We start from the raw sequence: 60,948 nt of genomic DNA on the forward strand, positions 1-60,948 counted from the left end.
AGCAAAATGGGATTGCTGAAAGAAGAAATAGGACTCTTCTTGAAATGGTTAGGTCTATGATGACGCAGGCTAATTTGCCAATCTCCTATTGGGGAGATGCATTATTAGTTGTGACCTATATACTTAACAAAGTACCTTCAAAGTCAGTTCCATCTACCCCACATGAACGTTGGACAGGCAAAAAACTGAATTTGAGTAATCTGAGACCTTGGGGGTCAGCTGCCTATGTTCATGATAAGACTCACGAATATGGAAAATTAGGACCCAGAGGTAAGAAGTGTATCTTTATAAGGTACTCTGAGACTTCTAAGGGTTATATTTTTATTGGTGAGCGACAAGATAGAACCATCTCTGAGATAGAGTCAAGAGATGCTACTTTTCTAGAAACTGAGTTCCCAACACGAGGTGAAGTTGATAAGACAATTCCTCTATATGAGATAGAGGAGGAGGATAATGTTCCTTTATCAACGAGTCAGGAGATGCCTGAATCTAGTCAACCGAGTGGGAGTAATTTGCCACTGAATGAGTCAGTTTCTCAACAGTCTAACCTTCGAAGAAGTAGTCGTCAGATTATTCCTCAAAGAAGGTTTGATATTGAGAATGAGGCATTGATGGTTCTCCCAGTTGATGATGAGGAACCTCGAACAGTTGAGGAAGCTTTGAGAAGCTCAGTTAGAAAAGAATGGAAAGTTGCAATGGATGAAGAAATGGAGTCAATGAGAAAGAATCAAGTTTGGGATTTAGTCGATCTTCCTCCGGGCCGAAGGGCTATTGGGAATAAGTGGATTCTCAAAGTAACGAGGAAAGCAGATGGAACGATTAATCGATATAAAGCTCGATTAGTTGCAAAAGGATATACCCAAATGGAGGGTATTGACTTTGAAGAGACATTCTCCCCAGTTGTGAAGTTTGTGTCAGTACGTGTCATCCTAGCTATAGTAGCACAATATGACATGGAATTACATCAGATGGATGTAAAAACGGCTTTCCTTAATGGTAATCTTGACGAAGAAATCTATATAGTACAACCGGAAGGTTATGTTGCTGAAGGCCAAGAGAAAAGAGTATGTAGACTTCGGAAGTCTATATATGGGCTAAAGCAAACGTCAAGACAATGGAACATAAGATTTAATGAAGTTATTATCTTATGGTTTCGAAATGATCAATGAGGATCATTGTGTGTACCTAAGAAAGGAAAAAGGAAAGCTTGTCATTTTATCATTATATGTTGATGATATGCTAATAGCTGGAAGTGATATAAAGTGTGTGATAGAAGTCAAAAGTTAGCTTTCATCACAATTTGACATAATAGATATGGGAGAAGCAGAGTATATTTTAGGAGTGAAGATCGTTAGAGACCGATCAAAGAGGCTTTTGGGTTTGTCTCAAGAAGCTTATATCACTAAGATGCTACAACACTTCAATATATCAGATTGCAACATTGAACAGACGCTTATTGCGAAAGGTACTGTCTTGAGCAAAAGTATGTATCCCAAGACTCCTGAGGAAATAGCCGAAATGAAGAAGAAACCATATGTCAGTGCTATTGGTAGTTTGATGTACACTATGTTGTGTACTCGTCCCGATATAAGCTATGTTGTTGGCTTAGTTAGTCGTTTCCAGTCAAACCCAGGATCGAGACACTGGAAAGCGGTGAAGAGGATATTCAGATATCTTAAAGGAACAGCTGATTATTGCCTCTGTTTCCAAGGATCAGATATGAGCCTAAGTGGCTACTCAGATGCAGATTGGGCAGGGGACCTTGATGACAGAAAATCTACATCTGGCTATGTCTTCTTGCTGAATGATGGTGCCATCTCATGGAACAGCAAGAAGCAGGCTTGTATAGCCTTGTCGACAATGGAAGCTGAGTATGTGGCTTGTGCAGCGGTTGTGCAAGAGGTTGTCTGGCTAAGAAGGTTCCTGAAGCATCTGAGGATTGCTGAGGATAGTGGGAGTCCTGTTACTATGTACTGTGACAGTCAAGCTGCGATAGCTTTTTCCAAGGATCCCAAATACCACAGCAAAGGCAAGCATATAGAAATTAAGTATAATTTTATAAGGGATATTGTTGACAATAAAAAGATTATTCTTGAGTACATCCCTACACGAAAAATGCTTGCTAATCCTTTTACTAAGTCATTGACTAAAGAGTCATTTCATGGACATGTGAAGTCTTTGGGACTTCGGAGAATGTAACAATTGTAAAGACATTTTGATAAATGAAAATTTTCATGATCTATTCAGTGTATATGTCTTGGTTACATTTGAATAAAAGTCTCGATAAGCATGTTGGCAGATTGGGATTAGTCCACTCACATGGACAATCATCTCTATTTGTTAAGTACGAATAGTGGTAAGACCGTTGCTTATGGGACAGCTTTTGTAGCTGTGAATACAGACATACCCATAAGTTAAGGTCGTCTTGATATTTGTGTCAAGATGAGATCATTTGTGTAATGATTGGAGTAAATGCACCCACCATTTACTGAATCTACTTGAAGCCAGATTAGAATTCATATGTTGAATTCAGGATTAGACATTGGGAATGTCTAGATCGAAATCTGTACGATGTTAAAATTGGGAAAAACATGCGCTCTTTTTGGTAAAGAGAATAACATCGTAGCATGTGATTCATACCACATATGCTATGGCGACAAGAAGGGTTGTAGGAGAATGGATCCCTGCTTCTCTACTATGTGAGACCCTTGAGATTATAAGTTAATCTCGATTTTACCCTTAGTGACTATTTAGCTGTCTACTTGAAGTTCTGATCAATGTCTGCTACTTTAGCATGTTTCCTATTGGCTATGGATGATTCGGTCTATGGAGCATAACTAGGAAAGTAACTGATTAGAATGAATGGATTCTAGCTAAAAAGGAAGATTAAGATTGATTTACATCTGCGACATTTATTCACTGGTACCGGTTACATTTTTAGTTCAGTACATAAAATGTAATTGTGAATAATTTGTTTGATTGGAGGTGTTGAACATGCTCTTGACATATGGTCAATATGAGGGATTAGAGATGTTCATGATGATGTAAATAATTTAATCTGGGGTAAAGGCAAGTCATTTATGTCTATGATTTGTTCTATGGGCATTTATGTCTCTGATTTGTTCTATGGAGCAGCTAAGTAAGGTGTGACAATCTTCTTAGCAATTGAATGCTCACTGTGCTTGCTGTCGCACGAACCATTTTCCCTAATGTATAGAATGGATGTTCTGATCTGGTCTTCGTGACTTGATTCTCATAAAGTCTGTGTGACTTATTTGGTCTTTGTGACTAAATTTTGCTCTGGTCTTCGTGACTTGATCCTCATAAAGTCTTCGTGACTTATTTGGTCTTTGTGACTAATTTCGCTCCGGTCTTCGTGACTTGATCACCTTGTAGTCTATGTGACTGACATGGTCTATGTGACCATATGGATTGACTTGGACGAGTGGGAGATGTTGGGTGTTACACTTGGCAGACGAAAGGATTCGTCCCTTTCACTGCTGCAAACGCATGTTTGCTGCAAACGCCAGGGAGATGAAGGGGCGTCCTTTCCCCTTCGTCTTCCTTAGTCTTCTTATAAGAAGCGTCCAAGTGCAGATCGACAAAAAAAGTTTTTTGGCGAGGTGATCAGGGAGCATCGAGAGATCGTGTGAGAGCAAAGGGAGAGCATTCGGCTGGGATTTGGTTCGTGAACGTTGAAACACTTTCCGGTTGCTCCGTGATCGTGCTTCCGACAGCGGCAACCTCTTCGTCGACCGCCAGCGTCTTCAACAGCACTTCAGGAGATCACTGTAAGTTTGTAATTACCGCATCGTTTTATTTTATCTTTGTATTGTTTTAGTTTTCATGCTCTCAAAACTACCAACACAACACACTTTTGGACATGCTCTATGATCTATTCACGGCGGTGAAGAATCCAAGAGAGATTTGGACAACTTTAGAGAGTGAATATGCCACTCAAAAATAAGGATCAGATAAGTTTCTTGTTAAAAAATATTTTGCATTTAAGCTAGAAGATAATTCTCCTCTAATGGATCAAATTCATAACCTGCAAGTGATAGTTTCAAAACTTAAAGACTATGGAGTAAAAATTTTAGAATCTATGCAAGTAGGTGCTATAATTGTAAGTTGTCATCTTCATGGAATGATTATCAAAAGAAATTACTTCATACTTCTAAAATTTTGACCATATCTAGTATGTTGAAACATCCTAGAATTGAAGAAGGTGCCAGGATCTTGCATAAGAAAGAAAAGGAAAGTGATCCTAGAGTGAATTTGATTGAGGAGAATAGATTTAATAAAAGAAAAAAAATCTAAAAATGTATTTTCTAGTGACAAGAAAAAGAAGAGTTGAGTTTATTATAATTGTGGCAAAAAGGAGTATTACAAGACTGAATGTAAGGCCAAAAAGAAACAAAAATTAGTAATACTCCTAGTGCTACTGCTATTGAAAGTGCATAAATAATTGTAGCAATGGTTACACTTGGTGTGTAACCCGAACTCCACATGGCAACACCTTCCTCATCAAAGGATTGGTGGTATAACTCAGGGGCAGCCATACATGTGTGTAGTGACAACGATCAATTCAAGACATATGAAGTGCTTGAAGGGCATGAAGTGATTATGGCAAATGGTGCAAGAGCCATAGTACTTGGTAAGGGTGATGTGCATCTTCAATTCACATCTGACAAGAAATTGGTCCTTACCAATGTGTACTTCATGTCCCTAGTGTAATCAAGAATCTTGTTTCTAAGGATATCCTTAACAAGAAAGGATTGAAGGCTGTAATAAAGTCTAACAATGCAATCTTGTCTAAGAATGACATTTTTATAGGAAAGGTATATGTTTGTAATGGTATGATTAAGTTGAGTATTAATAAAATAAATAATATTTCTATTTATATTCTTGATTCTTCTTATTGTCAATGGCATGCTAGGTTAGTGCATGTTAGTCAGAAACTGTTGAAATTTATGTCTAAAAATAAACTAATCAACTATAATGATCATAGAACACCAAATAAGCGTGAAACATGCATACAAGCAAAAATAACTAGATTGTCTTTTCCTAAAGTTGAAAAAAAAAATCAAGTTCTTTAGTTAATTCATTCGGATATGTGTGAACTTAAGAATTTACTAACAAGAGGGGGTAATAAATACTTCATTACATTCATAGATGATTTGTCAAGATTTACTTATGTGTACTTGATGAAATTAAAGGATAAAGTATTTAACCTTTTTAAGGCCTATAAAGCTCTTAAAAAAATCAAATAAGTCAAAAGATTAAAATTTTAAAAAGTGATAGAGGAGGTAAGTATCTCTCAAATGAATTCTCAAAATTTTATGAAGAAAGTGGCATAGTGCACCAAACTAGTGCACCATACACACCACAACAAAATGACTTGGTTGAAAGAAAGAATAGAACTTTAACTGATATGGTTAATACCATGTTATTAAGTTCATGATTGTCAACTAATTTGTGGGGTGAGACTTTGTTGGATGCTTGTCATATCCAAAATAGAGTTCCTTCCTTAAGGACTAAAATGTGTGTTGGTTGCTACTCGGAATACCGTACCGGTTCCCCTGTATAAAAATTTTGTACAAGTCTTGAATCATTCCTAACAACCTATTGTGTTCTTTAAAAATTAAATTTGGAATCGCAAACAAAACTTAACATTACTGATTCCAAATTCAACTTATCTGTTCTTAGAGGTTTAGAGTTGGATCGTAAACAATGCTTAACATTATTAATCCAAATCTACCCATGTTACAAATTCGATTAAATATTTATTTCAAAGATCAACTTCCAGGTTAAACATGGCGAGGCACTAGGCTTTCTTGGGTATGGAATCATCCACCACTTCCTAGACAAAGTCTTTCAACGAAATTCAATATTTAATCTCCTTATAGTAACCCTAGGTTTAACTAATAAGAACAATCGAATCACAAATTCGAAAAACAAAAGAAACACAAAATTCGAATCACAAATCCGAAACCTAGAATCACTAGCCTCTTGTGTTTGGTATTTCAAAATTCATACAAAGAAAAAAACTAGTATGATGTGGAACAAGACAACTAGTTATACCTTTCTTTGTACCTAATAAACCTCACGATCTTCTATCATATTCCTCTTCTTATCTCGGATGTCGTGTGGGTGACGATCTACCAAGATAAGAATCCACCCAAGCCTCCTTTTTCTCCTTGCAAGTTTTGGCCACCAACAATCTCCTAGAGATGAAGACCTTCGGCCACCAACCAAGCTCCAAGGGACGCTAGGAAATAATTCCTTCTATCTCTCCTTCTTCCTCTAACAAGATCCGGCCACCTTGAACTCCTTGAGATGAGATGTCGCCGGCCACCAAGGAAGAAGAATAGGAAGAAGAAGAGGGATGAGGGTCAGCCACCACCAAGGAAGAAAAGAGAGGAATAATAGATGTGTTGTTGTGAGGTGAGACACCTCTACCCTCTCTTTTATATTCCTTGGTCTTGGCAAATAAGGAAAGTTTTAAACATAATTAAAACTTCCTTATTTTCCTTGCCAATAGCTAATAAGGAAAATTTAATTAAAATTTCCTCATAAACCTTTAATGTGGTCGACCCCTACAACTCCTCCAAACAAGGAAAGTTTTAAACATAAATTAAAACTTCCTAATTTGTTTCTGGAAATTTTTAAAATAAAAATTTCTCTTTTAAAAATTCCTTTCATGATTGGTTATAAAAGGAAACTTTTATAAATTAAAATCTCTCTATTAAAACATGTGGATGATTACAAAAAGAAAAGTTTTCTTCAAAATTAAAATCTTCCTTTTAACTACAAATAAGGAAAGATATCAAATCTTTCTCTTAGTCTTTTGTAGAAAGCTATAAAAGGAAAGATTTAAATTTTAAAATTCTCTTTTAAAACCATGAGGATGGTTACAAAAAAGGAAAGTTTTATCAAAAATTAAAATCTTTCTTTTAACTATAAATAAGGAAAGATATTAAACTTTTCTCTTAATCTTTTGTAGAAAGCTATAAAAGGAAAGATTTATATTTTAAACTCTCTTTTAAAACCATGACTTCCACATAACGAAAGATTTTAAAATAAACTCCTTTTATTTTTTTTTATGTGGTCGGCCACCTAAGCTTGGGCTCCAAGTTAGGACCGGCCACCGTGGTCCATCCAAGGCTTATCTTGGTCGACCCTTGCTTGGGCTCCAAGCTTGGCTTGGCCGACCACCTAAGGATGGGTAAGAAGGTGGGTATAGATGGGTATAAGACTTTATAAATAAGAGTCTACGACAAGAACCGAGAGGAGAAATTGGTTTTGGTCTCCCAATGAACTTGAGCTTCCCGTGTTCGCCCCGAACACCTAACTCGAGTTCATCAATAATATCTCATTTCACTAAAGAGTTATTATTGAACTACCGCACCAATCTCATATTACTATATGGGCTCCTTCTTATCATGAGTGTGTTAATCTCCCTGTATTTAAGACATCGAATGTCCACTAATTAAATGAGTTACTGACAACTCACTTAATTGATATCTAGCTCCAAGAGTAGTACCACTCAACCTTATCGTCATGTCGGACTTAAGTCCACCTGCAGGGTTTACATGACAATCCTTATGAGCTCCTCTTGGGGACATCATCAACCTAGATTCCTACGACATGGTTTCATTCTATAATCAACAACTCACCATATAAATAATATCATTTTCCAACTTATCATGTCTATTGATTTATCAAACTAAATCGCACCCTTTGATAAATTAAAAAAATAAATATTAAGTATACGTGTTTGTTATTATATCATGATTAAGAACACACACTTCCATAATAATAGAGGTCTTGTTCTTTTAAAGTGTCAATATAAAAGAAACTACCTCAAATGGTCCTGCTCAATACACTCAGAGTGTACTAGTGTAATTTTATAGTCAAGATAAACTAATACCAAATTACACTACGACTATTCCAATGGTTGGTTCCATTCTATCTTACTTGTGAGCTACTTTTTATAACTTATAAGGAACTGATAATATGATCTTCTGTGTGTGACACCACACACCATGTTATCTACAATATAAATTAATTGAACAACTACACTTACCATATAAATGTAGATATTTGACCAATGTGATTCTTTATTTCAAAAATAAATGTTTAAAAAAAGTTAAGCTTTTAGTATATACTCTAACAATCTCCCACTTATACTAAAAGACTATGCTGTCATAAATGCAGTCATACATCTGATTCTCATTCCTTCAATATGCCCATCAAAAGCTCTTGCCTTAAGGGCCTTAGTGAAAGGATCTCCCAAGTTATCATCTGATGCAATCTAGGCGGCAACAACTTCTCCTCGTTATATGATTTTTCATATTGGGTGGTACTTGCGCTCAATGTGTTTACTTGCCTTATGGGCTCGTGGTTTCTTCAAGTTTGCTACTGCACCACTTATTATCACAATACACTGTAATAATTTTTTGGCAAACCAGGAATCACATCTAAGTCCATCGTGAAGTTTCTGAGCCATACAACTTCTATGGCTGCCTCAGAGGCTGTCACATACTCAGCTTCCATGGTGGAGTCTGAAAAGCATCTATGCTTATCACTCCTCCATTATTATGGCTTTACCTCCTAAAGTAAACACAAAACCCCAAGGTCGACTTACTATTGTCCATATCCGATTGGAAGTCAAAATCCGTGTAACTCACAGAGATCAAATCATCTGTCAGCATATAATCTCTAGTTCTTCTCAGGTACTTCAATATATACTTTACAACAGTTCAATGTCCTTGTTCAGGGTTACTTTTGTTGGTACAACCTTAGGTCAAAGTTGACCTGGTTGACCCGACTCGAGTTGACCTGACTCGAGTTGTATTTTGATGTTTGACAAGAATAGAAGAGTTGTATTTTGATGGGAGATTGTTGGTGCAACCTTAGGTCAAGGTTGACCTGGTTGACCTGACTCAAGTTGTATCTTGATGTTTGACAAGAACAGAAACTTGGGAGGTTGTGGGTGCAACCCTTGGTCTTGGTCAAGGTTAACCTGGTTGACCCGAGGTGAGTTGACCTGACTCGGAAAAGTCCAAGCAGGGAGCTTGGCACGGGAAAAGTCCAAGCAGGGAGCTTGGCATGGGAAAAGTCCAAGCAAGGAGCTTGGCACGGGAAAAGTCCAAGTATGGAGACTTGGCACGGAGAAGTCCAAGTATGGGAACTTGGCAAGTGGAAGTCGGAGAGGGCTCGGTAGCTCGTTCTCCGGACTAGGTCAGAGAGGGCTCGGTAGCTCGTTCTTTGGACCGGATGAAAGTCGAAGAGGGCTCGGTAGCTCGTTCTCCGAACTGTGGTCAGAGAGGGCTCGGTAGCTCGTTCTCTGGACCGGATGTGGAAAGTCCTAGTGAGTGAAGCCAGGCAGACGTAAAAGTCCTAGTAAGTGAAGCTAGGCAGTTTGGAAGTCCTGGTGAGTGAAGCCGGGCAGATTGGAAATCCTGGTGAGTGAAGCCAGGTGAAAAACCCTAGTGAGTGAAGCTAGGTGAAAGTCCTGGTGAGTGAAGCCGGGTAAGGGAAAATCCAGATGGATCAAGGGTGATCGGACATCTAGTGTTGAGAAGGTCAAGTAGGTCAAGAGAGTGACCGGATACTTGACACGAAGAGAAAAGTCCAAGTGGGTCAAAGGGATTGATCGGACACTTGGTGGGGAGTCTTAGCAAGTCAAGGGAGTGACCGGATGCTAAGCATGATGTACCAACAGGTCAAGGTTGACCGGGTATTGGTTTGGACTTGGTTTGGGCAAAAACCGAGCTCTGGATCGATCAGTGGATCGATCCAGTGATACACTGGGTTATCTGATCGGTCTGGTGACCGATCAGTAACCAAACAGTATGCTACTGTATGTTATCTGATCGGTCTGCAGACCGATCAGGGAGCAAGGGGATCGGTCCGTGGATCGGTCCACAGACCGATCAGGAGACGATCAGAGAACTTGGCCGAGTTCTCTGTGAAGAGTGCTGATCGGTCTGGGGACCGATCAGCACAGGTCCTGATCGGTCCCCAAGACCGATCAGAGAGGATCTGGATCGATCAGGCTTCAGCCTTATCGGTCCACGCACTAGCCGTTGTGACACAACGGCTAGATTCTGTGTCTTCTTTGTCTTCTTCGCAGGTGCAGGTATAAGACCTCTACAGTAGACGAAGGAGAAAATAACTCTCTTCCTCACGAGACTGTGATTTGAGCTTTGCTGAGCTCTTTGTTTCTGAAGCTTCGTGTGAGCTTCCCCGCTGGTCAGCTGCTGCTGTTCTTCCGTGAAGTTGCTGCTTCCTCAACGGAAACCAGTCAAAGGCAAGCAAGGTGTTTTACATTCATATTGTCTGTATTTCTGTACTTCATTCTTGCTGTTGCAAGAGATATTGTGGTGAGGTTTCTCCACCCAGAAGGAGTTCTTATTAGCCGGTTTTCCGGGGACTCATCCACCGACGGATTGATAGGCTTCGTCCACCTTACGGACACGCCGAGGAGTAGGAGTTTATCTCCGAACCTCGTTACATCGACGAGTTTGAGGTTTGATCTTTCCGCTTTCGTTTCTATTCGTTTTATTTCCGCTGCGCTAACTCTAATTGTAGAAAGAAACGAGAATTTGGGGTCGGCTATTCACACCCCCCCCCCCCTCTCTAGCCGCGATCATCGATCCTAACAACTTTGATATCTGCTAACCATGCCCACGACAAAATAGATATCCGGTTTCGTGCATAACATAGCATACATTAGGCTTCCTACAACTAATGCATAAGGAATTGTCTTCATCTCTTCTATCTCTTTTGATGTCTTCGGAGATATCTCTTTAGATAAAGATACTCCATGCCTAAAAGGTAGAAAACTTTTCTTAGAGTCTTGCATGCTAAAACGAGTTAGGATTGTATCGATATATGAAGCTTGGGATAAGCACAACATTCTTTCCTTGCGATCCTTTATTACTTTGATCCCGAGAATATGTGTGCATTCTCCCAAGTCCTTCATATAGAATTGCTTGGACAACCATACCCTTACTTCCGACAACACTTTGATATTATTTCCAACTAACAAAATGTCATCTACGTATAGTACAAGAAATACGACCACGTTTCCATCACACTTCTTCTATACACAAGACTCATCCGAACATTGAATAAATTCATATGACTAGATTACTTCATTAAACCGGATGTTCCAAGACCTTGAGGCTTGCTTCAGTCCAAAAATAGACCGATTTAGCTTACAAACTAGATGCTCTTTGTCTTCTGCTATGAACCTCTCTGGTTGCTTCATATGGATGTTTTCTTCAAGACTTCCGTTAAAGAAAGTTGTCTTGACATCCATTTGCCAAACTTCATAATCCATACGAGTGGCAATAGATTAGAGTATCCGGATAGACTTAAGCATGACTACCGGTGAAAAAGCTTCCTCATAATCGATTCCCTCTTTCTGAGTGTACCCCTTCGCAACAAGCCTTGCTTTGAAGGTTTCCACCTTCCCATCTGCCCCTCTTTTTCTTTTATAGATCCACTTAATCAATGGCTTTTATACCATTTGGTGATTCTACAAGCTCTCATACCTTATTAAAATACATAAATTCTATTTAAGAATTCATGGCTCTTTGCCAAGATACTGCATCTTTATCTTGGAGTGTTTTGTCATATGTTCGGGGATCATGTTCATGTTCACCAGGGATCAAATCCGAAGACTCTCCAAAAAACATGAATCTTTCAGGTTGCCTCACAACCCTCCCACTACGACGAGGCACTGTCTATAACTGTGCATCATTTATGACACGTGTTGCAGTTTTTTATGATATTTCATCTTGTACTGTTGGTACTAGACTAGACGTGTCCTCTCTAATTTCTTCTAGAACAATTTCACTCATGGGTTTATGGTTCATTACATAATCTTCCTCTAAAAATCGAGCATTGGTGCTAACAATGATCTTCTGATGTTTAGGATTATAAAACAAACCTCCTTTCGTTCCCTTAGGATATCCTATAAACAGACAAACTTCTGTACATGATTCCAACTTGTTAGTATCTCCCTTCAGCAAATGTGCTAGACTACCCCATATCCAAATATGACTTAGACTAGGCTTACGCCTATTCCACAATTCCATGGGAGTAAAGGGTACTGATTTAGAAGGTACCATATTCAGAATGTACACTGTTATTTTCAGAGCATATCCCCAAAATGTATTTGGTAATTCTGAATAACTCATCATCGATCTAACCATTTCCATAAGAGTCATATTCTTTCGTTCTGCTATACCATTTTGTTGGGGTGTACCAGGTGCAGACAATTAGGATTGAATCCCAACCTCTAATAAGTAATTCCTAAACTCTCCAAAGAGGTATTCACCACCATGATCAGACCGTAGTGTCTTGATGCTTTTACCACGACGGTTCTCCACATCAGCCTTGTACTCTTTGAACTTATCAAAGCATTCAGACTTGCGGCGTATCAGGTAAATGTATCCATATCTTGAATAATCATCTATAAAAGAGACAAAATATTCGAAACTACCTCTTGCCTGGATAGACATAGGACCACACAAATCAGAATGAACCAGTTCTAACACATCTTTAGCTCTATACCCCTTGGTCTTAAAAGGTCTCTTGGTCATTTTACCTTCCAAGCAAGATTCGTAAGTTGGAAAGTTTTCCAACACTAATGAACCCAAGAGTCTATGGGCTATAAGCCTTTGAATCCTACTCAAGTTAATATGACCAAGCCTTAGATGTCAAAGATATGTTTGGTTCATTTCCGAATGCTCCTTTCTCTTATTAGAATTAGAAGATGTGCTATTAATTTCCATTTGTTACTTTATGGGAGTTATTAGATTTAGAGTATACAAATTGCTAACCAACGTACCAGAATAGATAACTTTCCTATTTTTCTTGATAACACCTTTGTTATCAAAATAGACAGAATATCCATTCTTGTATTATTTAAAAACCGAAATCAAGTTCTTTCTAAAACTTGGTACGTAAAGATAATTTCTCAAAACCAATATTTTATTCCTATAAACATCTCCCACTGCAACAGCTGCTACTTCTGTAGCATTGCCCATATAAATAGTGATTTCTCCTTCGTGTAGTTGTCGGATTTCCTGGAACCCTTGCAAAGATTTTCAGACATGATCAGTGGTTCTCATATCTACATGCCAAGTACCGGTAGATAACACCACTAAACATGTTCCAACTACTAGAGAAAAAGATATACCTATATTGTTCTCTTCCAACGAGGACAGTCTGCATACAAATGTCCAGACTGCTTGCAAATGAAGCACTTGCCTTTCGGCTTCTTCATTCCTACTTTTAGTCTAGTACCTAGAGATTATATAGTCTTGCCTGTTAGCCCGATTCTAGTGTCCGAAGAGTTCCTTGAGATTGTACATCATGTCATGGCCAGTAGGCATGGTCTGATGCTGATGTTGTAGCACATTTAATATAAAAGTCAAATATAACTCCATGTCATCTCATCTGCTTTGACCCATTTCCTATGATACTCAATCTCCTCTTCACTAGAATCGCTATTAGGCACATTAGGGCAGATCTCTATTAGTACAAACTTATAGCCTTCAACAATTAGGACAATATCCAAGTTTCTTTTTCAATCTATGTGGTTTGGACTAGTAAGTTTGTTCTCTTTCAAAATAATAACCAGTGGGTTGAAAGTCATCCTAAGAATTATAAAATAAACTTTTGGTCAAGACTCTAAATTTAGAATAATATTGATTCCTCAAACAATATTATTTAAATTTATCAACACCTCAAAACATCGTGAATTTTGCATGTCACGTTAGTATGGACGTATACAAATTCAAACATTTGTAAGAGGAGGATTTTACCCATTAATTTTATTCTTATCATCCTAACTTTATGACAACTAAAATTAATAGTTGGTATTCTTTTGGTTACACAAATAATAACAGTGACTCCGTTGGGGAGGATACTATTAAATGCGCCTAAGTGTATACCATTACTTGATACTTAGTCCATTAAATAGGATTGTGTCCCTTCAGTTGGAGAAGATCACACACTCCTAAATAATTTCCTATAACCATCCATAAAGGAAGTTTGATTTAGTGATTCGTAAATAAACTCATCTGTTGTGGAGAGAGACACTCAGAGCCAACACGCAAGTTTGTTGCATCACTTACAAACCAGTAATGGAGACCATGGAATTTATTTACTAATCCGTCTCCCACTTAGTTATTTAAGGTGAGGAATTTTAATATGCACACACACATTACAACAAATAAAGCAATAAACATGGAAAAATAATTTTTCAACTATTATGGTCTTTTCCATCACTGTCCTCCGTGTGCTGCCAACCCTAGCTGCTGCCATCTTTAGCCACCGCAATCGGGTCTAGTCGTCACATCTAACTTGCTTCTTTTTCCGCCATGCCTCTAGTCCACAAATAGTACCACGCCTCGCAAGGATACAATCCGCGACAAAAATATAATTTTACATATATCGATCCTATATTCCACAAAGGAATGTACATGTAATCTAGATTGAAATAAAAATGTAAAATTCTAAAACTAATACAGCTCCTGCTGTATTTAATACATACAATCATGCACACATAAAATTCCCTCGACATGTTTAAGGGTCCAATCACACACAATCACAATAAGTCATAATAGTTAGAGCCTGCAACCACAGAGTTAGCACATTCTACTATTATCCTGCCTAAATTATGTATGACATGTGCATAATTAAACTGAAAACCAAACACACAGAGGCAAACCCTAGCTCTGATACCAATTGTTTGTTGCTACTCGGAATATTGTACCGGTTTCCCTGTACAAAAATTTTGTACAAGTCCTGAACCATTCCTAACAACCTATTATGTTCTTTAGAAATTAAATTTGGTATCGCAAATAGAACTTAACATTATTGATTACAAATTTAAGTTATCTGTTCTTAGAGGTTTAGACTTGGATCGCAAACGATGCTTAACATTATTAATCCAAATCTACCCATGTTACAAATTCGATTAAATATTTATTTCAGAGATCGGTTTCCAGGTTAAACATGACGAGACACTAGGCCTTCTTGGGTATGAGATCATCCACCACTTCCTAGACAAAACCTTTCAACTAAATTCAATATTTAATCTCCTTATAGTAACCCTAGGTTTAACCAATAAGAATAATCGAATCACAAATTTGAAAAACAAAAGAAACACAAAATTCGAATCACAAATCCGAAACCTAGAATCGCTAGCCTCTTGTGTTTGGTATTTCAAAATCCGTACAAAGAAAAAAAAACTAGTATGATGCGGAACAAGACAACTAGTTATACCTTTCTTTATAGCCAATAAATCTCACGATCTTCTATCGTATTCCTCTTCTTATCTCGGACGTCGTACGGGCGACGATCTATCTAGATGAGAATCCACCCAAGCCTCCTTCTCCTTGCATGTTTCGGCCATCAACAATCTCCAAGAGATGAAGACCTTCGACCACCAACCAAGCTCCAAGGGACGCTAGGAAACAATGACTCCTATCTCTCCTTCTTCCTCTAACAAGATCCGGCCACCTTGAACTCCTTGAGACGAGATGTCGTCGGCCACTAAGGAAGAAGAATAGGAAGAAGAAGAGGGATGGGAGCCGGCCACAGCCCCGGTCCTAATATATAGGAGGCCCAGGGCGAAACAATAAAAATAGGTCCCAAAATTTTTTTAATAAAAGTAAAAATTATTTACATTTACTTCTTCTAACATTTTTAGATGTAAAATCGTCTATAATATTATTAATTTCAAGATTTTCTAAAATCTCCTTTTCAATAGATAAAATTGTTAATCCAGTCATTCTCTCTTGCAACATCGTTGATCTCATATATGTTTTTAACAATTTTAATTTTGAGAAACTCCTTTCAGTCAATCCTACGGTAACATTATGTATTTCTTTATACTTATCTATATTATCCATATTTAAATTTTCTATATTTTCATTAGAACTTGTTCTTTTAACAAAAAATTTATTAAGAACACCTCTTTGTGATTCAGTTAATTGTTCTAGTCTTTTCTTCTTTTTTTTCTTTTTTCACATTCAAAAATATGTTTTTTAGGCAACATATTATAATGCACAAAACCACAACAATTGTAAAACTATAATTTAAATCAACTGAGTATAAAAGGAATAATAGCACCTGGATGAAATTATTAGCAGCTTAAGCGCCTCGGGCACGATAGATTGTAGTCTGTAGTCACCAACTCACTACTCAATACTCACTAGTCAGCAAACTCTGAGGCAATGAGACTCAGCACTTGTTTTAACAATTAAGTCAACATTAAATCCCAAAATATAATAATTTTCTAATGAGGGCAATTTATTTTCCCCAAAAATAAGAACTATTATCAAATAAATATTTCGTCAATAATGTATTGCTCCTCATACATCACTAAAACATAGTGACTAAACTGAAGCAGATGATATGTGGTATAATAAAGCACTAAAATTAAAATCAATCAAGTTTCAATGAAGGAGGTGAGCGTGATTGGACGAGAATTTTGAATTGTTAAATTAACTGTGCATTTGGGCATAAGTTCATAAATACATATTCCATCAACATATTACATATCAAACATCAGTATCTAGTAGTATGACATTATGGTATAATTTTAGAAAATGCAACAAAACAAATAAAGTAGAAAATTATTTTTCATAATGAAGATAAATGAGTCTCCTATAAATATGTAATATAATAGTTCATTATGTTAATAACCGAAGGCCAAATGCAAATATAAAGGAAAACGAATATCTCTTTAAAGATGATATTTGAAAAGATTAGGCTGTATTTGTATAGAAAAAGAATTTTCAATCTACCATTATTGACAAAATATTTATTTGATAAATATAATAATAGTTATTATTTTGGGGAAAAATAAATGACACAACAAAGCTAGAAGTCAGAAGATTGGGATGATGAAGAGGATGGGGAATGGGAAGCATCAAAGATAAACAACTCAAAGTATTTAGAAGCACGCACCTGGATGTGGAGAGTGGAAGAGGTCGATGAAGAGAAGAGGAATCCAGCAGGCCAGCATACAAGGATAAATGGTCTGCTCCTCTAAATGACAATCCAAATTACAAGGCTATCTGGAAACTGTGTAGAGAAGAGGCAAAGGCGCAGGTGCGCAGCCTCGAGGAGTCACAGGCAGAGCACGGCAGTCGGCGAAGTGAAGCAGCGCTGCCGTAGAAATCAGACTCTTGCGTGACAATTGAAGAATTAGGGTTGTAACCTAATTCCTAAAAAAAAATATTATAAATATATATATACATGAGTTTTTAAATATTTTGGGCCCCTCAGAATTTTGGGATCTAAGCAATCGCCCAGGACCGCCTGGCCTCTGGGCCGGGGCTGGCCGGCCACCACCAAGGAAGAAAAGAGAGGAATAATAGATGTGTTGTTGTGAGGTGAGGCACCTCTACCCTCTCTTTTCTATTCCTTGGTCTTGGAAAATAAGGAAAGTTTTAAACATAATTAAAACTTCCTTATTTTCCTTACCAATAGTTAATAAGGAAAATTTAATTAAAATTTCCTCATAAACCTTTAATGTGGTCGGCCCCTACAACTCCTCCAAAAAAGGAAAGTATTAAACACGAATTAAAACTTCCTAATTTGTTTCCGAAAATTTTTAAAATAAAAATTTCTCTTTTAAAAATTCCTTTCATGATTGGTTATAAAAGGAAACTTTTATAAATTAAAATCTCTCTATTAAAACATGTGGATGATTACAAAAATGAAAGTTTTCTCCAAAATTAAAATCTTCCTTTTAACTACAAATAAGGAAGATATCAAATCTTTCTCTTAATTTTTTGTAGAAAGTTATAAAAAGAAAGATTTAAATTTTAAAATTCTCTTTTAAAACCATGAGGATGGTTACAAAAAAAAAGTTTTATCAAAAATTAAAATCTTCCTTTTAACTACAAATAAGGAAATATACCAAACCTTTCTCTTAATAGTTTGTAAAAAGCTATAAAAGGAAAGATTTAAATTTTAAACTCTCTTTTAAAATCATGGCTTCCACATAAGGAAAGATTTTAAAATAAACTCCTTTTATTTTTTTTTTTATGTGGTCGGCCACCTAAGCTTGGGCTCCAAGTTAGGGCCGACCACCACTTGGTCCATCCAAGGCTTATCTTGGCCGGTTCTTGCTTGGGCTCCAAGCTTAGCTTGGTCGACCACCTAAGGATGGGTAAGAAGGTGGGTATAGGTGGGTATAAGACTTTATAAATAAGAGGCTACGACAGAGACCGAGAGGAGAAATTGGTTTTGGTCTCTCGATGAACTTGAGCTTCCCGTGTTCGCCCCGAACACCCAACTCGAGTTCATCAATAATATATCATTTCACTAAAGAGTTATTATTAAACTACCGCATCAATCTCATATTACTATATGGGATCCTTCTTATCATGAGTGTGTTAATCTCCCTGCGTTTAAGATATCGAATGTCCACTAATTAAATGAGTCACTGACAACTCACTTAATTGATATCTAACTCCAAGAGTAGTACCACTCAACCTTATCGTCATGCTGGACTTAAGTCCACCTGCAGGGTTTACATGACAATCCTTATGAGCTCCTCTTGGGGACATCATCAACCTAGATTCCTAGGACACGGTTTCATTCTATAATCAACAACTCACCATATAAATAATATCATTTTCCAACTTATCGGGCCTATTGATTTATCGAACTAAATCACACCCTTTGATAAATTAAAGAAATAAATATTAAGTATACATGTTTATTATTATATCATGATTAAGAACACGCACTTTCATAATAACAGAGGTCTTGTTTTTTTAAAGTGTCAGTATAAAAGAAACTATCTCAAATGGTCCTGCTCAATACACTCAGAGTATACTAGTGTAATTTTATAGTCAAGATAAACTAATACCAAATTACACTAAGACTATTCCAATGGTTGGTTTCTTTTCATCTTAGTCGTGAGCTACTTTTTATAACTTATAAGGAACTGATGACATGATCTTTTGTGTGTGACACCACACACCATATTATCTACAATATAAATTAATTGAACAACTACACTTAGCATATAAATGTAGACATTTGACTAATGTGATTCTTTATTTCAAAAATAAACGTTTACAAAAAGCTAGGCTTTTAGTATACACTCTAACAATGTGTCCTTATGAGTTTAGGGATGTATTGCTTACTATAGAGTTCTGGACAACAAAAGAATAAAATTAGGACCTAGGGCACTTAAAAGTGTATTAGTAGGTTATGTTGAAAATGTTGGTTGCTACTCGGAAAACCTAGAGGTTCCACTGTACAAAAATTTTGTACAAAGGTCTGAACCTTTTCCTAGCTACCATGTGTTCTTTTAAATTAAATTTTGGATCGCCTGCGGAACTTAACACGTTTGATCCAAAACTTAATCTATTTGTTCTTTAAGGTTTAGACTTGGATCTCCTGTGGAACTTAACACGTTTGATCCAAATCACCTAAGTTATTAATTCCATTAAATATTAATTTCCATAATTGGTTCCCAGTACTGACGTGGCGAGGCACATGGCCTTCTTGGATATGGGAACAACCACCACCGACTAGACAAAACCTTTTATGGAAAGCTAATATTTAATTTCCTAAAATAACTTTAGGTCAACCAAAAAGAACAATCAAATCACAAGGAAAAGAAAAATAAAAGAACACAACTTCGAAAAACATATTCGAAATACTAGAATCGTAAGCCTCTTGTATTTGGTATTATTTCCATAAATAACTAGCATGATGCGGAAAGGAAAAAATTACTAGTTATACCTTCTAAAAGACCTCTTGATCTTCTACCGTATTCCTCTTCTAACCTCGGACGTTGTGTGGGCAACGATCTTCTGAGATGAGAACCACCAAGCACCTTCTTCTTCCTTGCAAGTTTCGGCCACCACAATTCTCCAAGAGAAGTAGAGGTCCGGCCACCACCACCAAGCTCCAAGGGATACAAGAAACAAAACCACCTTTCTCTCCTTCTTCTCCTAGCTAGAACCGGCCACCATCAAGAGCTCCAAGAAAGGTTGCCGCCGGCCATAAGAAGAAGAGAAGAGGAAGAAGCTAGGGCCGGCCACCAAGGAGGAAAAGAGAGGAGAAGAATAATAGAGTTGATCACCCGTGAAGGCACCTCTACCCCCTCTTTTATAATCCTTGGTCTTGACAAATAAGGAAATTTTAATAAAAACTTCCTTAATTCTTTTGCCATTAAAAAGGAAAATTTATTTAATTAAAAATAATTTTTCTTTTCTATTTGTAATGGCCGACCACCTTAATCCCTTTAATCAAGGAAATTTTAATTCACACAAGAATTAAAACTTCCTAATTTGCTTTCGGAAATTTATAAAAATTTCTCAAATAATTTTTCCCTTCATGGTGGTTAATAAAAAGGAAATTTAATAAATTAAAATCTTTCTTTTAAACATGTGGATAAAAAGAAAGTTATCTCTTAAAAATTAAAATCTCTTAATCTACAAATAAGGAAAGATATCAAATCTTTTCTTAATCTTTTGTAGAAACTAATAAAAGAGAATTATTAATTTTAAACTTTCTTTTAAATCATGAACATGGTTAAAAGGAAAATTTTCTTAAAATTTAAAATCCTCCTTTAATCAACAAATAAGGAAAGATTTCAAATTTTAAACTCTCTTTAAACATGTAGATGATTTACAAATAAGGAAAGTTTTACCAAAATTAAAACCATCCTTTTAAACTACAAATAAGGAAAGAGATTAATCTCTTCTCTTAATCTTTTGTAGAAAGCTATAAAAGGAAATTTTAATTTTAAACTCTCTTAAAAACCATGATATCCACATAAGAAATAATTTTAATAAAAATCCTTTTAATATTCTAGTGGCGGCCACCTAAGCTTGGGACCCAAGCTTTGGCCGGCCACCCATGGCTCATCCACTTGGTCTTGGCCCTAGCTTGGGTTCCAAGCTAGCTTGGCCGGCCCCATTGGATGGGTAAGAAGGTGGGTATACGGTGGGTATAAATCTCTATATACTAGAGGCTACGATAGGGACCGAGAGGAGGAATTGGTTTGTCTCCCGATGAAATTAAGCATCCCGTGTTCGCCCCGAACACACAACTTAATTTCATCAATAATAATTCATTCCACTAAAGAACTATTATTGAACTACCGCACCAATCCCAAATTACATTTTGGGCTCCTTCTTATTATGAGTGTGTTAGTCTCCCTGTGTTTAAGATAACAAATGTCCACTAATTAAGTAAGTTACTAACAACTCACTTAATTAATATCTAGCTCCAAGAGTAGTACCACTCAACTTCATTGTCATGTCGGACTAAGTCCACCTGCAGGGTTTAACATGACAATCCTTATGAGCTCCTCTTGGGGGCATTCTCAACCTAGATCACTAGGACACAGTTTCCTTCTATAATCAACAACACACACTATAAGTGATATCATTTCCCAACTTATCGGGCTTATTGATTCATCGAACTAAATCTCACCCATTGATAAATTAAAGAAATAAATATTAAATATATGTGCTTGTTATTATATTAGGATTAAGAGCACACACTTCCATAATAACTGAGGTCTTTGTTTCTTTATAAAGTCAGTATAAAAGAAACGACCTCTAATGGTCCTACTCAATACACTCTAAGTGTACTAGTGTAATTATATAGTTAAGATAAACTAATACCTAATTACACTACGACCTTCAAATGGTTTGTTCCTTTCAATCTTGGTCGTGAGCTACTGTTTATAATTTATAAGGTACTGATAACATGATCCTCTGTGTGTGACACCACACACCATGTTATCTACAATATAAATTAATTGAACAACTACATTTATCACAAATGTAGACATTTGACCAATGTGATTCTTATTTCTAGATAAATGTTTATACCAAAAGCTAGGCTTTTAGTATACACTCTAACAGAAAATTCAAAGGCATATAGATTACTTGACATTGAGAACAATATCGTAGTGGAATCAAGAAATGTGCAATTTTCAAAAGGTCAATTCTTTAAGGACTTAAAAGTGGGAATGACCCCGGCTAGTGCATCAAGTTTTTTCCATGAAAAAACTTCTAGTGAGTCAAAAACCAATAAAATTGATACATCTAGTGAACCTAGATGAAGTCAAAGACAAAGAAAGAATGAACATCTTTCTTCAAATTTCATATGGTCACAAAATAGTGTGTTTCTTGTGGAAAGTATTGGGAATTCTCTACTAAACAAAATTCTATTTTCGTTTAGTGTAGAGGAAGATCCTAAGACCTATAAAGAAGCCATGGACTCTAAGAATGCTGCTTTTTTTTTTTTTTTGAAAGAGGTTAAAAATGATGAAATGGACTCAATACTATCTAATGGTACTTGGATTCTAGTTAATCTACCAAAAGGCTCCAAACCTATTAGTTGCAAGTGGGTGTTTCGAAAGAAACTAGCTACCAATGGAACCATTCTCACCTACAAAGCTAGGTTAGTAGCTAAAGGGTTTAGACAAAAGGAATGAATTGATTACTTTAATATATATGCACCTGTAGCTAGAATAATCTCAATAAGAGTAATTTTAGCTTTAGCTTCCATCTTGAAACTTCATGTTCAACAAATGAATGTGAAAATAACATTTCTAAATGGTGATTTAGATGAAGGGGTGTATATGAATATGGATCTATCGGAAGGCTTTGTGTTTTTCGGAAACGAGACTAAAGTGTGTAAACTAGTAAAGTCTCTGTATGATCTAAAACAATCCCCAAAACAATGACATGAAAAGTTTGAGGGTATTCTACTTTCCAATGATTTTAGATATAATAATGCGGATAGTGCATTTATTCTAAATTCACTAATTTGTCTCTATGTTGATGATATACTAATTGTAAGCGACACTACAAAGGGCATAGTTGAAACTAAGGAGTATCTATCTTCTAAGTTTAAAATGAAGATCTTGGTGAAGTTGATACTATCTTAGGAATAAAAGTTAAGAGACATAGTGGGGGTTTTTCTCTTTCTCAAACTCACTATCTTGATAAGATTTTAAAGAAATATCAACATTTGAATGTGAAAGAAGCAAGTACACTTTTTGATCCAAACCTCAAAGTTTATGATAATGATGGTAATTCAATAGCACAACTTGAGTATGCTAGTGTTATTGGAAGTCTCATGTATGCTATGGGTTGTAAAAGACCTGATATATCTTATGTGATGTGTAGACTAGCGATATATACAAAGAATCCAAGTAAAGAACATTGGAAAGCAGTGACTAGAGTGCTTGGTTATCTCAAATGGATAAGAGATTAAACCTTTTTTATAATAATTTTCCTTGTGTTCTAGAGGGATTTTTAGATGCTAGTTGGATCACTAGCATAAGTGATCAAAAACCTACCAGTGGTTTTGTCTTTTTACTTAGTGGTGGAGCTATTTCTTGGGTCTCAAAGAAATAAACACTGATAACTCATTTCATAATAAAATCTGAGTTTGTGACGTTAGCCTCGGCTTGTAAAGAAGATGAGTGGCTGAGAGATCTATTACCTGATACAGATTTTTAGTTTATGCCAATGTCGCCTATAACCATGTATTGTGATAGCGAAGCTACTATGTCTAGAGCATTGAACAAAGTGTACAATAAAAAATCTAGACATATATTAGTCTAAGGCATGCATTTATTATAAAAATCCTTAATAATGAGTATATCCTAGATTGAGAGATTCAAAGGGTAAAAATAAGTTATTAAATGATTGTGAGCACCTGGTTATATCATTCCGAGTTTAAGGTGTACTTTGTTACTCTTTAAGTGAGTAGGTTAAACTTGGGTTCTTAATGAAATTATCTCAAAAGTGTTTTATTAGGTTAATTAATAAGACCTGAGATAATATCCATCTATATAATCATAAGAAGTGGTGTCACCTCTAATAAACTTTTGGGGTAAAATTTTATAAATGATTATGAAACTAGGATAAGCGCATGGCCAATAAACATGCTTAAAAGTGTGTGAATAAGAGAATATATTTGATGATTCATATGTATGATAAGTTTAAGGTATGGTTGAATATTGGTTTAAGCAATAAACCATTAATCATTTGCCATGGACTTGTGATTTATTTATCCTATAAGAGAGTTTAAGATGAAAATCACTTCCTTTATGTATAATAAAAATAAGTGTTAATTTGAAGTTACATTGCAAACTAAGTGGAGGAATGTTGAGGTTTAGTTTGCATTGTGAATAATGTTTGCATTTTAAAAAGTTGCATCCCTTTTGTGATCAACGATTTTCATTGTAAATAATGTTTAAAATGTGAACAATTGTATCTCTATGTGACCAACGCTTTCATTGTGAATGGTTGTATCCTTTTGTGAACCAACATGGCTAATGAATGGTTATGTCCTTTTGTGTCTAATTGAAATAACTCTATAAATAAGTGTTATTGACCAAATTAAACATAATAATCATTCTCTATTCTTATTCAAATAATCAATGAACTTACTACTTTATTATTTGAGAATCTATTGTATCTTAGAAGAGATTGCCCGTTATAATCTGGTCTAACAAGATAGTGGGGGCAATAAATTTTTTACGAAAAATAATTATATACCTTAGATTACTTCAGATTCAATATCTCGACTTCAAATCTCAATCTCGGGTCTCTTCCAAAGTCTCTCTGAAGGACATCTTCTACACTAAGATCTAAATAGTATATATAAAAAATCATTATTGTATCATATTCCATAGGAATTTTAGTGCAAAGTATGAAAGATACAAATTGGAAGGGTTTTTAAAATTATGTAAAATGTCTTTTTAAAAGAAAATTAAAAAGGACAGTCAATTATATTATCTATTTCGAGAATATTTTTACGTGGTGATAAAAAAAAGACGAATAAGTTTGCCTCCAGCATCCCCGTCAACTCGTCCTAGGAATAACACAGAAGAGGTAAATTACAGACGACTACTAGCCTTTGGAATAATGACTAACACATAAGGCGAGCATTTATTTTTACGTGTAACTACAGTTAGTTGCTATAATACTATTTTAAATTGATTTTTATCCATTAAAATAATTTGATAAAATTTAAATAATTTTATCAAGTTAATAAAGATTGTTTTAATATAATAATATTTTATATATAATAATTGTAATTAAAATGAAATAGTTAATATTTCTGATTTTCTGGTACCAACTATTTGGTACACTAAAATAAAAGACAATTTTTTATACAAAAGTATATAATGGGATGCCCTTTCAATTTTTTTTTTTAAAACAGAGACAATTTACATAATTTGGGCGCATTTTTTTTTACCTTAGTACGAATTGATAGTGGAAGGGGAATTTAGTACGACAATAAAATTATTATCATATAATTTTATAATTATGAATTCGAAGTTAAAAAATAATTTTTATAATGCAAAATAAGTATATGAACAATAGATCCTATGTGATTGGTCCCTTCCTCATAATCTACATTAACAGAAACTGAACTTTCCTTTACAAACTGATGAATAAATTTATTATTAATCTGATTTAAGATAATTGATGAAATATAAGGGGGTGTTTGGTTTAGGGGAATAAGAGTGGGGAATAGGAATGAGAATCATTGATTACCATTGTTAATGTTTGGATTATAGGAATGGAAATAGGAATAAGGGAATGAATCCTTGAAATTGGGTAATAATTCATTGTCATGTACCTCCCCTTCAATGAGTCATTACTCTATTTTCATCAATCAAAATATTCTCTTATTCCAAAAATACCCTTGACCTAAAACTAAAATTTTCTCCCTTAATATCAAATATTAAAATTTATTTATTTATTTTTTCTTTATATCACTTCTCTCTCCTTGTTCTCTCTCATCATATTTTCTCTCTCATCATTTTATCACACACTTTCTCTCTCCTATCACACTCTCTTTCCTCTCTTTTTTCATTACACTTTCTCTCTCCTCAATCTCTTCCATCACACTCTCTTCCTTCTTTTTTTCGTCATACTTTCTCTCATATCATACTTTATCTCTCCTCAATCTCTCCCATCACACTTTCTTTTCTCTTTTTTTTTCTCATCACACTTTTACTCTCATCACACTTTCTCTCTCCTCAATCTCTCTTGTCACACTCCCTCCTTTTTTTTCCTCAACATATTTTCTCTCTCATCATACTTTCTCTCTCATCATCTCTCCTGATCCGGCAGTAAGAATGGGGGACCCCATTTAGCAGAGTCAACGCTGCGAGGAGGGCCAAAGGCCTTGGCCGAGCGGATAAGGAGGGCGACGACCAGCTGAAGCTTCCGAGCGGAAGCAATACACCCCGCCGGAGTCGGGGTTCCGACGCTCATGATGAACAGTAGGAAAGGCCGAGCAGAGGGCCTGCTCGGCCGAAGGAATAAAACATCAACGCTGCGAACAGTCCAGAGAGCACATGACCAGGAAGCTCCCGCGCGGATCAGAACACCCGATCGGCCGGACGTGAGGAAAATGCCGACCGGTCGGACGATCGACGGGGAGTAAGAAAAGGCAAGGATAGAAACATCTTCTGACAGCAGATGATATGCAGGATCTTAGGACATGGGCTCACTGTCCCATCAAAGACGTGCTCACTGTCCCATCAAAGACGTGCTCGTACTGTAGCAGTAAGGAGTCAGGCAAGCTCCTCTAACAAGCCCATACTGGGTATGGGTTGAGGACACGTGTGTGTGCCTCGGTATATGTACATCAGCCTCCTTAGAAGTCTATATAAGGCCTCCACTTCTTCAACCGGAGGTACGCGAGTCTTCATCCGGCAACCACTTTCATCTATTCCTTCGCCTGACTTGAGCGTCGGAGGGTCGTCGCCGGGACACCCCTCCCGGCTCGGTTTTGTTGCAGGTTCGCCGGAGCACTCGAGGATCCTGCAGGGAGCGCCACGTCCCCAGCGTTCGTTGACCCCTGGTTCGGACAGGATCATCTCCCATCACACTCACTGATCTCTTTTTTCTCATCACACTTTCTCTCTCATCATACTTTCTCTCCCCTCAATCTCTCTCATCACACACTCTCTCTCCCCTCATTTTTTTCTCATTACATTTTCTATCTCTTCATCCTCTCCCATCATAATTTCTCTCACATCATATTTTATCTCTCATCATGCTCTCTTTTATCACACTCTCTTTTCTCATTTTCTTTCATCACACTTTCTCTCTCTTCATTTTTTCTCATCACATTTTCTCTCTTATCATAATTTCTCTCACATCATATTTTATCTCTCATCATGCTCTCTTTTATCACACTCTCTTTTCTCATTTTCTTTCATCATACTTTCTCTCTCTTCATTTTTTCTCATCACATTTTCTCTCTCATCATACTTTCTCTCTCATCATTCTCTTTCATCATATTTTTTCTCACATTCATCTTTCTCTCACATCTATTTTTTTTCTCTTACTTTCCTTTAAGAGTAAAAAAGGAAATATTAATTTATTCCGATAGAAAGTATACAATTAACCAAACATTGCTTTTAAGAGTGATATTCATACTCATACTCATTCTCATTCCACAATACAATGATTCCCATTCCGATTCTCATTCCCATGCTCATACCAAACGCCCCCTAAATCAGTTTATCGATTTTTTTATTTTTTTTTTGGTAAAATGCATGCTGTGCAAATCCTGTTCATGTTAGGCTTTTATTTTGTCTTGCAGAATGAGAAGTTTTTTGGGGGATAAAAATAAAAAAACAACTCTTTTTTATTAGAATCATCAAAAATATTTTTTATTTTTTTTAAAATACTCTTAATAATTATGAATTATATTTGTTATACTTTAATTTTAATCAATATTAATAATATTATATTATAATAATTATGAATTATTATTATATTGATATTTTATTTTTAATCAATACTAGTGATCATTATAATAATATAATGAAATCATATTGATCATTTATAATGAAATTATATTAATTAAAATATTTTAATATTAAAATACTAAAAATATTAAGATAAAATATCTAACTTTTAAAAATCTGAATTATTTGAGTTTTTGAAAATTCAAATTATTTAGATTTTTGAATATCACCCTTACAATTTCCCTATGAAAAAAATAATCTAATTTAATATTAAACTTATTTTAATAAAAAAAATTAAGAAAAGTATATATTTTAACATTGACGGTTTAAAATATTTATAGAAATTTCTTTGATAGATATGGAACTAAAAAAAATTATATTTTTTTATATAAAACAATAAAAAAAATTAAAAAATTCATAATAATATACCGCAACTAAATCTCAAATTCTAAATCATTGATTATTTCACTTATAGAATTATTAATAAATTTTAAAATCATTTTTAATAAAAATATATATTAACATAAATTTATTTTATAAATTCATTTTAAACTTCACTGACCGAAGTCAGAAGAAATTTTTAATAAAATAATAATAAGATTATTATATTAATCAGTGATTTATGTTTTTTTTTTTTTTTTTTTTTAATGTTGTACCTGTTATAAAAATTGGGCGAGGTGAAATGGGGCATTCTTTTGTTTTTTTACCATAAATGGCTATGAACTAGCGTATTGACATGAGTTAAATCTACATTCGAAGTTGCATCCAGTTTGCAAATAACTTTGCAAAGAACTAAATCTCCAAGTTGCATCCGTCTCCTTACAGTCCGTCATCGCCGGCGAGCAATCACTAGCACCGCGGAGCCTCCCTCGATCGGACCTGATCAGCTGCAGTTAGATCCTCGCCGTTTCTCTTGAGCTTAAGATTGGCTTTTGTCGAAGGCAGATCAAAATAAAATTCATTCCAACTCAAAATCGAAGTAGTTCGAGTATAGTTGGAAAGACATGGAGATCAGATAGGAGCAAAAGACATTCCAATAATCATCACCCCCAAAATGGTTTAGATCATTTAAACTATCCGATCATCAGACCTCTGTAAATCCGAAAGAAAAATCGGTATAATTAAAAGGATTAGAAGTCTCAGAAGGAAGGCAGTAGTGTTTGCGTAATCACAAAATCTCAGCAAACAGATTAATATCCACAATCCTCATCAGGGACTTCACAATCTCAAATCAAAATTTTAAACCAAAAGAAGTATAAAAACATTGGCCTCATAGAGAAGATTAGATGTCCTCAACAGGAGAAAAGCTTCAGACATATGCTTGTCATTAAAATCGATTAATCATCGGCCAAAAAGAGTTGAACCCGAAATAAAAAAATAAAAAAAAAAATAACATTGCGAACAATTGGAAGAAGATCACAGAGGCGGCGGACTCAGAATATGGGTGGTGATATATCAGGATGGTCGTCAAGTCGGAGACAAGCACCGCCATTACGACGAACGAGACCTTGATATTGAGTCGTCATCGTCCTCCTCAACAATATACAAAACATATCTTACGGAGAATTGAAGAAACCGATGAAAAATACCTCCGAAAGGAAGGAGATTCGCAGATCTAGACCACGGAAGAGAAGAACAGTGAACGTCGACTTCGCCGATGGAGGTGCTTCCGGCAATCGGCATCGCGCAGGTTTATATAGAGGAGATTCTAGGGTTTTGGTTGTCATGGAGTGGCTTGGTGCCGGCCGCATCTGGACCGTCCGATCCCATAGCGTGATCAGGATCAGGCTCAAACTTTAAATATCAAAATAGAGCATTTTAGAAGAAAAAAAAAATATTAAAGGATTTTTAAAATTACATGAATTTAGACTTTGGAAATTAGATGAAGGCAAAGGAGCTCTTATGTGAAACTTTTTTTCGGCTAAATCCTTTCACTCGAGTGTAATCTCAAATTAGATTTGATTTGTTTTTAATCCAGGTATCCGGCTATTAGAATCGACTAATTCTAAATATGGAGGATTTTGTCCCACTCCTTGTCCATTTGATAAATTTGAGAAGTGCATAATGCTCCTCACATATCATCCGAGTATCACGAATAATTTGAGCACGGTAAAATTTGATATGCCCAACAAGAGAATTAATCCTCATTGCATGGAAGAATATCCAATTTCTTACCATCGCACTAGGACACATGATTTATATTTCATCAATTATCTTAAATCAGATTAATAATAAATTTATTCATCAGTTTGAAAAGGAAAGTTCAGATTCTGTTAATGTAGATTCTGAGGAAGGGACCAATCACATAGGATCTATTGTTCATATACTTATTTTGCATTATAAAAATTATTTTTTAACTTCGAATTCATAATTATAAAATTATATGATAATAATTTTATTGTCGTACTAAATTCCCCTTCCACTGTCAATTCGTACTAAGGTAAAAAAAAAAATGCGCCCAAATTATGTAAATTGTCTCTGTTTTAAAAAAAAAAATTGAAAGGGCATCCCATTATATACTTTTGTATAAAAAATTGTCTTTTATTTTAGTGTTATAGCTACCAAACAGTTGGTACCAGAAAAATTTCATTGGCTAGTTCTGTTACTTATAAATATGTCATAAATTTCGTTGGCTAGTGATTAAATTGTGAATATCTAAATGACAACCTGTATATTTTTAATTAAATTAAAAAGGAATTGTATATCTTTAATTAAATTAAAGAGGAATTGATTAGGAGGGATGTATATCTTTAATAAAATTAAAGAGGAATTGATTAGGAGGGAAATTCATCTTCCTTGAAGCCTCAGTAAAATCTTATTGAGTGTGACTCTGAACATCTGGAAATCCATTCAGACATCCCAATTCACTTTTACCTATCAAAGATGCCTGGAAGGATTTCCAGGTGTTCAAATTCACACTCAACCATCGATGAGTGTGTAGGCTAAAATTATTCTTGATTAAGATTAGACCAGTTAATTTGATTTGGATCTGGTTGACCCGTCCCATCATCAACTAGCTTAAGCAGAATCGATCTAAATGAGCCAGTTGGCTCGAGTTGGTCTGTGAATTGGAAAGAAATTTTTATAAAACTAAAATGAAAAACTGGATAAACAGACCCATTTAATCTACAACTTAAATTTAAAATTTTAATTTTTTTCTATATGTTAAATTTTTTATTATTTTCTTGGTTGGGACACATCAGATGATAGATTTTTTGCTCTAATTAAGAAACCAAAACAAAATCATACTTTTTATACGTTGAATGCAATTGGAAGACCCTTGTGATTTCAACAAGAATTAAATTGAAACTGACATCTACAACCATCTTCAACACTCGATACTATGCAGTTGTATCCTTCTTACTAGTCATCTTCCTCATCGAAAACCAGCTTGAGGTTCCTCTTATGCCCAGCCTTTTGGGATGCAGGAAAAGTGTGCATTTCCTCTTCAGAGTCGTCATAGTTCGGCTCGATTTCTCTCTCCCAAATCTCATCTCTCGGGTTATTCTTCATCACCACATCATCATCATCATCATCATCATCATCAAGAGCAGATGGAATGGTGCCAGTATCCATTTCATCCTCAAGGTTTTGGTCTATGCTAACTGGATCTTCTAGAGCTTCCTCCAACAGCCTTGGAACTCTGTTTCTGAAAATAATAAGCATTGATTAACTGCAATTATCTTAAACAAATTGTTCTAATTAGTTAAACATATTCGTGTAGCTGGCTTGAGTATTAGCATCAACATTCATTTATTGAAGTAATAAATTCAGATCAATTACTAAGCATTCCTCTTTTGGAAACGATAAACATGTATCAATGATTGGCTAAATGATGCCGATGTTAAGAAAAAGACACCAAAGGTACTTACTTCAGTAAAGAAGCCAGAGTCTCCTCATCAGAATCCTGACTAGCTGGTGTTACCTTGTGAAGCAGAGAGCCACTTTCATGTGTAGTCTCCTCATTTGTAGACAACTTGCTCTTCTTGTTTAGGCTCCTGAAAGGACAGAATATCAATTGTCGTAATGGACCTACAGATGTTTTAAGATATTGAGTGTATCCAATATGTAATCTAACAAACACTGAATACTAGCCTAGTAGGACCTTGATAACCTATTGCAACTGTATAATTTATCGAGTAAGATCATACTTGAATGCTATCATCAACTGAGGTTTTGAGGAAGTGACACAGCCAGAAAATTACATGAAGATATAGACTTTGCTTAATAGTATGGATGCAATAATGTTCATATTGATAGTCACAGACAAGGCCACAGATAATAATAGATTCGGTCCAGTGTCAAAAACCCTTCTACATGAAGGGACAAAAACATCCAGTATTTCTAAAAAATACAGAAATGAAAGCACCAAATGGGACAAAAAGTACCTTCGTTTTATAGAAAGCAAGGTTTCTTTTTCTTCATCAGAACCATTGTCTTCATCTCTTGCTTGGTTTATAGTTTCTGATGAGCCCATCTTTTTAGGAGCAACAAGGCCAAGCTGCTTGAGTTTACGTGTAATTTGAATAGCTGAATAGGTCTTATCAGCATCTAAAGCCTCAGCTATCATATGACTGCATTTCTTATGATGCTTAAACCTGCATACAACAAGCAAACATCATGGAAGAATACAATTGAAGATTTCAAGGTAAATTATTAGATTATCATGTTTACCAACTCAAACAGAGACTAGTTCAGAAGTAGAGAACGTTAGATTTAAAAACTAGTAAATACTACGGAGAATTGGATGAAGTGGCCGTGGTATCAACCTCTCAAAGAGGATTTTGATCTTGAGCTCCTGGTCTTTGCTAAATGTTTGTACTCTTTTTCTTTTGCATCTGGAATACAAGAAAAATGAATTCAGTGAATGCATTATTAAGTTAAAAAACTCTGTTGTGATAAGCTTAAAAAATCAGCAGAACATGCAATTTATTGAAGTTACTAGATTCAAAAACAATTATAACATATGAAAATCATCATCATAGTTAAAATACCAGAATTGGCTATACTTTAAATTTCTAGCATGATTAGCTAATACATGAGCAGTATTGTTAAATGACCTTGAAATATGGCTCCATCCAGCAGGAAACAATAATCCACAAGGTTAGATAGAAACCTACAAACCATGGTTTGTGTTCCATGCTATGCTACTCAAACTTGGAAACATGTACTCACATAGGTATAAATCTAGGTGTCTGCCAACTCATTTTTTAAAGAAAAATTAAATAAGATTAATGGCGTACTGATATCAACTCAGTGACAGACAGTGTATCAGGTGTCCAACATGGGTACAAGAGTATATGAGGATGAGTACCAAGGTTCTCTGTGGTACAATGAAAAACCCATGCAACTATGCAGCTATTATTCATAACAGGTTAAGGCAGGTTTAAAGCATGGACAACTCTAACAATTAGCTGAGAGTTGTATTTCTTTGGCATCCAACCATAGTTCCACAAATATGCCTCATCACAAGGATTATTGATAATCAAAAAGCATATTGCAATGGAAAGACAATGCCACACAATGTAAAATGAACACTCGACTACAAAGCATAAATAACTTACAAAGCTGCTCCCTGATAAGATTTTTTCTCCTTAGCTTCTTCAGTAGGATCCTCTCCAGCTGTAATAGATGCATTAACACCTGACAACTTTTTCTTTTTCACTGTGTGTAGACCAAGCTGTTTAAGTTTACGGTAGACTTGAACAGGGGTTATATTCCCTTCAGGGTTTAGAGCTTCTGCTATGAGATGACTGCATCTTTTATCTCCCTTGTACCTGAATATCAAAATATATCAAATAAAGCCTGATATTTTAGAACAGAAAAAACACAACATACAACTTACTTGTCATATAAATTTCTAATAGTGTTCTCTTGTTCTTGGTCAATAAAACCTTTGTACGGTTTGGGGACCTTTATGTTCTTCGATCTAGATATTGAGAATTTACAATAATAAATTAAAATATTAAATGGTAAACTGTTTGGAGCAAAAATTAGTTGATTTTTCAGTGGTTACTGACCTTCTATCCATTTCTAAATTATCATTTGAGATAGATCTCATGCTTGCCTCACCCACATTTTTCTTAGTTTGGTCAAAACTATTTTCATATAACTCATCAGATGAATTATCATCCCTGCATAGTGAGTCTCATAAAATGTCAACAAGAGAGATTCATTATGAATGATATATTATAGAAAAGTACTCTTTTGCTCAATAAAATTAATATACATGGGCCAAAATAAATAATTTCATATAAATACCTCAGATTATTGAAGTCAGATGGCAAGATGAATTCATCATCACCAAGAGAATCTGCTATGCTTTTGGGCCTTGTGTCAGTTCTCAAAAAAGTACCATCATGAGGTTTGTTTGCATCTTTCTGGAGATCTGAAACACTAGCTAAAAGAGCATCTGCACTAATGCAATGGCATTCTCTACGTGTCTTCCAGAAGAGTATTTCAACAAAAAGCAATGGTCGCTCTTTCATTAACTTAAGCATTTTTCTTATAAATTTTGTAATAAAATTTACAATATTGCTGTGTTTCTTGGATTTTGATGATTCTTGGTCAGCTAATATATCATAGAATACCCTCAAGATTGATAACTGTGGAATGAAACAGATTACTCACATCAAACAACCAAGTCAATAACGTCAGGGTAATACATGGGTTAACTCAGAAAATACCTGGTAGAGCATCGGGGAAATGTCTAAATCATCACATATTCGCCGTAGCATGCATATGATGTAGTGATTTGTACCAGCAGAGTTACTTTTATAGTACTTCAGCAACCAACATAAATTGCTAATAACACAGTTGTTCACAAAAGTAGCAACTAATTTGGTTATATTAAAGTCAACTTCATTGGTGTCAGGCAACTGATCATCACTAGAAGAATCTACTGGTTCATGGGCAAGCTCAATAACATCAGCATTTTCAATCTCACCAACTAAAGGAACCATGCCATCTCCAATGTTTCTCTTGTTTATGGCAACATCTGCAGCTTGATCAGAGGGTGGCATAACTTCTTGGTCAATGTCTTGATCAATATCACTGAACTTGGTTGATTGCTTGTTTATTAAGGAATTAGGTTCTACAAGTGTTTCAGAACTATGTCCTCCAGTTTCATCAGCTTGATCAACATCAGTTTTCACATTTATGTGCTCACTAACACTAGCAGCCTCATTATTTCCGCCTTTTGGTTTCTCCTTCCTTCTGCCTTTCCTTGATTTTCTAGCAACCTAAAGTTTAGATAGGAACAAAAAGAATATAGAAAGTCATTTACCAATGCAAGGTTATGAATCTTAGGTTACTTATAGAGAAAATGTGAATTATATTTTAGAGTTAGAAAAGTTGAATCTATTAGAAGAAGGCGTAAAGGGTAGAGTGAGATCTAAGAAAATATCCATCAATCTAATAATAAATAAATAAATTTGAATACTAATTACTGGTCTTGTCTTGCATAAAACTCAATAAAAAGAAAAGATTCATGCAGTCACACTAAATAGTTGGGACACAGAAGACTATGGCAATCCTACTCATCTTGTGATCTTAAACTATATATGCAATTTTAAATTCAGGGTTTAGATTATAAGTGGGACATGCAAGACCATATGGTCCATATTGTGCACCAGGAATAGTTGAAATGACTACAAGCAAAATCAGAATCTCTGGAGCTTTAGCTATTGTTAGACCATACCCTCAGTGCACCACGGTCTTGAAGTTTTTCCATAAGTCGGAACATTACATGTATCACTTCCAACAGATCTGCAAGATCACTGAAAGAGAAACAGTGTGTATCAATAATCTTAATATAGCATGATAAATCAATAAAGCTTAGGAGAAAATATAAGCAATAAACAAAATTTTAGTACACAGAAAGTCATTTAAACAAAATATAAAACATTTGTGCTAATGGGACTTTAGTTAGATATCATTCCTAGATACAAGTTCTTTTTCTATTCAGACTTAATTGGGTCTCTTTGATTCCCAGAGGATTTGTATTTGGAAATTATTAGGTTTAGATTTTGTTTTATTCGCACTTGAATGTGTAATGAAAGAGATATGAGGGATAAAATCAACCATGCAAAAGAATCATTGGATGATTATGCCACCAAATATACAAGCTCCTCAAGAACTATGAAAATTCATCTAGGTATAGTTCCACCAACCCAGATACTTAAAGGAGTTCTCATATCAATCACTTACATTCCTCTCAACAATCTATCTGTTGTACTCAAAGCTAGATCTCTAACTTGATTATTTCTTAATAATGATTTACTTGAAGTCGCCTTAATTTGTTTGACCCTTAACCATTATTGGTATCAAATTAAACATTGATTCAGATGAACTAAATCTTCTAATTTGGTAATTGGACCCAAGAAACAACTTGTGTTTTACATTTGAATCTATAATAAAATTAATATGTTTGTCTTCATTTAAAAAATGTGTGGAATTCTTATATTCTTTTCGCTGTAAACTATTTTCACTCTCAAAAACTCACTTTCATAAAAAATAGTGTTGCAACAATAATGACAACTAGTAGAATGGAGAGATAAAATTAGAATTCATAGTTATGCAGCAGTGCTAACAGTACAAAATGGTTACAATTCTTATGGATAAATAGACTAAGGTGTGCCTTATGCACCAACCAAAACTAGACCCAGTTCCTAAATAACTGGAAACGAGTACCATGTTTGAAGAATTAATCATGCAAATGAATATGGATAATAAAGTAGCAAATGCTTCAGGAGAAACTAAACATAAAATTACTGACAGTTAATTATTGTAGCTAACACTTTGCATTCCAAAATATAACAATTCTAGTAAAGCATTTAATTTTCAATAATTAATCTAAGTTCTCAAATACATCATGAATATAATGCTTAAAAAGAGGCATATAAGGAACCAAAATTGCCAGAATCATATAGCACTATTATTTCTATGACATGAACCTTTTGGGTTGCTTATGTGAGTTGAAGGATTTGAACATGTTCAACAGAAAATGAGTCAACCCTTCATCCGTCTGATCATAAAACACCTTATATAACAGAACACGAGTGACTTGTGTTTCTTTTGAACCTTCAAACGATACTTTTAGCACCAAATCTAGCATGCGAATCTGCATATCAAGAAAACAATTTAAACAGAAAATTGCAAAATAAAAACATGAATTAAAACAAACTGAAATTTTGGTTCCATCTGGTTTCTTAAGGCCTATACATTTGGTAAAATATGTAAAGCTTTAGGAAAACTAAAACTAATTATAATTTTTAAGTTGATTTAACAAATAAATGATTGAACTAACTGTAAGACATTCTTTGATATTTGTGCTATTGTCTGTTCACTAAAAAAAGATAGATCTACTACCTTAACGACCCCCCTAATATCGACCCCACAGATATGGAAGGAGGTAAATATAGATACACAGGCATTAAGTGCATGATGAGATAAACCCATCGTCAATTTATTTCCTATTCACTAAAGGAATTATGAAATGTATTTGAAAACTCTAGGGGTGAATTGATATTTTGTAAAATATGGGAGGTGAAGTAATATTTTTACAGACTTTGGGGGTACAGTGAAATTTATTTGACAATTTTCCAGATTTTCTTCATTTTAATAAATCCCAACAAATATATACAAATTTGCTGTAGCATTGGTCAATTAGCATGATTTTTTTTTTTTCTTTTTGAAAATAAACCTATCGAGCAATATTGAGATGAAATATAGCAAATATAGCAAAGTAAAGATTATCAATCATACTCAATATAAATTCTTTCATTGGATAAGAAAATCATAGATTGCTTAAAAGTTAAAGCCTGATAGCCTATCCTAAATAAATAGAACGCATGGCGTGTTGGCTTTATTACAAACTTAGATACATATGCCAATTGTCATAATGGTGAAAAATACAATCTCCATGGCTTGTTGCACTTAGAGTGAATATTTTGAGACAAGAGATATTTAAATGCAAAGCAGATACTAGCAAAACATTGTGATAAATAACCCTACTGTAGAATGAGAAATACAACATGCTGATATAAATTTATTTACTGAAACTGACCATACTCTTAAACAGGGAGCCAATAGTTGACAAGGATTTGTAATCATTGGTTTGCTTTAAGCCATCAAAAGTCTCAAGCCATTTGGATATGACAAAATTGAGCATAGCTTCATTCATTGTTGCTGCAACTGGTTCGCAAACCTCCCCATGGAATGTTGTTTTATCACCACACAAATTGTCACATGAAAGATCAGAATGGGGTTCCTCCATATTAGATTCCTGAAGAAAAGACATCACTTCATTTTTACAAACAAACATAAGACCTGAGCACCTACTACATGATTGATTTATATCACTCAAGTAAACATGATGCCTTAAGGAGATATAGAAACATGTAGTAACTAGTTGGTAAAAAAAAAGCTAGAAAGCTAGGCAATTGAAGGTGGTAGGGACTGTCACAGCTGTGCAATTGAAGCAAGGAGTTCAAATTTTAAAAAATAATAGAATAGATGGCTTCTCTTCATTTATGTAAATAGAACCATGTTACAATGATGATTGACATACTACTTAAGAGTAACAATCATTTATTATCAAACATGAGAAAGAATAAACTGTATGAGATCTGTTAAACCTTTTGCCATGTGAACTTCTGTAGTGGATTATACTGTGAAACAATAACTGAAATGTTGATTTGAAGAAAATGTAATTTTCAGAAAATTCTGAGAAATACTTCCACAACTTATGATTCATGTTTGTCCCCAACTATATGGTTAGCTACATGAATCTCATCTCTATATTGCTAGTTGTTGAAAGCCCATTACATCACTCACACTTGACAAGTGACAACCTAGCCATATGAAAATATGATTTAAAATTCATATTCATATCAATTTTAGCACTAGTTACCCAAGCTCAACCGTTTTCATCACACCTTGGGACTGAACATTAATAGGCATTTGGTTCACGAAATTGATTGACAAGGAATAAGTAACTATTCTTAGGGAATGGAATCAACAAGAAGAGATTAGGCATACTTATTCCTTAGTTTGGTTCATGGAATAAAATATAGATACTTCATTTGAATTTCGATATTTGATTTGTAGGAATGTTCCTAGCTTGTCTAACCCACTTGAATTGTCCAATTAGCCGTCTAATTGTAAGACCAAGAATTATCTGCAAGAGAGGATCTTTGCTTTAGGAATAGGAAGTTCACAAGTCTCTGATTATTTTTGTATCTTCTCAATTATATATTTGATCAAAATTTGACTATTTGGTTTTGTGAAGGGGAGCCTTGGCGCAACGGTAAAGTTGTTACTTTGTGACCTAAAGGTCATGGGTTCGAATCTTGAAAACAACCTCTTGCAAAAAGCAAAGTAAGATTGCATACAAAAGATTCTTCCTAGAACCCCGTATGGCAAGAGCTTCATGCACCGGGCTACCCTTTGCTTTTGTCCTATACTATTATTGTTACAAGTCTAAATCTATTGAGCAAAATTGACTAAGTTCAAATTTGTCCCCAAAATATATAATGCATCAACAAATATACACTGCATTGTATAAAATGTTTTGATAATAAGGACTTTCTTCTGAATTTTTCTCACCTTTGATATTAGGATCTTTTGGTGCTGAAATGCCAAAACAAATTTAGTGACTCGAAAAAACATCATAATCTCAGCTTTTTGAATAGACAGTGACTCCTTTGTAATATCGGCATAAATGGATTGCATCAAAACTGGGGGATAGAACATTATATGGCAAAAAAAAAAAAAGGTAAACAAAAAGCTCGAGAGTTAGTATCAAGAAAATGCAAGAAAATAAATATATTTACGATGAGATTTACCATTATAGCCTCCTGACAAAAACTGGCTCAAGAATTCATTTAATAGTTCCAGAATATTTTTCTTTCCAGGATGCAAATTGTCATGGTCCCAAGCAATCCTCTTCAATGGACCCCGTTGAACATTGTGAATTTTTATCACGCCATTTCCTGAGACAGAGGTTGGGTGCCGTTTGAGTACAGTTTTAGAGCCATCCTATCATCAAAATATCACTCATATATTAAGCAGCCATCAATTATTCCTGTAATAATTTCCTCACAGCATTTGCATAAGGTTAGAGAGCATACCACACCAAGCAGAGTAAATGTTCCACTGAACTGTGAATGGCGTTCAACTTTCCTTAGATGGATGGTTCTTCTCTTCTCCTTTTCTTCTTCCATAATATATCTGAGAGAATCTATAGTAGTTGAAATATCCTCATTTACCTGCACATATGATTTTAAAGTGATGTTACATGTTCAACAAAAATATGTAGAAGATTCTTTGTTTATATTTGGGACTTCAACCTGTAAAACTGAGTCAGTTTATCCCTTTTACTACTTATGGGAAACCTTTTAATTAATTAAAGCCAAGAATTTGACCCATTAAAGTATATGACTTCCAAATCAAACCCATCTTTTTTCTTGTGTGTGTGTGTCCTGGTTACTAACAAAATAATATTAACAGAAAAAGAAAATGACAGAAGAAGAAAAGACTTAGCAACCCTTTAGGCAGACTAAGCAAGTTTATTTATGAAAAATCAAACTTGATGGAACTTAATATGCAGTTCAACAATGATTGACAAGCTTCTTCAACCAACAAAAGGACCCAGATGAAGAAAAGAAAACATTGCTAAAAGAAACATATTATGTATAAAAGTAGGCAAAGGACAAAATAAACCTTATCGGCCTGTTTAGAAACTCTAGCTATGAGCTCTGGGTCCTGTCCCAGAAAAATGCAGTTGAAAATTTCCAACAAAAGAAGATTGTCTTGCTGAAAATAACCAGAAGAGTCATCAACATGCTGAGTTAGTACTATAATCAAGTCCATAACATTCTCTTCGAACATGAGCTCCAACAATCTATCAGCCAGACAGAAACACTGAGTAGCTAATCCAGCCGACTTTTGTTGCTGTGTGATATCATGGATGGCAAGGATATTTCGGAACAATGTAAGCACCAGCTGAACCAACTTCCAGTCATCTTCAGCAAATGTGTTGCTGGATGAAATGTTAAACATGAAAGCTCAATCAGTAATTTTGGCATTGTACAGGGAAATGTTACAGGAAGAAGACCAAAACATGAAACAAAATACTGTATAAATTGATTTATGTTAATGTTTGTCAAAAGACAATCTAACCTAATGATGCTTATTATAATTCTTGACAAAAAAAGTTTGCAAGTATCAACTAGAAAATTTGCTAGCAATTTTCAATTCATTGTTCACCATAATGAGTTTAAACAGGCCCCCATCAAGGTAACCATGGATATATGCTTCGTGAAAAAGAATCAACCTGAGCCAAATCTTTCAAGTGAGCTGAAAACATGCCAAGCTAAAATCCACCAGATTTTTAAGAAGACATAAACTAAACCCAATCAAGTCTGAGTCTAGCATCCCCTTTTTAGGTTCTTCGTACTTGATTGAGTTGGTCAAGTTCATGGTTTTCTATTTTTTATTTTAAAACTTGTAGTATTATTAAAATCCTACCATGAGATGTCAAACTATTAGAGTGATCACTTCCAAACTAGATTCTTCTTGATATGTGAAATTTTTTTCTTCTTGATATGTGAAATTTTTCTCTAATTATCATGATAGGGCAGCCATATCATAATATATAAGATGAAAGAGACTTCCCCTTGGAGCCAGCAGTATATACCATAACTGGGCATGACACAAAACATATAAGAAACAAAATTTGTAAGTGATACAACACAATCCGAATATATAAATGGAAGACACAATTTTACCCATTTACAAAGCAATCTAATTTAAAAAAATTCTAAAAGCCTTTTATGTTACATAATTTAATTCTTTAGAGAACTTAATTAAACTTACATTTTACCAAAAATGAAATTATATTAATTTATGATTATTTCATATAATTTTATATTGGCCTGAATGACATGACCCATTTATGAATCATCATTGAAATCTTTGAGAAAAAGAGAAGGGAAGTTTTAGTTGGCAAAAAGATAATTCTCTTGTTCGTGGATGTAAAAAAAAACAAAGAAAAACTCGGTGTACAAAGTTTCCGCCAATACAAGATTCCAGTGAAGGGTCGAACCATGTTGAGTCTATTATATGTGGCCTTACCTGCATTGCAAGAAACTATTTCCATGACTCGAACCTATGACCACAAGGTCACATGACAACAATTTTAACATTGCTAGTGGATGCAAATGATTTGAAAATTAAACCCAAGGTTGACCTAGATGTTAGAAACTCCATTCTGTAGTAGAAATTAATTAACTTATGTACTCCATTGTGTTAGAAACTCCATAGATGAGTAGTAGTGCATTAGACCAATTCTACCTATTGAATAGTCAAATCCATTGTTCAGCTAATAAAATTACACTGATTAGCTAGAAGCTCTAACAGCTCACCAAATTGAATCAACCAATCCAATGTGATTTTTAAAACATTAAGCCTTGATCTAGCAAAGCTTAGACAACATGCATGATTATGATATTCAAGTTCTTGCATAATGGCCAGTTCATTGCCATGGCAAACATCTTTGGCACCATGAATATTTGAGGGCAAAATGGTGAGTGTACTCTTAAGAATGGATTTTGTCCTATCCATCCACATTACCAACCTCTATTAATCATCTGAAGGACTCCACATTAAATAATTGTATTAAAGGAGTTTGTGTGTGTTCTCTCCAATTTGTTCTTCAGTCCTCTAATGGTAGAGACAGAGTTCTCCATTGGTTGATTAGTGTTTGCATTCATGTAGCCTTGTGCATTTTCTATTTCATCCTTCCAAGTAAGCAACAAGAGGAAAGACTTTTCTTCTTTTCACTTTAACTTCTCCATCCCTCCATATCTCCTCTCCTGTCTCTTCACTTCTTCATTCCTCCAATTAAATAAAAATTAAGTTTCACAAGTAAAACACACTACTTAAAGAACCTCGAACAAAGGAAGATTGAGCTAAACATACCAAAAGTTCTGAAACAAGTCTCACAAGACGAAAAAGAGTACATAAGAAACGACACGACACAAAATGCTGCCCCTACTCCCCATATTCCAAATATATTGTTTTCAGGACAAACCAATAACTACACTAATTTATCTATCCATCGTAGTAATGTTGGAAATAAATTGACAATATAGTGATAACCTTTTTATGTATGGTAAATTCTTGGACTTCTAAACTTGTTTATTACTATTAACTTAATAAAATGAGTATGAATTTCTAACAAATATGTACCATGCTCCAACATATTAATTGATCCAATGTATTATTTGCTAATATGATCCCGTAAAAAGGGTACAAGTTGATAGGATTGCTACTTTGTTATACTATTTTAAGGAAAGATGAGATTTTGAGTTAATGGACTGTAGGACATCGATCAAGCTTCCAAACTGAGACTTGTTAAGGCAAATGATGAAGAGGTACTTAAACCTATTATTCTTGTCATTCTAAACAAGACTAGGAGAAAACTCTCTAATTATATATGACTATGTACAAGTAATCATGACCTAGAGGATGAAAGAGAGATACACTTCTCTTTACTTATCTTTTTTTTTTCTCTTTTTTGCATTGAGCATGGTACCTTCCTACAATTTAGCAAAAATCCTTCTGATGCTAATATTCTGTGTCTTTTGCTGCAAAACCCCTAGAAAAATTTAGCATTTTATTTTTGAATTTATGTAGTTGCCTAGACAATTTTCTTCATGTTTATTTTGCCCAATGGGGCATATTAACATGATTGAGGTGGATCATGGGATCATGGGTGGATGATGGGACCCATGATCTATTACCTCTCCTCCCCATTATCCCCAATATATGCATGAGCATATAAAGGGTCTTGGGGGTATAAAAGCGAGGTGAGAGTGTGGAAAGATTATGGAAGAGGTTGATGTTGATCGCAAGGTTGCTGATCGCTTGCAGAGAAGTAGATCGTTTGCAATCAAAGATCACCGGGTTGAGAGTTGAGGGTTGAGACATTGTGAAGCAGTGATAATAGTTCGATACTTGTGATCATTATCCCGACTACAAGTTGTTCATAGTTTCTAGAGTTTACAACAACGTCGATTGAGGTATATCGAGAACTCAACTCATTTCGTACATGTAATCTATTATATGCTTCTATTATGTCAGAACAAAATTCCAACATTGGTTTCAAAGTCAAGTTCAATGGAAGCTCCCTAAGCGGGAGACCATTGGAGCCGATGGTGTCATGGTCAATCTGCCGATAAGGAATGATTCTTTATCATTGAGATTGGCGATGTCCTCCCCGATTAAGAGTTCTGCAATAGACAACCGCATCGCACGCCGACACCAAGTCATAGGCCAACGAATAATGTTTGTCATAGAAGCACGAATCGCAAGCGTCGATGACCTCGTGAGGCTGGTGATCGATGTTCGTGGTAGGCGAACACCGACGACCGCGTAGGGAGGTCGATGCTCGGCGATTGTGTCGAGATGCTGACAAAAGACGTCCATTGCCGGTGATCGTGATTGTCACGGATGATTCGTTGTGGAGAAGAAGATGATAAAAAGTTTGTTTTTTCTTTAAAAAAAAAATAGCCTGGTTCATAAAACTAGACCGATCGGTTTGAGTTGAACTGGGCCAAGTAACTTAACCAGACCAGTCGATTTGACTTAAAGGTGACTAATGGTGGGGTTTTGTATAGTGAATCTAAGTCCAAATGGTGAGATGCAATTCTAGATTGTGATGTATGGTGTCTATTGACTCATATGCTCGTTTTGGAGTTCGTACTTGAGTCATTTGGATCTTAATGATTCTTAAGATACACAAAATTGTGTAATTAAGCATTAATTGTCACTAATATCTCTCTTTTCTGTGTGGCAAAGATATGGCTATAACAAAATCTATCATAATAGATCTCGTCAAGGGAGACAAGCTAAATGGTGACAACTACAATATTTGGCACCAGAAGATTCAATTTGTCTTAAAGGAACAAGAACTCGAGGAGGTTCTTATGCACAAGATGGTGGACCCCGAGAGGGTACCACGTCACAAGCGAGACGAGATCAGGAGGTATACCACGCTTGGAAAAAGAAAGATAGCCAAGCTAAGGTGATTCTACTTAGCAGCATGCACGATGAACTGATCCTAATATATGAGTAGTATCCTACTGCTAAGTCGGTATGGTATACTCTCAACGAGCATCATGGCATCTCGTCAGCCCCTAAGATAGAAATGCTGACATATAAGTTCAATTTATACAAGAAGAGGCATGATCATACTATGAATCAACATTTAATGCATATGTCAAGTATGATTGCTTCTCTGAAAATATAAGGGAGTCCATGTCTAATGAACTTCAGATACTGGATGTGATCCAATCATTGTTGGACTCTTGGGATATTATTAAGAACTCTCTCTCTCACACTAAGAGTATCAGTACTTTCATGAATATGAGTACGTCAAGAAGTGACTAGGTCTTCAAGTCATGCTTACATTACAAAGTCAAGTAAGGGATCCTGAGGTATAAAGTGCAAGTGGCACAAGCATGACAAGAAGACCAAAGTCTATAGCAACAGGAAGTCATTTGTGAAAACCGACGAGAAAAGACAGAAATGCAAGTAGAAACTCGATAAGAGTAATGTACGATGCTATGTATGTGCTAAGCTTGGGCATTTTGCATTCAAGTGTAGCGAGCGAAAGGTATATTCTTCTTCTTCACGTGGTATGAGTTATGTGTCATCTAGCGTGATGTTTGCTAACTCTTCTCCTTTGTGGATTGTAGACTCAGGAGCCACATACCATGTAGCTCGTGACAGGAGCACATTTGTGGAGTTCCGTCATTTGAGTCCTCATATTAAGAGGTTATATGTGGGGAACAGAGCATATGCGATAGTGAGAGGGATTGGGACGTGCAAGTTATTACTATAAAGCAATCAAGTTCTATATCTTCATGATGTCTTATATACTCCAAAAATTAAGCGAAATCTGGTATCAGTCTAATGTCTAGATCAGTTAGGATACTGTGTTGTATTAGGAAACTCTTAAGTTTTTATTTCTTATGACAACTCTTTAGTTTGCTCCGTTTTAGTCCATGAGGGACTCTATGTACTAAATTTGATTTCATTTGTTTATCCTTATTCTCCTATTGTCTATGCATCTGATAATGTAGTAGATGATGTAATTGTATGGCATAGCAGACTTGACCACATAGGACAAGAGAGGATGAGTAGGTTAGCAACAAGTGGCATGTTGGGCAGTTGCCCTTGTGTGAGTTCTGCCTAGCAGACAAAGCAACAAAAAAGCCTTTTGGAAAAATAATGAGAGCTAGAACTCCTTTGCAGTTGGCCCATTCCGACATTTGCGAACCCATGAATGTGGGAGCCCGAAACGGAGCCACGTATTTTATTACGTTTATTGATGATTACACACGTTTCAATTACGTCTACCTAATCTCACACAAGTCTGAGGAGGTTTATAAGTGAGATTGAAAATCAACTAAACTTGAGGGTGAAAACTCTCCGAACTGATCGAGGGCATGAATATCTATCTAAACAATTTAAAGAATTATGTTTTAAGAGAGACATTATAAGATAGTTGACTATTTCTGCTACTCCACAACAAAATGAAATCGCTGAAAAAAGGAATAGGACTTTGTTGGAGATGATGAGGTCTATAATGGCGCATGCTAATTTACCCATCTTCCATTGGGGGGATGCATTATTAACTGCAACCTACGTCCTCAACCATGTTCCAACGAAGTCTGATATACACTTTGGACAGGAAGATAGCCTGACCTTAGCAAATTAAAACCATGGGGTTGCGCCACGTATGTTTATGATTTCTCGCACAAATACGGTGAGTTAGGCTCGCAAGGAAAGAAGTGTATCTTCATTAGATACTTTGACCACTCTAAGGGGCATGTGTTCTTAGGAGAACATATAGACGAGACTGTCATTGAGATTGTGTCTCGTGATGCCAAGTTTCTCGAGAATGATTTCCCTAAAATAGGTGAAATCGATCGTGACTCCACATTCTATGAGATGGATGAGCCTAGTGGCTCAGCCGAACCCAGCGACGAAATATATCCTATTAAGGATTTTGGTCCTAGTAGGAGTGGTCTATTTGAAGGTGTGGAGACTCTCCCTCCTCATAGGAGTTATCGAGACAAGGTACTTCGTCGACATTTCCCAATTGAGGATGAGATTCTCATTGTAACTCTAGAAAACAACAAAGAACCAAAGACATTTAGAGAGGCTCTCAAGGTTTCAACAAAAGACCAATGGTTAAAGGTCATGTAGGAAGAAATGGAATCAATGGAAGCCAATAAAGTCTGGGGCCTAGTTGACTCACCTGAGGATAGAAAGACCACGGGGAACAAGTGGGTTCTCAAAATCAAAAGGAAGGTTGATGGATTGATCGAGAAGTATAAAGTCTGTTTGGTAGCCAAGGGTTACACACAAACAAAGGGCATTGACTACAAGGAGACCTTCTCCCCGATAGTCAAGTTTACATCAATTCATTTACTTTTAGCGATTGTTTCTTATTTGGATATGGAGTTCACCAAATGGAGGTTAAAACTGTTTTCCTTAACGAGAATCTGGATGAAGAGATCTACATGGAACAACCCCCTAGGTTTATTCTAGTAGGTCAAGAAAAAAAGGTTTGTCGACTTCGAAAGTCAATATATGGCCTAAAATAGTCATCCATACACTAGATTTCATGAGGAGGTGCTATCTTACGATTTTAAGATGGTCGAGGAGGATCATTGTCTATCTAATATGGTATGATAACTCTTTTGTGATTCCATCGTTGTATGTGGATGACATATTGTTAGGTGGGAACAACATTGAATATTTAATAACCATTAAAATATGATTGTCAGCCAGCTTCGATATGAAAGACATGGGTGAAGCTGAGTTTATCCTCAAAGTACAAATCAGGAGGGATCGCTCGAGAAAAATGTTGGCTCTTTCACAAAAGACTTACATTAAGAAAATTCTTGAGCGATTTAGGATAAGTGAATGTAATCTTATAGATACTCCAATTACTAAAGAAGAAGGTCTACACATGGAAATGTGTCCTAAAACTCAAGAAGAAGGAAGGGAAATGAGTAAAGTACCTTACTCCAGTGCAATTGGAAGTCTTACATATGCAATGATGTGTACTCGACCGAACATGTGTTATGCAGTAAGTCTGGTAAGCAGATATCAGACTAATCCTGGAAGGGGGCACTGGAGAGCAGTGAAAAGGATTTTCTAATATCTTAAAAGAACAGCAAGTCGACCTCACTTAGTGGGATAAGACTTTTGTTATTTAAAAGAACTACAAACTTATCCTTATGTTACGGAGGAGGCAATTTGCGCCTTGTCGGTTACTCGAACGTTGATTGGGGAGGCGATCTGGACAAGCGCAAATCAACATCAAGTTTTAGCTTCTTGCTTAATAACAGGGACATCACATGGAGAAGTAAGAAACAAGCTTGTGTTGCTCTATCTACAATAAAAGCTGAGTTCATGGCTTGCTCCGTAGCAGTTCAAGAAAGTGTTTGGCTTTGAAGATCATTAGATGACTTAATGATTTATTGTGATAATTAGACTGCTATCGCTTACACTCGAGACCCTAAGTTTCATAGTATAACCAAACCCATAGATACCAAATATCATTTTATAAGAGACATTATCAAGAAGGGTGAAATGACTGTCAAGTACATTTTGACACACAGTATGATTGTTGACCCCTTCACCAAACCCATCTCTTGAGATGCCTTTATAGGGCATAAAGAGTCATTAAGTTTGAGTATCTTATGAAATTTCTCAGTTTATACTTTACTGACGACATTGATGCTTATTAATTAACCATATATATAATACTCGTGCATTATTCAGTCACATTTACATCTTATTTATATGCACTTGCTTTGATTATCATATATATGTTTTGTGAAATAGATATGTCGAGCAAACAGGGTCGACTCTCTCACATGAGTGACCACCTCCGAGAATAGAGATGAGACAATTTTTAGTTGTAAGAGATTATGAGAGTAACCTTGCTAGAACTTAAGTCGCCCTGATACATGTTTAGGATGAAGTCATATGTGACATTGCTGACATGGATATACCCACATCCATGTTGTCTATAAGAAGCCAATTTATGAGATCTTAGATATCACTTATCATTTGTGATATTATCTTTAAGGTACTTTCTCTAAGATCTCGGGATAGAGTCTTATGTGTAGACTGAGTCTCATACCTACACAATGTTAGAAAAATCTAACATATGCCCTTTGAGAGATGAGGGAATAACACTGTGACACATGTTTCATACCATGTGTGATAAAACGACTAGGGATAGTGGAAGCTATATTACTTGAGACTTGATATCCCCTATTGTGTTTAAGGTGAAATTTTATGTGCCCTTATTACTTTTAGTTGTTTCTTAAGGCCCCAATTCAATGTTTGCTACTTTAAACTGTTTACCGATGACTCGGAAGATAAATTAAGGTTCGAGGGATAGGTCTAAGAAAGCAGCTGGGTTGAGACTGATGGATTTGAGTTTGGGGTAAAGGAAAACCAATTGACATTGTATCATTATCTTATAATCATCGACTGGTCTTTTCTAGTCATTTATGTAGGAATGAACATAATAGTGATACAAAGTCGAGCGAAATCTGGGGATTGTTTTCACTAAGAAAAGTAGCTCAATAGATATAATTAGTCTTGGATCTAGGGACCGTGAGCTTTTATACTTTTTGGTATTAACAATGGCTGCTCAAGCATCTTAACAAGTGCCTAACAAAGTTTTTGTTTGCAAGTGACCTCGTTAGTCGCACAACGTCCAACCCTGTATGAAAGCCTAGTAGGATGATATGATTAATCATATGAATTGTGATTAATGTTGACAGTGAAATGCCCTCGTGTGCAGGTAGGAGATGCTGATTTTGCCCACGTGGAGCATATTAACATGATTGAGGTGGATCATGGGTGGATTATGGGATCATAGGATCATGACCCATGATCTATTACCTCCACTCACCATTATCCCCAATATATGCATGAGCATATAAAGGGTATTGGGGATATAAAAGCAAGGTGAGAGTGCTGAAATATTGTAGAAGAGAGGTTATTGTTGATCGCGAGACTACTGATTGCTTGCAGAGAAGTAGATCGTTCACAGTCGAAGATCACCGGGTTGAGGGTTGAGACGTTGTGAAGCAATGGTAATAGTTCGATACTTGTGACTATTATCCCGACTACGAGTTATTCATAGTTTCCGGAGTTTACATCAACGTCAATTGAGGTATATCGAGAACTCAACTCATTTAGTGCATGTAATCTATTATATGCTTCTATTATGTCAGAACAAAATTCCAACACTTCAAATAATAGCTATCTCCAATGAAAATAAAGGGGAGAAAACAAGCAGAGAAATATAACATTCAGCGTTAGAGTTATTAAGAATGTTAAGATGGAGCTGTTAACTCACTGCTCTAGGTGGTCCAATGGATCTTCAAGAAGAGACACGATGACTGCAATGGTGATAGAACGTGTCAATGAAGCTTTCAGATCCCACAGATACTCTATCTGCTGCGCAACATTATCTGAAGAATGGTCTACTGGCATTGTCATAAATACCAAAATCTTGACTGCGCAGAAAAAAGTCACAGTCAGGCCATAAACTGAACAAAGATTAAACTTAAACAGCACCAAAAAGGAAAAAAAATGGCTTGAAACTTGGTGATACAGAAAGTTACCAGCACTGATTAACAAATTCCGATCGCTCTGGTAATGTTCAATTAGAGGGACCAGATCACGAGACACTATATTCCACTTGCATATCTGTTTGAATACGTCTCGCCGCTGCGGATTATCACGCCTCAAGAATCGCTGCAAATCCTTCAAACTATCTGCCGAAAGCGCCCATCTTGTCAACTAGAAGGAAATACCTAACCGAGTAACAAAGGACCTCGAGTGAGAAATCCTACCTAAACAGTATTCGCCTTTTGTGTAACCGACTAGGGCGCCATTCTCGTTCTCCTCGGGGCACCCGATCCCAGCGCAGATGATGGAGAGCCCTTCCGTGTCCATCTCGAGCTCTTCTTGGCGGAATCCGGGCTCGTTAGCAGCGCCCCGAACTGGGGATCGATTTGGAATCGAAGATCAAACTTCGGAGTAGGAGAAGAGGAAAAACGAGGCGAGGAGAGAAAATAGAGTTATAAAGAGATGGCATGGAGCCATGGAGGAAGGAAGAGTCGAGAAAGCGGCGGCGGACGGCGGGGTGAAGAGGCGAAATTTTCCCGCCATAGAACGTTTCGCGCGCGCAATAAATGGAAACCGAGTTATGTTACGACGCAAGTCACGATGCAAGATGGGCCCAACAATCAACCTTGGGTCGCGAGTCAAGTCGCGGACTGCAGCAGTGCTTCCGTCGTGAGTTAAGTGGTTTCTAAAAGTTGCAAAACACCTACCTGTTGAAGAAAAATCCATGCGGACTGTAGAAGAAAAATCCATGCGGACTTGTAAAACAGTAGGTAGATCTAATCATGATTCGAAATTGACGGTTCGACGGTTTCAGATAGGTCGACCCTTAACTTTAATCGTCTAAGATGATTATGATTCATGGTTCGAAATCACCGGTTCACGATTCGATTCATGGTTTGTCACAATTCAAAATTATTATGTTAAAAGAATTAAAAATTATTGGAAAAGGGATTACACTTATTTAAATTCCTACGTATCCCTTTAGGGGAATCAAAACCGACGTAGTTTTTTTATATTTTTATCCTTTTACATTTTCACTTACTACCATTTCCTGTTCCTGTCATATTTGTTCCTTCAGTATCAAAATCTTCAACTTCGTCATCTGAAAGTTGCATTTCTTAGATTCTTTTCTCCGCTCTGATCCAATCGTCCAGTAATGCTTGGGCTTCCAATGAGTCGGAAGACAAAGTTTATCGCCGTTCATCTAATATGTTGTCGTCGGCACTGAACGTCTGCTCCACAGCAACAGTTGACACTGGACAAGCTAAAAATTCTTTTGCGATCACGGAGAGAACGGGAATATTTTGAGCCTTCTGTGACCACCACTTTAAGATATCGAAGTTTTCGCTATCTGCTTCATTAAAATCAAAAGAAGTCATAAAATCATTCTCGAGTTATTGTGTGGACTTGAGGATCCTCGTGGACCTTTTGTCCATTCTTTTAATAAGAGTAGTACTTTTGTAAATTTTAAATTACTACTAGTAGTTTGTTGTATTTCAGAAATATTAATTTGTGTTCCATATTTTACATAATATTGATTATAAATATCATATAAATAAATTCTAACATTATATATAATATTAAGGGAAGAAGAATCTTTAATTGAAATTAAAGCGTCATAATATAAAGTTAACATTTTTTTTAAAACTTCTAATTTAAAATCTAAGATCTAAAGCAAATACAATTAAATAAATTTTAGAAATTAAATAAAAATATTTTTCTATTTAGTTTTCATAGCTAAGATGGAAGAAGATAAAGATTCATTATTAATATGTTTATTTAAAACTAATACTATATTAGAAAAATTTTCTAAAACTAATTGAGCAGTGGGATAATAAACACCAGAAAATTGTTCGGTTGCATCATTAAATATTTTTAAATTTTTACAAATACTACTACAAATATTTCATTATTGTGAAAATAAATATATATTAGTATTAGTGTTTTGTACAAAAAATGAACATAATAATTCTTTATATTGAAATGAATCTTGTAATAATTGATATGTTGAATTCCAACGTGTTGGTACATCACGTGGAAATTTTTTAAGTCTCATTCCATTAATTTTTCAAAACCTACCTCATTGTTTCATTATAGACGGATGAGACCATAAATAAGAAATTACAATTCTAATTGGTTTAATATAACTTTCTAAAATTTTTAAACCATCTTGAACACATAAATTTAAAACATGGAAAATAAACCTCCAATAATAGGTTGACAAACAAATTTTTGATCATCTATACAAGCGGTATTGGAACTAGCATTATCTAATGATATTGAAAATATTTTATGAGTTAAACCATATTCTTCTAAAATTAAACATAATAATTGTGCGATATTATGAGCATTATGTGATTCATCAAAAACTCTATAAGCTAAAAATCTTTTTTGGAGGTTCCAAGAGTTATCGATCCAATGGCAAGTTACACCCATATACGAATGTGTTTGCCAATGATCACTCCAAATATCGGAACATAAAGAAACTTTATTATCTAATTTACTAAATTCATCAATTAAATTATTTTTTTCTTTGTTTTACTAATTTTTTAATTGTACGAGTAAATGTAGTCTTAAGAACACGTTTAGCACATGGATTAAGATATTATTTACAAAAATCTTCAAATGTGCATTTAGATCAAAACTAAAAGAAAGATGTTATACGGAAACAAATTTAGCTAATGATTCTCTTAATTTATTATCCAAATATAAAAATAAACCGGAATCGGTACTACAGCTAGTTGAAGAAAATATTGATAATTGTGTTTGAGAACGGTCGAGTCCATATTCCGTCAGGTGCTTCGTTTCTACATGTCGTTTCAACGACCCATAGCCGCCGCCGCCTTGGAATTTGTAGGAAACATTGCAGTGCTTATATTTTGCACGCATTTCTCTCGATGGAAGAGTGACATTCTCAAAATGTTTAGTGAAAATAGAAGAATTTAGAGGAGGAAGTTCCCGAACCTTAGAAGTAATTGCATCGGTACTTCCTTATGTTTCGAGTGTCGGATTCGGAAGATGCTTGATCTCATCATCGGTGGATTGAATGTTAGGGTCCTCCTCCCGCGGATTCATTATTTGCTTTCCCTTCCGAGCTCGAGATGATGTACCTCCGCAGCCTCCTTCAATTGTAATTGAAAATTGGAAACGAAAGCGTGTAGAGTCTAGAGATTAGATAATACGAAAATGAGATTAAGAGTAGAGAAAATGTGTGTGAAAAATAATGAAATGATCTCTCTATTTATAGAGTTTTGATAGTAATGGACACTAAATCATAGTCATTGATCAAAAAACGATCAAATGATCATAACCGTTGAAAAAAAATACCCCAAAAAACCTTCCCAACGACTATGAACCGTCGGTTAACCGACGGTTCCAACGACTATGAACCACCGGTTCAAGTCGTTTGAGAAAAAAAAATATATTTATCGGCTGAACCGAGGATTCAACCCGCCGGTTAACCGGTGGTTTGTCGGTTTTACAGCGAATGAACCGGAACCGGCCCGACAACTTGCCGGGCCGGTTCCGGTTCGACCCGGCGAACCGGGTCAACGGGCAGGTTGCCCGTTGACCCGGTTACGGGCCCCGGCCAGGTCCGGGCCAGACCCCACCTGGGGTCGGGTCTAACAGTAGGACAACAAAACTTAGGGCCGTTTATTTCGACAGTAAAAGGAGAGAACCAATTTTTCCAACCTATTCCTTTAATTTTTTTTCAGTGATTTATCAGTATTATTCTCTGTTTTAAGTTGCAACATATCTCATTGTTCAGGTAATAACGAATTCAAATCGAATGAAATGTTCCACCACAACGGGTATGGATATCTTAAAGTAAAGTCCAAGGCTTGAATTTATGCCGTTTTTGCAAAGTCAAAAGGAAACAAGAAAACTATGATTTCATCAACACCACAAGAACCCTGAAATCTAATTCTGAAGCCACAGAATCAGTCTGCAAAGGTAACATAAAATTTACAATAGAGCCTTATAATTTCACAACAATAGCATGTCGATCATTGCTCGACGACAACTGACATAGTTTACCAATCCATATTCCCTACTTTTGTTGCAAAGGATTGTTCATAAGTCGATCGCAATTTAAAAAAAAACACAAACAAAACGAGACAGAAGATACAGCAAACTCAAAAAGTAGGGGAGCTTATCACAAGCAGGTTGCATTTGGGGTGCGCGAAGTTTGTTGGTCCGGAGTAACTGCAGTTCCTCGATCACTAATGTTATTGCCAAACTCTGAACTGATTTTGAGCATCGCTACTAAACTTGCTCCGCGCACTCTGCCTTCCGGAAAAGAAATTTCATGCTTGTATTCAGATGTTAGATAATGTCCTGTTTTCTTTGGATCAAAATTGGTGCACCCTACAGAATCATCGTCATTGTTCTCGAGCTTCATTGTCTCTGGTTTTCTAGGTGTCGGGCATGGGATAGTAATTCGCCCGAGCATAACACCGCCATGAACACAATGGTCCTGTACCAGGGCACTGTGAGCGGTACAGAGACCAACTTTACCTCTGGCAAGCTTATCACAGCGTGGCTCACCAACACCAAAGCTCGATCCAGGATGACCCCATGAACATCGTCTACCTCCTCCATGAGCTTTACAAAAGTCAGTGCTTCCTTGAGCACTTTTATCGCATCCTTTAAAATGGCAGCGTTTTCCACCACCATGACCAACACAGAAACTAGTCCGCCCTCTGGCACTTCTAGGACACCCAGAGATAGCACACCTCTTTCCACCACCATGAGCTACACAGAATGGAGTGCCACCGTGCACGCTCTTTGGGCACACACCGCCACCCTGATACGAACAGCGCTTACCGCCACCATGTCCCTTACAAAAGGAAGTGCTCCCCTCAGCGCCTTTCGAACATTCTGGAAATATACACCTCTTTCCACCACCATGTGCCTTACAGAATAGTGTGCTACCTTGAGCGCCTTTTGTACAATCCTTGGCGTGGCATCGCCGTCCACCACCATGGGCAATGCAGAGGCCTGAGGAACCTTCTGCACTCTTTGTGCAACTCTCCCACTGGCACCTTTTGCCACCGCCATGCCTGATACATAAACCAGATTTTCCCCTTGCAGCACGAGTACAACTTGGATTGTTGCATCGGCGACCACCACCATGAGCAATGCAGTAATCTGTGCGACCTTCAGCACTTCTTGTGCAACCAAGATGTTGACATCGACGACCGCCTCCATGTGCTTTGCAATACATTGTCTTGCCCTCTGCTCCCTTTTGGCAGCCAAGTCGCTGGCATCTCTGCCCCCCACCATGAGCTATGCACAAACCAGAAGCACCTCTTGCGCCTTTGGTACACCCCTCGAACTGACAGAAATTTATTCTATTTTTGCGTTTTTGTAAATTTGAAGCCCCTGAAGAACAGGTAACTGGTTTGTTCAATGCCTGCATCGTGGTTGATTTCCCGTTCAGAACAATTGAAGTTGAATCGGCTTGAGGACACTCTTTCTCTGCAGAAGAAAAACTGATAGATGTTTCTAAGTTGGCTGCACAAGGTTGAAGACGCACCCCAAATATCCGGAAATGGGCAGCCGACCCTTCCTCATTCCCAGACAGAACCACTGGTTTTGCAAATGCAGAGTTGTTCAAGCTATTTGATTTTAGGTCTGAGATTGAGCTGGCACTGGATAAAGCAGATGCAGAAGATCCAATTGATAGACTTAATTGCAAGTCAAGCGGGTGCCCAGTATGATAAGCCTTCAGATCATTAACTGATGATTTAGCAGGAGTCAAGCGGTTCCTGTTCCTACTTCCAAGATGAAGCTGCATATCCAGTTCTAGGTTCATGGAGGATTCTTCATCAGTTTCCTGGACCAAAGACGTGGTGGAAACAGATGTCGAGCTCATCTTGCTGACGTACGAGGAACTTGATGATTGGCCTGGCAAGGGATATTCTGAATTTTTAATTTCACTAAATTCCTTAAACTCCCATGTTGTCCTTTCCATGTTGGGAGTTGAATCATGCAGATCTGAAAGGGGATCAAGTCGTGTTTTGGCATCAGTGCTGCATTGGCCTCCTAATTGCATTGACCTCCTGAAACCAAATGAGGGGAGGTTCGTTGTAAAATCTGCAGAAAGCATGCTCTTGTTTGCCACCATTATTGTGAAAGAATCCCTTTATCAGCCTAACTCGATGAAAAAAGGACCAGTCAGCCTGTCTTCTAGGACTCCAAGTTAATAAAACATTACCAAGAAATACTTGAATGAAGGACTGCAACCTCCACTGACAAAACCAGATGTATCACGACGGTCCATTATGTAATACTCAGTGCCAAAGTAAGGTGATCAATAAGCACTCAAGTCAAACAAACAGGCACGAAGCTTCAGCCAACAATGCCATCAATGGCAGTTAAGCAACAGGAAAGCCTGTAATAGGAACAACACATTTTTTAGGAAAGCTGGGACCATACATATAAAAGCCAGTAAAAGTATAGGTGTGGAGGTCTAACACTGATACAGGAGAGGAAAATAGAGTGAAATATTAGAAAGCAAAACTACTGTCTTATCATCATTTCCAAAATTTGAAAATATTTAATCTCAATAGCACAAAGAATTCATTGAAATCTAGATGAGCAAAAAAGTAATATATTCTTCAGTTACAAGGTATTTCCGCTCCAATTTTCTAAAATCCGGCATGTGTTGTAAAATAGTATACACTCTACAGAAAGGATCTCAATTCTTCCTTGTTACTAAAAGTTATAAATGAATGAAAATTATCAAAGTCATTCTTGACCCAAGCATTGTGTTATTCAGACCCCTCTTTTAAGTTTCAATTACATGATTTTCCATTGAAAGCCAATAAAATTAAGTCTATTTCATTATTTGAGGTATAAAAATCTACCAAAAGTTAAACGACATTAAAAAAAAAAAAAAGAATCCTGGACAGCTGGATTATACCAATAACAACGTAATACATATATTATTGAACTAACAAAGAAGTCCATGTTTAAAAAACTACTACAACAGGAAATGTTTCATGTTGTACTAGCACTGATCTCCGACAAGTTAATTGTAATCAGTTGTACTTGAGATTTGAGTACATGAAGCACAAACCGCACTTATTGAGGACACTACCATAGCAATATGTGAAGAAATACATCCTAAAAATGGAAAACTAAAATTTTAAATCCTATATGCAGATTAAGATGAGTCAAGCCAATAAAAATGGTCTACAATAAATGCATAGCCTGAAAAGGAAACAAAAAGTGTAACTAATAAGTGTTCAATTGAAAGTCTCAAACTCTTCCTGGGGGTTCAAAACAAAGAGAACCCTGTCAAATGACTTGGCAGCAACAAGCATTGTCATATAAAGTTCAAAAAAAACCCGCCAAAAGATGGGACAATTAGTACTAGATACGCCAAAACCCTTAAGTTCAAGAAATCATTCCCTAACTTCTCTAGAGAAAAATGTGGTGTAAACTAAAATTCCTTGTGGTAGGTACAAGCACGATCAATCTCAAGGCTCAAGTGGTTAATAATTTTGTCCCGTGATTTATGAATAACATATGGAAGAGTAAGCTTTACTTTTGTATGTACTTTTTCTCAAGGGTGTTCGAGAACTGAAGATTAGTTCCAAAATCATATAACAACTATAGAGGTCAAATTTGGAACTAATCACTGAGGATATGTGATTCATAAATAGCATTGGTACAATAGTATTCTTTGGCTTTAATTTTAGTATACTTTTTTCTTTAAAAATCCAAAGTAATATTAGTTCCAAAATCATGTATCATATTTATCAATCAAAATTAGAGTTCGTCACAAGACAAGTTAAAGCAATGGAAATAAAAAACATAAATATCTTTGGATTTGTATAAATAAAAAAGCATCATGTTTTATAAAGTCAAAACTGAACCAGATTACATTCAAAATCATTGTTTGCCTCCAAAAAATGTTGGACATGAAAAAGGCTAGAAATTAGTTGATAACTTCAAACTGCCATTTTTTTAAAAAAAAAATCCTGAAGAAAGATAACTAACTGGATGATAGTCCCATTCCATTACAGTAATAATAGTTGATGTATGAAATCTGCACAGTGGATGTAATCAGAAACAAAATTCCCGAGGAATGAAAGCTTTTCATCATCAGTACAATAATAGCGTTTTATGGTTTTATGATCCACATCAGTACAATAACAGCATTTGTGGTTTTATGGTCCTCGAAATTATACAGTAAGTTTTTCATCATTTTCGTGATCATTCAGTTGCACAGAAGTCACTCATCTTGCCAAACAAAGAATTCTTCAGCTTTTGAAAGTACGTCAGTATGGAAAATTACCTTGTTAGGGACTTGGGGTAAAAAGAAAATAGCTTTCTTAGAAATTGTACATCATATTAGGCAACATCACTTGAAAGAGGCTTTCTGACAAATGCGCATGATTAATTGCGCAGTTCGTAACATGGAAAACATAAGAAACTATTCTTATTAAAAACAAGGAAGCTATGTTGCGTAACCATGATCCTAGAAATGCATTTACATATAGTATCCCAAAGTTGCCACCTAGATACTTCCGTTAGCTGATAACCATGACAGAGAAAACAGTGTGCATAAGACTGTTCTACAGCTTCTTTCTCTATATCGGTTCTATATATGTAGGATATCCTAAAGAACCAATAAATATTTTGCATAATCGCAAATCTTCCAAGATTACAAGTCAAATTTGGATAGTTATATAATAATTAATAGCATGTTACAGGAAAAAAATCAACAGAATAGTTAAGGTGCATGAACATGAAATCAAGTAAGCTAGATCCAAGGGATAAAGACTATCATACATAGCATAAAGAATTAGTGGTCAAAGTGGAGAGAAGTTTCTAGACTACTGTGTTATTGTCGTGTCCCCTTAAGCTGAAAGAAAATTTAATAAGATTGAGATATAGATCAACCTCCTACATGGATTTAAGTGTTAGGCTGTTAGGAGATATTTCGTAATAAAGCAGAAAGATTTACATATTTAACAACAAAAATTCCAGTGAAGACGCGCAAACCAACAAAACACGGCAGCACAAAACTATGTCTATGTAAACTTTAGATCACCGTCTGAAAAGAAGAAATAACACTAGAACAGGCTAGAAGATTTAAGGAAGACACCTGAACCAACTAAGAGTGGAAGACTATATAAACGTCAAAATAAGATGATGAAAATTAAAAGGAAAAGACAGGCAACAAGCAACGATGATACACATAAGAGATCAGAGCACACATCTAAATTAAGAGATCAGAGCACTGATCAGGTATGAATATAATACACATCTAATCTAAGAGATCAGAGCACGAAAGAGATTAGTTTCTCTAGTAAAGATTAATCCAGGGATCCTGAGAAAGGCTGCCAAGTGCTCTTGAGTGCCACTGTGATTTTCGGAATTATTCCCGTGAAATCTAATTTCGGTAAATTCGTTGTTGTTTAACTTGACGCTCAACAAGACAAACAAATCAGTAAAATAATTGTATCTGTTTATGGATTAAAAGAAAAACTTGTCCCCAGCAAGCACATAAGGAGAAACGAACCAAGGTGGAATAATAGTCCAGTCAAACTAAAATTTCCAGATTTGAAGCAATCGATATGTCTTCAACAGCGTATATAAGGTCACTAGGGCGAGGAAACAGCCAAATCAACTTGCCGCTACAAAATTCTCGAAGAAAAAAATCCCCCTTTTCCATTCAGTGACTTATCCGGGCTATAAATTCACAGAAATCAGAAGCTAAAAAAAAACATACGCAATATAATTCATCATGTGTCATGAGCAAGACTAAAAGAGGATTCTTCAACGAAAAGTAAACTAAATCAGAACGAAACCAGATCAACGAAGAAAGGAACGAGTTCAAAATCGAAACTTTTTTCCGATGAACGGAGGGAAATAAATAACAATCTAAATCGTTCAAAAACTCTGGCTGGAGGTATAAGATACCTGAGTATGAGAAGATTCGCTCTGCTCCTCTTCGATGAAAGCAGAGTAGACGAAGAACGGCAATCGGCGGTTCTCAAACTCCCAACACGATAAATCGAGCAGACCGAGATCTTGGAGCAGCCGCGGATGAAGAACTAGGGTTTAGTTACCTTTTTGTTTTTGGATTCTTTTGAGACGCGGAGAGCGGAAACACGCGGGGAGAAGAACGAACTCAACGCTTTCTAAGCCGAGTCACAATCCAGAAAGAGAAGTAGAGAACGGAAGCTTTAATCAATTTTATAAATATTAAAACCAAGAAAGATGAATTTTTCATGTCGACCCTCGGAATTTGATAAATGATCTTTAAGTGAACAGCTTTTGTCTCTTTCTCTTTAACTCTTTTCTAAATTATTTTCTAAAATTTTAAAAATTACCAAATGTAAATTGTTTTATATTATAATTATTATCATTTTAAAATAGTGTAACGT

The 60,948-nt window shown here is 35.8% G+C and overlaps 2 protein-coding genes, 1 long non-coding RNA gene and 3 other non-coding genes across 6 annotated transcripts; all 6 read right to left on the bottom strand.

Moving 5' to 3' along the window:
• Nucleotides 1-28,480: 28,480 nt before the first annotated feature.
• Nucleotides 28,481-29,456, bottom strand: LOC121983064. Its single transcript, XR_006112368.1, has 2 exons — nt 29,395-29,456; nt 28,481-28,897 (listed from the first exon to the last, which is right to left on the bottom strand). It is a non-coding gene; the product is annotated as an uncharacterized LOC121983064 (long non-coding RNA).
• LOC121983640 lies at nt 28,809-28,902 on the bottom strand. Its single transcript, XR_006112661.1, has one exon. It is a non-coding gene; the product is annotated as a small nucleolar RNA snR60/Z15/Z230/Z193/J17 (small nucleolar RNA).
• On the bottom strand, nt 28,941-29,023 carry LOC121983654. The gene has a single exon (XR_006112675.1). It is a non-coding gene; the product is annotated as a small nucleolar RNA U83 (small nucleolar RNA).
• Nucleotides 29,235-29,336, bottom strand: LOC121983643. Its single transcript, XR_006112664.1, has one exon. It is a non-coding gene; the product is annotated as a small nucleolar RNA Z43 (small nucleolar RNA).
• A 1,553-nt stretch (nt 29,457-31,009) lies between the features above and the next one.
• On the bottom strand, nt 31,010-51,102 carry LOC121981216 (protein timeless homolog). The gene is made up of 19 exons (XM_042533628.1): nt 50,767-51,102; nt 50,536-50,688; nt 50,268-50,427; nt 40,529-40,847; nt 39,937-40,074; nt 39,652-39,844; nt 39,413-39,543; nt 37,872-38,090; nt 36,760-36,926; nt 35,505-35,583; nt 34,492-35,046; nt 34,067-34,410; nt 33,826-33,939; nt 33,651-33,734; nt 33,370-33,582; nt 32,575-32,643; nt 32,194-32,403; nt 31,678-31,803; nt 31,010-31,454 (listed from the first exon to the last, which is right to left on the bottom strand). Exons 1-19 carry the CDS (start codon nt 50,867-50,869, stop codon nt 31,169-31,171), a joined length of 3,663 nt encoding a protein of 1,220 aa, XP_042389562.1. The 5' UTR covers nt 50,870-51,102; the 3' UTR covers nt 31,010-31,168.
• A 3,332-nt stretch (nt 51,103-54,434) lies between these two features.
• Nucleotides 54,435-60,729, bottom strand: LOC121981217. Its single transcript, XM_042533630.1, has 3 exons — nt 60,482-60,729; nt 56,792-56,939; nt 54,435-56,698 (listed from the first exon to the last, which is right to left on the bottom strand). Exon 3 carries the CDS (start codon nt 56,670-56,672, stop codon nt 54,699-54,701), a length of 1,974 nt encoding a protein of 657 aa, XP_042389564.1. The 5' UTR covers nt 56,673-56,698; nt 56,792-56,939; nt 60,482-60,729; the 3' UTR covers nt 54,435-54,698.
• Between the last annotated feature and the right edge of the window lie 219 nt (nt 60,730-60,948).

The sequence above is a fragment of the Zingiber officinale genome, chromosome 5A (genome assembly GCF_018446385.1).
Source record: "Zingiber officinale cultivar Zhangliang chromosome 5A, Zo_v1.1, whole genome shotgun sequence".
NCBI classification, from domain to species: Eukaryota; Viridiplantae; Streptophyta; class Magnoliopsida; order Zingiberales; family Zingiberaceae; genus Zingiber; species Zingiber officinale.

What these genes read in the sequence shown, in the direction of transcription:
- LOC121981217 (XM_042533630.1), bottom strand. Translation starts at nt 56,672, where the DNA reads ATGGTGGCAAACAAGAGCATGCTTTCTGCAGATTTTACAACGAACCTC.
- LOC121981216 (XM_042533628.1), bottom strand. Translation starts at nt 50,869, where the DNA reads ATGGACACGGAAGGGCTCTCCATCATCTGCGCTGGGATCGGGTGCCCC. An exon ending in TTTGTCAGGAGGCTATAATG is followed by an intron (nt 39,544 to 39,651) that starts GTAAATCTCATC and finishes TCTATCCCCCAG; the next exon opens with TTTTGATGCAATCCATTTAT. An exon ending in TTGCTTTCTATAAAACGAAG is followed by an intron (nt 31,804 to 32,193) that starts GTACTTTTTGTC and finishes CTGTCCTTTCAG; the next exon opens with GAGCCTAAACAAGAAGAGCA.